Raw genomic sequence first — 72,089 nt, 5'->3', positions numbered from 1 at the left:
TAGCATAATGGTTATGCAAAGAGATTTTCACGCCTGAGGCTCTAAAGTCCCAGGTTCAATCCCCCACACCACCATAAATCAGAGCTGAGCAGTGCTCTGGTAGGGAAAAAAAAGAAAAAGAAAAAGAAAAAGAAAGAAGGGAAGGAAGGAAGGAAGGAAAGTAGGAAGGAAGGAAAGAAGTAAGTAAGGAAGAAGCCAAGCATTTAGAATGCTGTCCCTTGCTCATGCCTCTTCACAGGCAACTGCCTGAAAGGACCTGCATGATCCAGATCTGGACCTGTGGTCCAAACACACTCGTAGGTGTGATCCAGTGCAGAATGTCAGAACAAAGGGGCATAGACATTCAAACACGGTTGGGCACATACCAGATGCAGGCAGGTTGAGAATGTTCTTCCCATACTTGGCCTCCTATAGTACTATGACTAATATGAATAAATGTGTATTTTGGTCTTCTGCCTTGGTTCAGGTGAACAGCTTCTAAAACTCTGAGAAATTCTTAAGTGATAATTACCTTAAAATGTCTTTTCTTACTTATAACACTCCCTTTCAAGCCCAGCTGAGTTTATGTTAATGATGACTTTTGAGGAGAACGGAGTAGATTCTCGTGGAAGCAATCCTATGATTAGAAGGTTAGAACTTTCTGCTTCTCTCTTCTCTCCAATTCCAGGGAGTGGAAAAAGACTGGAGAAGGAGTTCAATTACCAGTGCTTCATCATTTAATCAATGCCTAAGTAAAAAAATACCTCTGAAAAAATATGTGTTTTTTAACTGAAGAAGTTTGGAGAGCTTCCATGCACTTGTCCCTGAGTTCTACTCTTTGAGATAAACCAGTAAAATAATAGGTGAATGACTTTCCTGAGTTCTGTAAGCCATTCTGGCAAATGATCAAACCTCAAGAGGGAGTGATAGCTGTATTCATAGCTGGCTGATCTGAAGCCCAGATCAATCTTATAGGACTGAGTCTTTAACCTCTGGTATCAGAACTAACTCCAGGTAGTGTCACAATTGAATCATAAGGCACCCACCTGGTAGTGTAGAATTGAATAATTGGTCGGTCTGAGAAAAATTCACATTCATGTGTAACCAGTATTGAGAGTACTCTTTGTTTTTTTTTTTAATTATCTTTATTTATTTATTGGATAAAGACAGGTAGAAATCGAGAGAGAATGGGGTGATAGAGAGGGAGAGAGACAGAGACACCTGCAGCCCTGCTTCACCACTTGTGAAGCTTCCCCCCTGCAGGTGGGGACCAGGGGATCGAACCTGGGTCCTTGCGCATTGTAACATGTGCGCTCAACCACGTGCGCCACCACCTGGCCCCGAGAGTACTCTTTGAGTAGATCAAACAGGAAGGAAAAACTAGTGATAAGCCTTTGGGAAGTAGCACAGGTATAGCACCTTGTGATTAACCAACAGACAATGTGAAATTCTGTTTGACCTGGATTTGAGGGCACCCTAAGCTTCCAAAGGGAATTGCCTATACTCTGTGTCATACTGTGAAAAGTCCCCTTTTCCACACAGAAGATTTTGGAATCAACAGTGGGGGAGGGATTAAGGGATTCCATGATCAGTATCTTATTTCTTTATATATCACTCACTTTACTCCAGCTTCATTTTTTAGATATTTATTTATTCCCTTTTTTTGCCCTTGGTTTTTTATTGTTGTTGTTATTGATGTCATCATTGTTGGACAGGACAGAGAGAAATGGAGAGAGAAGGGGATGACAGAGAGGGGAAGAGAAAGGTAGACATCTGCAGACCTGCTTCACAGCCTGTGAATGCCTTCAGGTGGGGAGCCGGGGCCTCAAACCGGGATCCTTACAGTGGTCCTTGTGCTTTGCTGCCACCTGTGCTTAACCTGTGCTTAACTTCCCAACTCCCTCCTTGCTTATTTTTCTAACTTTGAGAGTCTGAGTTTCTTGTATCTGAGTCTTAATTACCATCACTGATTTTTTTGCTTCCTGAACTGAGATGGCCTCTTAAGCTCTTAGTTATACATAGAGGTCCATAGGCTGCATTTATCATTCTCTGTATGTATAGATCCTGGTTCTGAGGCCAAGATTAGACTTTTGGTTACAAGTCTATATTCATTTCCTCGTTGATATGCCAAGTTGCGACCAAGACCAGTGTCTGGAGGGTAGCCATTAACCAATGAAATTTTATTACCATCAACCCTGACTGTTCATTGTTAAGCTCTATCCTTCCAAGAGCTTGAAAATATACCCATTCTTTCTTTCTATCCAAGTCACTTGAATTAGAATCTCAGGTTGAAATTACGGCCAAAGACCACTGAATTATTCTATACCTTTCTGTTTCTAAATTAAATGTTATTGGGGGAGGAGGTTACTATACTACAGTACATCTGTTTACACATGTGTATGTTTTCCCCATTCCGCATACTAGGTGTTTGTTGCACACTTTTATCGCCCCCCATCAGGGGTCTCAAAACCCTCTCTCCCAGGGCCCCTATTCTATTCCCTCCCCTAAGTCCCTTGCTTTGTTGCAGTACCCCTCCTCAGTCCAAGTTTTATCCCACGTTCCCCCTTCCTAACTCAAGTTCTACTTACATGTGGCATTATCCCATACTCATTCCTTTCTACTCGATCTATCCCATACAACAATGTTTCTTCTTTTACCAGAAAGGGTGAGGGAAAAAAAATCTGAGATTGAAGAGTTTCTGTTCTGCTGTCTAGGCCTTTGATCGTAGGCCTTGGTTTACTCACTTTGGTGACATCGCTCTATATTTTATGCCCTCCCTTTTCCTATATGGTTGGTCCTTTTGTTGCTTGAGTTCTCATGTATATTCTACCACAGATTACTTCATTTAGAATTAGAAGTCTTTTACTTAATTTCTTTCAATACTCCTTTCAATAGTTCTTATAAGATGGGATGGATAGTGGTGAATTCCTTCAGTTTCTGAATGTTTGAGAAGCTTTTGATTTCTTCTCAATACATGAAGGATAATTTGGCAGTATATAGTACATGCGGTTGATAACTGTTATCTCTTAATAGTGTAAAAATGTCATCCCATTCCCTTCTTGCTTGTTGGATCTGTACTGAGAAATCTAGTAAGAGCCTGATGGTTCTGCCTCTGTATGTGAGCTTCTTCCTTTCCCTTGCAGCTTGCAATATTTCTTCCTTATTTTTACTTTTGGACAGTGTAACTGTGATAGTTCTAGGGGTTGCTTGTTTGAGGTTCAGTAGCTTTTACTTCTGTTCAGCTTCTACTATATCTAATTTTTTACCACTATCTACATGTGGAAAGTTTTCTGCAATAATTTCTCTGAATATGCTCTCTGCTCTTCTGTCTCTCTCTTCATCTTCAGGGACCCCTTTCACATTTTTCCTTTTGATGGAGTCTGCTAACTCACAGAGGATTGCTTCATTTAAAAATATTTTAATTTATTATTGGATAGAGAAGGGGAGAAATTGAGAGGGAAGGGTGGGAAAGAGAGAGGAAAAGAGACAGAGATATCTGCAGACCTGCTTCAACACTTGTGAGGCTTTCTCCCTGCAGGTGGGGACCAGGAGCTTGAACCTGGGTCCTTGTGCCTTGGAATGTAAGCGCTTGACCTGGTGAGCCACTATCTGCCCCCCCCCCACCATTGTTTCATTTTTGTAAACCTTTCTTCAACTGTTTTGATCTCCAAGAGTGTGGTAGTTCAATCTTCTTGGCTTGCTGCTCTATCCTCACACTGGTATATTATGTATACAAAACCTATCAGGAGGACTCTCGTGCTGTCAAGGTTATCTTTCAGCTTCTGTATTTCTTCTCAGAGCTCTCTTTGTATAAAATTCTTAACTCTTTGGTGAATAGATCTTCATTCTTAATTTTCATTTGCAAGTTTATGGTTGGAGTCTTGAGTGGCCTTCATAATTAGTTTTCTGAAATCACATTCAGACATGTTTTCATAATCCTTATAGAGAATAAGTTTTTTCATGTTTTTGTTGGATGTGGCTTCTGATGTTCAACTGGCAGGTGGCACTGTGGTTGTGTTTTTGTGTTGGTGTGGCAGGGGAGGAGCATCTTCCTTATTAGGTTTGCTTGGGGTAAACCCTTAGTGGGTGGTGGGTGATTCAACATGATTTCCTACAGCTTCTTTTCCCACTCCTGTTCTGAGTTGTCATCCCAGGCTCAGGGTCTTGCCTTGCCTGCCTTTTTCAGATTGCACTTTGGTGTCTGGCCACTCTACACATATTCTCCCTTGTGCTGCTGCCCTGTATTCAGTATCTATATTTTTTAATGTTTTATTTTTTATTAGTGATTTAATACTGATTTGCAAGATTGTAACGGGGTATTATTGTAGCAGGGGGAGTAATTCCATACAGTTCCCACTACTAGAGTTCTATGTTCCATCCCTTCCATTAGAAACTTCCTTATTGTTCATTCCTTTGGGTATATGAACCAAAATTCTCTTTGAAGGTGAAAGGTCTAGCTTCTGTAGTTGCATCTCTACTGGACATGGACATTGATAGATTGATCCATCACCCCAGCCTATTTCTTTTTTTTAAATTTTTTTAATATTTATTTTATTTATTTATTCCCTTTTGTTGCCCTTGTTGTTTTATTGTTGTAGTTATTATTGTTGCTGTCATTGTTGGATAGGACAGGTAGAAATGGAGAGAGGAGGGGAAGACAGAGAAGAGGAGAGAAAGATAGACACCTGCAGACCTGCTTCACCGCCTGTGAAGCGACTCCCCTGCAGGTGGGGAGCCGGGGTTCGAACCGGGATCCTTATGCCTGTCCTTGTGCCCCAGCCTATTTCTATCTTTCCCCAGTGCAGTAGGGTTCTGGAGAGGTAAAGTTCCAGGAAGCATTGGTGAGGTCATCTGCCCAGGGGAGTCAGGATGGAACAATCATAGTAGCACCTAGATCTAAGTGGCTGAAATGCAGTAGGATGGAAAGCAGGACAAAATGTTTAATAAAAAAGAACCGCAAAGTAGGAATAGAGCAGATGAAAGTAGGAACCTTAAGGTAGAAGGAAGCTAGGAAGTCTATTTTAGGAATGTTCCTAGAAGCCTACATGTTAATAATCTTTGCCTAAACTTGAAGGCACTCAGTATCTACAAATCAAGTTGGTTCCCCACAGCTGTGGCTGTACCTCAGAAATCGAGCTGCCTGTGCTCCACATAGTTCTGCCTGCCAATTTCCATGCATCTGATGGTACACACCTGATCCTCAGAGTTTGTAGGCTGTGCTGTGAGATTCCGTGTGTGCTTTCTTTCTTTTCTTTTCTTTTTTTTTTTTGTCCTCCCCCCTCCCAGGTGTGACCTTTTGGTTGCTGTTACTCTTTGGCCATGCCCCCAGAAGTCTTTGCTATACCTTTCTTGATGATTCTCATTCAGTAGACCTAGACTGAGACTCGGAATCAGTATTTTTAACTAGCAGCACCCCAAATAACTATTACTAGTCTAGTAAACATGAGTAATAATTCTAATCACAAAACTTCTCACAAACCACAGAATACCACAATGAAGCAAGAGAACTCTAAAAACCCAAAATAGCCTGTCTTCTGATAAGTCAAAATTGAGAATTGATGAGACAGCTTACCTGTATAGTAGTACAGTTGGGTTGTCATGTGTATAACCCAAGTTCGAGACTCGATCTTTATATGAAAGATGTCTCTGGCTTCATTATACTGAGAGATGTTTCAGTGCTATGCTATTTCCCCCTCTCTGCTTTTGTCTCTCTATTTCTACCTAAAAACATCAGCCAAGAGCACTGAAGCCCTGGTGACAAAGAGAAACTCAAAATTATGTAAGGAAGAAAAAGGCATTTAAACATTACTAAGGAAAGGAGTAGATGGATAGCTCACTGGGGAAAGTCATACTTTATCATGCACACAGCTTTCTTCTGTTGAGAAAGGCACATATTTCTTTTCTTCTCTTTTCCTTTCCTTTTCTATTTCTTTCTTTCTTTCCTTCTTTCTTTCTTTCTTTCTTTCTCTCTTCTTTTTGCCTTTCTATTTTATTTTATAGGACAGAGAGAGGGGAAATCAAGATAGAGAAGGAGAGAGAAAAAGAGACACCTGAAGATTTGCTTCACTGCTCTTGAAGTATCCTCCCCTGCAAGTGGGGAGTGGGGACTCAAACCTCTGTCCTTACACATGGTAGTATGTGCACTTAACTGGGGCACCGCTGCCTGGCCCTCTAAGGCATGCATTTTAAGTTGAGCTTCCCTCCAGTCAGCACAGCCAGGGGAGGTCACTGTTGCCCTGTAACTATAGTGAGGTCATCCTAAGAGGTCTGTGAAGCCCCTGGTATTCATAACCACTGCTTTTGAGTTAAGTTCCCCGAAGCTAGCAATTTGTTAAGAAGACATAGCAGATCTATATTAGAGCTGAAATTTGGGAAATAACAGTGTTTCTGCACTCCCGCTGGGAGTAGTCAATAATTTCAGGACCCATAGAGGGCCTTCCTGCCTACATTTCTGCCTGCTAAAAAGCCTTGTCTTCTTTCCCCACAGGGATCCCTAGAGGTTAAGGGGATGGCTGGGTTGGTCTCAAAAGAGACAGATGTGGCACAGCTGGCAGGCAGTTGTGGAAGGAAAGAAACTCCCTCAAGTAAGGAGCAGTGCACATGACTTTTGATAGCCAAGTCTCCTTTGTTACTTCTCTTGGTAACATTAAGTGATAGGATGCATGTGGACATTGGAAGGCTTGTGAGTCCTGTCTGTGTCACTTTGGAAGATTTCCCTCATGCCTATGAGGCATGGTTTCTATTAATTGCTGATAACTATCAAGTATTTGTTGAAAATTAAAATAAGGTCCCAGGGCCCAGGCAGTGGTGCATCCAGTTAAGAGTATATATTACTATGTGCAAGGTCCTTGGTTCAAGTTCCTAAATTTCACCATCTGGGGGGAGTTAGGGGGTGGGACTTCACAAGTGGTTAAGCAAGGCTCAGGATGTTTCTGTTTCTCTCTCTATCTCCCCTCCTCTCTCAATTTTTCTCACATTAATTTGAATGTCTTGTCACATTAAAAATGAGTAATAAAAGATTCCAAGTGGAGGTGATTATGCTTAGTGAAGTAAGTAAGCAAATGAAAGACAACTATTGGATAGTATCACTCATGTAGAATACAGAGAATTGAAACGTGAACTTGCAAAAAATAGGAGGACTAGAATAAAGGGGAAGGAAGGAAAGAAAGAAAGGAAGGAAGGAAGGAAGGAAGGAAGGAAGGAAGGAAGGAAGAAAGAGTCCAACCAGTCTCTAAGACATTGGGATAACTGTTTTGGTTATCCTTAAGGGTGTTGGGGACACAGAATTTTAGTAGTTGAAGTGGTGAAGAATTACACTCTTAATATTTTATATCTTGTGAATCACTAATAAAAATTTACAGAACAATAATAAATCATATAAATTTCCAAGCCACACTATTTCAAGCACTTTCATGAATAGTTTTCTTTTTAAGAAATTGAATGGCAGTTATTTGCTGGGAAAATCTTCAAATGACAAGGATGGGAGGTAGCACACCTAGTAGACTGCTCATGTTACAATATACAAAGACCCAGGTTCAATCCCCCAGCCCCCAACTACAGGGGGGAAGCTTCAAAAGTGGAATGCAGTGCTGCAGTCTCTCTATCTCTATCTTTCCTTTTTCTCTTAATTTCCCTATCTATCTATCATCTATCTCTCCAAAGTAAATAAATCAATAAATAGAAAATCTTCAAATAAGATGAAGCAGGCCCCGACATCGAGGCCCCTCTATTTCACCTTTTTTAACTCTGACTTTGAATACATGCCCCTTATTCACCCACTACCTAAAGTTTGGAAAAGAAGAGGATAGAAAAACACAATAGGGGCCAGGCAGTGGCACACCTGGTTCAATGCACACATCACAGTGTGCAAGGACCTGGGTTCAAGCTCCTGGTCCCCACCTGCAGGGGGAAAGTTTCATGAGTGGTGAAGTAGAGCTGCAGGCATCACTCTGTCTCTCTCCCTCTCTGTTTCCCCCTATACTATCAATTTATTTCTGTCTCTATCCAATAAAAAATTTCTCAAGCCTGGCTAGCTCAGTAGGTGGAGCATGAGACTCTTAAAAAAATGTCTCTTTCCCTCGCTATCTCCCTCTCTCCTCTCAAGTTTCCTCTTTCTTTATCCAATAAAAACAAACAAGCAAAACAAAACAAACAAAAAAAAAAACAAAATAAAAATATAATAGAGGAAGGTAAGAGGGAAGGGGTAGATTCAAGAGACAGTTCCATGGGCTTTGGCCCCCAAGGGTTAGGACATAGTAGCTTGGGGTCTCTGTGGCCTGGGTAGGAAGAAGTAAAGTCAATGTGAAAAGTAAAGCCATGGTGTGATTCCTTTCTCGTTCTCCATCTTGGTCTGAATTATCCAGGCTCCCTCCTGACCCAGCCTCATGGAAGACGCACCTCACGTGCAAAGGGTCACTCCTCCTTGCCTGACACAGCCTGGCCCTCTGTCGTATGTATTGTAGGAGCAAGGACTGAACTTAGAAATTTCTGAGCTGCCTCTCCCTTGGCTTCTGAGGTCATCAGCAGCATGATAATAATGGCAACAATATTATGTTTTCCTTCTCCTAGTACATCCCTGCACCTTCACTATCAACATTTGGAGCCAGCTAATTCTCTGTTACAGGAGAATATATTATGCACTACATGAGATCTAGCCATATTCTTGCTTGTGGTATTCCAGTATCATCTCCCCAAGTTGTGATGCTAAAAAATGTCTGCTACTCTCTGCCCTAATCTAGCTTTCTAACCCTATTCTCAATTCTGACACCATCTCCCCAGACAATACTTTCAGCCCACATGCATGTTAACTATCAAAAATTACTAAAGTCCTGGGCCCCTTGAAACATAACCTAAAATAGACTTTCTAGGTTCTTCCCACATGAAGATTCTTAATTTCATCTGGTCTATTCCTACCTTCAGGTTCCCGTTTATTAAATAATCTATCCTGCTTTATATCTTACTCACTTTCAGCAACCAAGTTGCAGACACTACTAGGATTCCATCCTAACTTCCCTGGTCAGACAATCTCACCAATGTGTCCCAAAGTCTTACCTCTCCAGAGCCCTACCCAACTAGGGAAACATAGAAACAGGTTGGAGGTATGGATCCACCTGCCAACATCCAGCAGAGAAGCAATTACAGAAGTCAGAACTTCTGCCTTCTGCACCCCATAAAGAATTGTGGTCCATATTCCCAAAGGAATAAATAATAGGGAAGCTTCCAGTGGAGGGGATAGGACAGGGAACTCTGGTGGTGGCAACTATGTGGAATTGTACCCCTGTTATCTTACAACCATGTAACTCATTATTAAATCACTAATTAAAAAAATCAAAAACAAAACCTGCAAATAATGTCAAATATCTTCCAAGTGGAGGAGAGGATGGGGCAAAATCATCTTGAGTAGAGAATAACTGATTCAGTAGAGAATCAATACTTAATGATCCCCTCATTTCTGCATTGTTTTCTATTGTGTTTTGAGATGAAAAAGAGGAATTAAAATTTGAGAGGATGGTGTCTCCTTGCAGTAAAGTACCACACAAGAGGTCTCACTTGGCTCAGCTTGCTAAGAATAACACTTCCACCACACTTTCCTGAAGATCCCTGCTAGACATAAGAGCTCCTTCTTGAAAACGTTGTTGCACTTTGTCTTTCTCATCACATTGCCTCTCATGTTGCTTTTGTTTACACATCACCCTCTTTGAGTGGAGATTCTTAGAGAATATTACCATCAATGTTATTGATATTTAAATTCTTCAAGAACCTAGGATGGTGCTTCAAACACAGTCAGATGGCAGTTTACAGTTTGGACAGCACAGATTCAGTCTCCAACTACCTTTCCTTTTCTTTATGATTTATTTTAGTAGAGAATTAATAATTATTTAAAAGATTATAAGATTACAGGAATATAATACCACACTGTACCTGCCATCAAAATGTGGTGCCTCACCACCTTTGCCCCTAAGGACAACCACCAGAGTCTTCACAAAGTCTCAGAAGCAGTTTGTCTCTCTCTCTCTGCCTTTCTCTCTCTCTCTCAAGTTCATGTGTTGCAATTCTTTATATTACACATATGAATGAAACTATGAAGTAGTGGTCTTTTTGGAGAAATATGGTCATTTGGTGACAATATAAACTATAGCAAAAATAAACAAACAAACTATAGAACACAAAGAACTGAAGGATAAAACTTCTTGATGTCACCTCTTCTCCCCTCCCCTACATTTTTAAACAACGCAGAGTAGGGGGTGGGTGAGAGGTAACACACACTCATTATGCAAAAGACTTTCATTCCTAAGGCCCCTGGGATTTCAGGTTCAATCTCAGGCACCACTACAAACTGGAATTGAAAAAAAAAATGAAAGAAAGAAAGAGAGAAAGAAAGAGGGATGAAAAAAGTTGAGGCCAACTGGATGAAACACATGATCCAATATTGCAAAATAAATTTTCAGCCACATAGGAAGAAACATGATAGGTCAATTGAAACAAAGTAAAGGACTCTGGGGCAGTGGGAGAGTATTCAGGTCCTGGAACATGATGGCAGAGGAGGACCTCGGTGTGGGGGTTAGAGTGTTATGTGGAAAACTGAGAAATATTACATATGTACCAACTACTGTACTTTACAGTCATTTGTCAACCATTAATCCCCCCAATGAAGAAAAGAAGAAGAAATCTGACAGAACAGACATGTGAAAGGAAGAGATAGGCAGTTAGCTAGAGATGGTTTTGTCAAAAGAAACAGCTACCATTCTTAGAGACTTAAGGTAGACGTCTCAGCAAGTCCGTGAGTACTGCTCTTCCAGAGGACTCCCAGGTTTCATATATAGGCCTGGCTCAGATGCAGTGCTCTGGAGTCAGTCCTTGCACTGAGGTATCTCCCTGATGCATGGCCCTTCTGCGTGCCTTTTTCTTTCACAAATTGCACCTGCCAGACAAATGTAGCTGTTTCTTTGTGGGGTGAGAGTTCCAACCATCTCTCAAAAGTTTGCATTCTTTCGAGGCCAGCCAACACCAATGACTAAAAAACATTTTTTTTTAGCAAAATTTAGAGCAGTGAAGTTTCACCAGCCCACTGGCAAGGTTTACACACACACACACACACACACACACACACACACACACACACACACACACAGCCTTTTTCCTATTGGCAGGGGAGAGAAAATGAGAAACATGGAAATTTAATATCTTCACATTATGCAGATCTGATTTAATCAGAGATGAGGGTGAAGTACAATAAAAAATATAGTTTCATTAAGTTTATGACTTCCAGACTGTATGTCAATTATTTTGTTACCATGGATACCACCAGTAACAGCCTCGGCACAGTTGTTTTCCCACAGAGACAGAACAGGAGGAAATGGATGAGAGACAAGTTTGAATTTCCCATTTTACACCCTTTTCCTGTGTTGGAGGTTTCTGGAAATGAGGAAATCAAGCTGCAAGTATCTTTATTCTTTCTTGGAGGGAAGCCAGGCAGAATGAGAAGGAAAGAAAGGAGGCCATGTCTGTCTTTTGATTTCTACTTATTCCAAGAAGACTCTCCCAGAATCTCACTATCCAAGAAGTCAACCCAGGAATGTTGACACATGCCAGGCCATTAAGTAGCAAGAGTGAATGACAGGCCTACCAAGACTGCCCAGGTTTCTCTGGTTTGCCACTATGATAGCCCATCCTTTGCCTTGTGCTCTCCTTGAGATTACAATAGAAAATTGAACAGTATCACTGCAAACTCTTCCACACACTCCATGAGGCATGAGGGCATAGGCATCACCAAATGGAATATTGATGAGTTGCCAGTGGGAAGTTTGGCTGGTGACTCCTAAGAAGCTGTCCCACTCTGCATGATCTATGGATATTTGTCAGAAGGAGGGAAAGGAGAGGAGTTTTACAGAGAGGACAGGGAGATGGTTGTTGGTTGCTAGGTTACACACAGCAAAGAGAAGACCATGCAAGTTGCCTGATCAATGCCTCTTCTCTGTGTTCCCTACAGCCTATACCATTACTCACAGACTATGCCACTAGAACTGTTCACTCCTGAGTTCCTCTCTCTCTCTCTCTCTCTTTCTTTTTTATTTTCCCTTTTGTTGCCCTTGTTGGTTTTTTTGTTGTTGTTGCCCTTGTTGGTTTTTTTTTTGTTGTTATTGTTATTGATGTTGTCCTTGTTGGATAGGACAGAAAGAAATGGAGAGGAGAGGGGAAGAGGGAAGACAGAGAGGGGGAGAGAAAGACAGACACCTGCAGACCTGCTTCACCACTTGTGAAGTGACCCCCCCCTGCAGATGCGGAGCCGGGGCTCAAACCAGGATCCTTATGCCAGTCCTTGTGCTTTGCTCCACCTGCACTTAACCCATTGCACTACCACCCGACTCCTTTCTTTCTTTCTTTCTTTCTTTCTTTCTTTCTTTCTTTCTTTCTTTCTTTCTCTCTTCCTTTACTCTAATTGTGACTTTAAAGAGACCTAGTAAAAACTAAGCTACTCTGTTCTGTATCTTCTATTTTGTCAAATATATAGACATTGCTTACTGTTATACCACTTCTATTGTTTTGTTTGTGTGCTAGGGTATGTGTTCTACCTTTGAAGACTCAGTTCCCCTTTCATTTTTGGCCAATGATAAAAATAAAATTGAGGATACAGAGGAAGGTGGTTTTGATGTCCTGGTTACAGCAGGTAATTCCTTTATTTTTTATTCGTGATTTAATATTGGTTTACAAAATTACAAGATAACAAGGGTACAATTCCACACTATTCCCACCATCAGAGTTCTGTGTCCCCATTCCCTTCATTGGAAACTGCAGTGGTTCTCCCAAGGTCACAGATATGGGTTGACTATTATTTCTATAACTCTGTTTCTGTCTGCCTGTCTATCTACCTATCTATCTCTCAATCTATATTTTTGTCCATTTTTCCTATGGTCCTGATTTGTCTTTTTTTCTAAGTCACACCTATCTATACCTGCTACTACTTCTGAATGTCTTTCCTTTTTTCCTCTTCTCTCTCTATGTCCTGACGGAATTGGGGTTCAGAGTTCTCTAGTCATCTTCCTTTAACATTTCCCTCCTTCTGGGAGTATGGACCAAAATTCTTTATGGAGTGCAGAAGGTGGAAGGTCTGGCCTCTGTAATTGCTTCTCTATTGGACATGGGTATTGACTAGCAGGTCAATCCATACCCTCAGCCTGTTACTCTCTTCCCCTAGTGGGGTAGGGCTCTGGAGGAGTGAGGTTCCAAGACATTTTGGTGAGGTGTCTGCCCAGAAGGTTCAGGATGGAATCATAGTTACATCTGCAACTTGTTGTATGAGATACTTATGATATAAAGCAAGACAAAATGTTTAATAAACAGGAACCAAAAAGTAGAAGTAGAGAAGATGAGAACAGGAGTCTTAGGTTGGTAATAATCTAGGAATGCCGGTCCGTTTCAGGTGCCAGATGCTGGGCTAGCTTCACGGGCGGGAGACAGACAACCAGGGACTCATGGCTGAGTGGGACGTAGTTCAATCTTTATTGATGAGGAATGCAATGCAAGCTATCTATCTCTAATCACAATCCTGTCCTATATATCTCCTGAGGCGGAAGTATCAGGTCCAAAGAGGATGTACGTAGGATAGGGGGTGGGGAGAAGGAAAAAGCGCTGGAACCAGTGGGGATTAAACCAGTGTGGGTCTCAAAACAATGATTACGTAAATAGATCACAGTGTCAAGCAATGCAACAGAAGATGTCTTAGAAGCAGAATTTAGAAGCAGACCAACATAGGAAGTCTATTTTAAGTATATTCCTAGGGGCCCATGCCTTTAATAATCTTTGCTTGAGCTTGATAGTTAACATAGAGGTGGTCTAAGACTATTGTCTGGGAAGATGGTGTTATAGTTAAGAATAGAACTAGAAAGCTGGAATAGGGCAGAGAGTAGCTCCCAAACTAGAAGAGACTATATGAATATAATTGACTGCTTACCACATCAGTCTGATCCAGGGCCCATATTTAGTATAGGAGCCAGGATAACCTCTGAGTCCCTGTCAATCTGAGCTCACAGTCCATGAGCTAGGAACATTCTAGGCTGCACAGACCAGATAACTTCTTTGCCATCAACCACATCTCTTCCACTCACCTCTAATTTAGCCACAGTTGTGCTGGACTATTTCAGGTTCATTGCCTTCTCAAAGGTGAGTCATGGCACTTTGGAATTATTCTCAGTTCTTTAATTTTTCTACTAGAGAGCTTTGTTTGAAGCCCTAGAAGTCCACTCAGTTAATATTCTGGTACAGTCAGGAAGGACAGGGAATTAACCCTCAACTGATGGGAAACTAATGCTAGCAGTTAATGACCTGCTCTCCTATTCTTCTAATAAAAGATTCTTGGACTTTCCTCATGCTTCTTCAAGATCCCTGAGGGCTGAACTTCCCAGTAGCAATGGTTATGTCAATGCAGCCTTTAGCGGCCCTTTCTTCAATTTCTTATTCTTGTGAACTAGGGTTACCCATCCCACCCCACCACCTCACAGTGAACTACATGCAACCTTATTTTTTTTTAAATATTTCACTTATTTATTAATGAGAATGATAGGAAGAGAGAGAGAAAGAACCAGGCATCACACCGGTACATGTGTTGCCGGGGGTGGAACTCAGGACCTCTTGCTTGAGAGTTCAGTGCTTTACCTATTGTGCCACCTCCTGGATCACTTGCAACCTTATCTTTACCATTGGGATTTCTTTAACAGAAAACCAAATCAAATACATGGAGAGAATAATCTGGATCTGATCATCATCAAAGGAAAGCTCAAATCTCTTCTCCACACTCTGTTCTCCTCCTCTTTCCCTTCACAGATAGTATCCAAACTCTGAACTTACTCCCTGTAAACAACTGACCTCTCAAATAATCTTGTTGTTGATGTGCTTGCAGAAATTTCCATGTGCTTCCCCCCACCCATAAATCTCTGCTCTCTTGGGCAGAGAATGACTTATATGTCTATATATTTTCTATTAGTCAGCATCAAGATGAACAGATGTCCATTAATGCCCATGATGTTGGGTATTACTTAGTGGAAAATGATGAGGAAAAATATGTTTCGGGGACTGGGTGGTAGCTCATCAGGTTACCACAGACTAGTGCAAAGCACAGACTAGTGCAAAGGTCTGGTTCAAGCCCCCAGCACCCCACCTGCAGGGGGGATCACTTCACAAGTGGTGGAACAGGTCTTCAGGCATATCTTTTTCTCTCCCCCTTTCTGTTTTCCCCTCCTCTCTTGATTTCTCTTTGTCCTATCCAACAACAACAGCAACAACAATAACAACCAGGGCAACAAAATAGAAAAAAATGGCCACCAGGAGCAGTGGATTTGTAGCGTAGGCACCAAGCCCCAGTAATAACCCTGGAGGCAATAAATAAATAAATAAGTAAATGTGAGTTTCACTAAGGTTAAAAACACATTTGTCTTGAAAAAATTTCCTGCTTAGTCAAATAGTTATATCTAGTCAAGAAAGATAATTGGAAACCCAGGATTCTCTGCTTGCATTTATTTCAGTCTCTTCTAGATCCTTGTTTTGGAAAATCAAATGATTCCTCTGAATAAGATAAAATCTTTCAGCTGAAGAGAACTAGATTCTGAAGCCAATGTGAAATCTGGCTAACAGCAATATGTAACTGGTGCCTTGAGAATTCTTCCATCTCTTCTATATTAAAGATTCGACCCTCAGGTTTAACTCAATAGCACGCCAACTGAAGGAAGATATTTTGTTGCCCACGTCAACCTAATTTTCGTCACTAATTCTGGTTTATGTTGTCAATCTTTACTCAGTCATAGACCCATACTACCTTGATTTTACTAATACCTGCCTACTCATTTTTATATTGACTCTACATAAAGGTAACTTCAGTTTTTACCTCTACATTTCAGGAAAAAAAATCGCTTAATTCTTTGGTTCTCATCGTTTTGTTTGATGGGAGAATGGAGCAAATAATGTAATGCCTGAGATCACTCAATATAGTAGTTAAAAAAAATAATTTCTTTAAAAAAATTTTTTCCCTTTTGTTGCTCTTTTTTAAATTATTGTAGATACTGATGTCATTGTTGGATAGGACAGAGAGAAATGGAGAGAGGAAGGGAAGACAGAGAGGGGGAGAGAAAGATAGACACCTGCAGACCAGCTTCACTGTCTTTGAAACATTCCTCCTCTGCAGGTGGGGAGCAGGGGTCGGTGGGTGGCGGGGTCTGCAACCGGAATCCTTATGCGGGTCCTTGCGCTTCTCGCCACGTGCGTGCGCTTAACCCGCTGCACTACTGCCTGGCCCCCTAAAAAAATAATTTCTTACTATTTCATGGCTACTCAAATATCTTAAACACTGCAGAGAATTTTTTTTTAAGGGAGGGAAAGACTATAGACAGATAAAAAATACAGCTTTTTGAAGAACAGACCTACACTCTAATCCAAATTCTGTGAGTTTCTGAGATAGTTTTCAAATATTAACTCTCCTGAACCATGCTCTTGGATAGACACTGCCCCCACCCAATTATGCCAGGCATATAAATCCAAATGTGATTAGATTATAAAGACGTTAAGTTTCTACTATGGTCTCTTTCTTAGATGCTCGTGTTGAAGAAAATTAGTTTCAATGCCAGCAAAACATTAGACCTCACCAAAGGAAGCTCGCATAATGAAAAATGGAAGCATCCTCCAAAAACCAGCAACTGTTTACCAGCCAGGGGAGTTAGCTACTTTGGAGTCTGACCTTTCAGGCCTCGGTCAAACATACAGATGGCCACAGGCCTGACTTGCTTGTAACCTTATGAGAAACCCTGAGCCAGAACAGATGTATCACTCAAGTTACTCATGAATTACTGACCTAGGAATTCACAAAGATGATAAATGCTTAGTATTATCTTTAAAGCCTGTAAGTTGTGGGCTAATTTGTTATGGAACAATAGACAGCTAATATGGTAGTTATGTTGGTGGTATAAGGGAGTTGCTTTTAAACCTTAATTTCCTCACTTGCAAAATGAAAATAATGATAACATTTACTCCAACGTGTTATTAAGAGAATGCAACGAACATTCATTGCTGCGTACATAGCAATTATAGAAGTGCCTTACACAGGAAGTAGTAGCATTGTTGTTGATGATGACTATTTCCTCACTCCCCTGTGCCTTTAGCACTGACCACCTGAGGTCCATTACGAAGCTGTTTCCTGTTTACATTAAAGTTTGTCTCTGACAGAACAGCCGTCATAAAAGTGACACCATTAGCTAATTAATATAAGAACCGAGGCTCCAGGGTGTCAGGCAGTAGCACAGTGGGTTAAGCACACGTGGTGCAAAGCACAAGGAATGGCTTAAGGATCCCGTTCGATCCCCTGGTTCCCCAACTGCAGTGGAGTCGCTTCACAGGCGGTGAAGCAGGTGTGCAGGTGTCTGTCTTTCTCTCCCCCTCTCTGTCTTCCCCTTCTCTCTCCACTTCTCTCTGTCCTATTTAACAACGACGATGTCAACAATAAAAACTACAACAATGAAAAACATTCTCACAACCCAGGATCAAAGCTGGTTCCCACAGCATTGGAAGAAGCTTCAGTGTTATAGTATCTGTCTCTGTCTCTTGGAAATTAGTTTTTAGTTCCCTTGTTTTTTATTGCTGTTGTAGTTATTATTGTTGTTGTTATTGATGTCATCGTTGAATAGGACAGAGAAATGGAGAGAGGAGGGGAAGACAAAGAGGGGGAGAGAAAGACAGACACCTATAGACCTGCTTCACCGCCTGTGAAATAACCCCCTTACAGATGGGGAGCCGAGGAATTAAACCAGAGATCCTTACGCTGGTCCTTGCCCTTGGCGCCAAGTGCGCTTAACCCGCTGCACTTCTGCCCACCCCCTTCTTACTTAAAGAAACAGAGAGAAATTGAGAGGGGGAGAGGGAGATAGAGTGGGCGAGAAGGAGGTACACCTGCAGACTTGTTTCACTGCTTGTGAAGCTTCCACCTGCAGGTGAGGACTGGAGGCTTGTGTAGTAATGCGTGCACTCAGCTCCATCCCCCTCACCTAAGCATTCTATCACCAAAAGATCTGTAGTAACCCAGCCCAGGCATGACATTTTCTTGAAGCTCGAAGAACCGTCGAGAGGGCAAAATGCTCTATATTGTCATTCACTTTTAATAAAAAGGTCAGTCTTACTGTGTAATAGTGATACAGCGAAAATTTAATCCTGGATATATACAGAGCAATAGTAAAGCACAACAACATTTAACTAGCGTTCATTTGCAACTCCGCTTTGCAGGTTAATCTGTAATTTAGCTGATTAGGAAGAAGTGCTTTAAGAGCTCCTTTTGTCAACTTGGCTTGTGCAGATACCCAGCTGGCTCCAAGGTGCAGCTTGTGTACGACTACCCTTCAGAGTGCAGTGGTAATTATTTCATTAGCTCCTACCCTCAAACTTCTGTATGACTCTAGAGCTTTTAAGATGCTGTTTGCTACTAGAGCAGCTGATCATTTTGCTTAGTGTGGGCAAGTGAGAGAATGGGGGGAAACAAGTGGTTCACCTGACCATCTATTCCAAACAGGATCTGAGGCCCCCTCCCTGATAGCACAAGTCCTCCTGCTCCCATAAAATCTAAACTCATGGGAGTCAGGCGGTAGCGCAGAGGGTTAAGGACTCGTGGCACAAAGCTCAAAGACAGGCATAAGGATCCCGGTTGGAGCCCCAGGCTCCCCACCTGCAGGGGAGTCGCTTCACAGGCAGTGAAGCAGGTCTGCAGGTGTCTGTCTTTCTCTTCCCCTCTCTGTTTTGCCTTCCTCTCTCCATTTGTCTCTGTCCTATGCAATAATAACAATAACAACAACAACAGTAACAACGATAGAAAAAAGATGGCCGCCAGGAGCAGTGGATTTGTAGTACAGACACTGAGCACCAGCGATAACACTGCATGAAAAAGAGATGGAGATGATTAGATATCATTATAGGTACTATAAAAGGAACACTAACCTTGCTGTCAAGAGACCGGTGCTTTTGTCTTGTCTCTTAGCCAGTCACATCAGTTAAACGATGTTTATCCTAGGAAAAATGGAAAGCTCTACCTGGTGCAATTTCTTGCCTTCTGGTAGGAGTCAGAAGAAACGACAGGAGAAAGCACTCAGTTTAGAATGTCATTATGTGCTAGGCTTTTTATAAATACAAAATAGTTTCACCTGTAAGCAACCTGTGAGAATTGTGCTAAGTTCAGAGTTCATTCAGTCACCTGACTCATCCTCTCCTCCACTTTCAACTTCTCTTTCAACCATCCCTGAAAAGAGCCTGATATTTGAAAAGAGCCAAGTATATAATTGCATCTGTGCAGATGCAATTATAAGTGCGCTTTGGTGTTTCCTATGCACCTTATTGCTGTCACAACACTATAATATTCTATGATATTCTATTGACATATAGACATACCCCCTAACCCCAATGTTGACAGTCCTTAAAGGCAGAATATTTTCTGACCTTTGAATACTTAGGCTTGACATACTGTCCATAATATAGTTAAGTATTCAGCAGATTTTTATTTGATGTTATTAGGCTGTGTGTGTGTGTGTATGTGTGTGTGTGTGTTTAATTTGTAAAATTAGAACATTTAATTGACTCTTAAACACTGAAAAGCCAAATAACTCTGATAATCTTAAAATGATAATAAATGTATTAACCCACATTGTAAAATACCCAAACAGGATGAAAAATAAGTCTCTCCCACTTATGCCCAGATTCTCTCCATTAAAGCATCAAATTAACTAAGTAAATAAAATAAGGGCCAGGTGGTAGTGTGCCTGGTTGAGCACACATGTTACAGTGTGCAAGGACCTGGCTTCAAGCTCCCCGTCCCCACCTGCAAGGGGAAAGCTTCACAAGTGGTGAAGCAGTGCTGCAGGTGTCTCTCTGTCTTTCTTTCCCTCTCTCCCTTTCTCTGAAGTTCTGACTATCTCTATCCAATAAAGATAATAAAAAAAATAATAATAAGATTTCCTTTCAGGGTATTCTTCTAAAATGTACATACATACACATGTGCAAATACACTCATGTTTGTCTTCCTAGTATATGTATAATCTAGAAAAATAAACATACACATGATAATTTGTACTCCAAATCTACTGACCTGTATTTTGCTTCATCACTTAATGTAAACTGGAGTTCACATTTCAGAAAAAGAAGCTACATTATATTTTTAATTTCTGCCAAGCAGAGTCTTTCACTATATGGATATTCCAGAATCTGATTAAACAGTCCCCAACTACTGAATGATAAGTCTGTCTACAGTCTACCCCACCCCAGCTATTTCTATCCTAACTGAACCCTCTCTTGATTTTTCTGGCAGGAAAATTAACAAAATGGAGAACATTTACATTATGCCCTGTAGACATGTTTGCAATCATTTGTCTTAAGGTGTAGACAATCAAATGCATCTTAATATGACAACTGTATAGATTCAGATAGTCATACAGATAGTGATCTAGGATTATAATCTCTTTTTCACAGACTTTAATGGTCATTTTGTATGTGTGTGTCAACTTGATTAAGCTAGATATCCCAGCTATTCAATCAAAGGCAAAACTAGGGGTTGCTGTGAAGCTATTTTATAGCTGTGATTAAATTGCACATTCACTTAATTTTAAGTAAAGATAATTTTAGCAACTTCTGTGGGCCTGACTTGAGCAATTGAAAGGTCAAGAGAACGGACTCTCTGGGGCCAGGCAGTGGCGCAGCTGGTTAAGCTTATATAGTTCTAAGTGCAAGGAACTGCGGAAGGACATGGGTTCAAGTTTCTGCTCCCCACTTGCAGGGGCGGATGATTCCTGAATGCTGAAGCAGGTCTGCAGATGTCTTATCTTTCTCTATCTGCTCCTCCCCTCTCAGTTTTCTCTTTGTCCTAAAATGAGCCTCAGCGATAACCCTGGAGGCAAAAAACAAACAAACAACAACAACATCAAAAAACTGGACTTACCCCTGAAGAAATTCTACTTGTTCAAGCCCCAAAGTTTCGCCTTCCTTTCCTGATGACTTGTCCTATGCATTTTGGACTCGCCATGCCAGTCCTTCTATCTGCATGTAAACTGATTCCTTGCAATAAGTGTTTTAATATAAATCTCTCACTGACTTTTGCCTCCTTATAAGCAGTAACAAACACAGACACACATGCCCAGTACTATATATCTTAGAGTGGTCTATGCAAATTTATTTCAAGCACCCAGATCAAACCGAGTCATCAATAGCTTAAAGTGGTGGTTCATTTTATTTCATATTTTGATTTTTAAAAATAGATGTGCTTTTCCTGAAGTCTTTAATTGACTTTCTGCCCTACTGAGAAAAGAAATAAATACTGTTTTTTTCTTCCTTCCAGGGTTATCACTGTGGCTCAGTACCTGCACTACTGCTCCTGGTGGTTATCTCATTTTTTCCCATTGTTGTTGTTGGATAAGACAGAGAGACATTGAGAGAGAAGGAGAAAACGGAGAGGGGAGAAAGACAGATCTGCTTCATCACTTGTGAAGTGACCCCCCTGCAGGTGGGAAACTGGGGTCTCGAACCTGCATCCTTGCCGTGTCCTTGCGCTTTGCACTTAACTCAGTACACTACCACCCATCCCCCAGAAATAGATACTTTTAAAAAAGAAACAAGTTTGCCATGTTATAGTCATATAGCTACTTAATCAATCTATTGCTTAATTCTCATTTTTTCCTTGAAGACATTCTTCATGGAATTTTTGTGTATTTCTGTGCTCGCTGCACAACTGTCATTCTGAAATTTATTGTCTTTATCTTTTTCCATTTCTTTCTGTTTATATCTCCCCTTTCTTGACTTCTCCTATGTCTTTCTGGTATGAATACTCAGCTTCCCCAGAAATGAATAAGAAGGAAGTAAATTTTAAGTTCTGTCAAATCAGAATCGCTTTCCTCTTTGCCTCCACTTGACTGAGAGTCTAATTTATCATGGGATATAAAATTCAAAATAACTTCCCCTGGAACTTTGCTTTCTGTCAGTGAGTGTTGCTAGTAAGAAGTTTATTGACTAGTCAGTTTTTATCTTTTTGTGTACTACTTCCCTATTTTGTCAAGCCTGAGGATTATCACATTACTCTTGGTTTACTGAAATGTCCTGTATGTGTTATGTGGGTCTCTGGAACTTCAAGTGAGATTATCACTGTGAATCTTTCTTCGTTTCTCATAGGCTATAGACCAAGAAGGCCCTACAAATTCCCCAAGCACATCTATCTTAGAGATGCTTGGACTTCTCTATATTATTGTTTTACTGCCCCTCTCCATTTTTCTTGTATTTCTTGGAACTCTACTTAGAAGATATGCCTCTTTTGTCCTTCATGTGCCTTATCTTTTCATGCAGACTGTGCATATTTTCATGCTCTGTGACCCAGGAGATCTCCATAACAGCTTACTTTCTAAGTGTTTCTGTGCTTTGCAAAGTATTGTTTTGTTATGAGGTTCCTTCCTTTTCTTTCCCTTTCTTTCTTTTCAAATAAATCATTCTTTTGTTTCTGGAACATATTGCTTTGTTTATTAATTTTGGTCTTTCTCTGTACTCTTTTTTATTTTTACTCATACATTGAGCAAATGGTCTGGGTTGTTATTTCAAAAGGGCTGTCTATTCCTTATATTAGTTAAGTTTTCACTAGTTAAGTTTTCTTGAATGGGAAGGTTAATTATAAATGTTGGGGTCACCTGGGCCCTAGTCAGGGAGTCTTGGGATTTCCACACAGGCATGATAGACCTAGACCTCTAATAGATCCTTCTCTCCACCATCACTGTTCATATCCATCAGGAATAGCATAATGGACCCCTTTGTGGGCCCCTATAGGACCTTGCCCTCTATGTGGATCAACAATGGTAGGGATTGTTCCATTCTCCAAAGAGAGGTTGGATAACAGACTCTACCTATCACCCGAGGAAGATGGATTCTGAAATTAGTGCAGCCTGGATTGTTCCTAGCCATGACCACAGAATGAGAGCTCTGACCTACAGGGATGCAGAGGTTACATAGGCTCCTGTGCTGACTATGAGCCCCAGATCAAATCAATGGGGTTTATAGTTAGCGATATTTATATACTTCCCATATTTGGGAGCTACTCTCTGCCCTGATCCAGTTTTCTAGTTCTTTTTTCAATATGACACCATCTCCCCAGATAATAACTTGGGTCCACCTGCATATTATATGTCAGGCTCAGGCAAAAACTAGTAAAGTCATGGGCCTCTTGGATTATAACTAAAATAGACCTAATAGATTTTTCCAAAACGGAAACCCCTAAATCTTCATCTGCAGTATTCTTGCCTTTAGGTTCATAATTAGTTAACAATTCATTCTTGCTTTCTATCTTAACTCTTTTTCAGCCACCAGGTTTCAGATACTACCATGATGTCAACCTGACTTCCTTGGGCGGACGACCCCAATGTGTCTTGGAGCTCCCTGACCCACTTTGGGAAAGAAAGAGATACGCTGGGAGTATGGATCGACCTGCTAATGCCCATGCTCATCAGGGAAGCAATTAGAGAAGCCAGACCTTCCACCTTTTGCACTCCATAACGACCCTGGGTCCATATTCTCAGAGGGATAAAGAATAGGAAATCTATCAGAGGAGGGGATGGGATTTGGAGTGCTGGTGGTAGGAATTGTGTGGAGTTGTACACCTCTTATCCTATGGTCTTGTCACTACTTCCATTTTATAAATATTATTTTTAATGTGTGTTGTAAAGTAGAGTGTGTTGTAAAGTAGAGTGCTGTAAGACGGCAGTTGAGAAGAAGGTAGCATTTTGGAATGACACACTTGTAGTGTACTGTTATAAAATATACTTTCCCTTCTTTCCAGCCAGTGCTGTGCAATGGGTATCTCCGGAGACAACTAGCACAAGCGCTCAAGACCAGGAGCAAGAGGAAGCCCTACCACAAAAAGCAGAAGTATGAACTGAGGGACCCAGCTGCTAACATGAAGATTGGCTCTTGACACATACACACAGTTTGTGTCTGGGGAGGCAACAAGAAGTATCGTGCCTTGAGGTTAGACATGGGAAACTTCTCCTGGGATCCACATGACAAACAAGGATCATTGATGTTGTCCAACAATGAACTGATCCAAACCAAGACCCTGGTGAAGAACTGCGCTGTACTTATTGACAGCACGCCATTCCGGCCGTGGTACGAGTCTCACTATGCCCTGTCCCTGGGCCGGAAGAAGGGGGCCAAACTGACTCCCAAGGAGGAAGAGATCCTAAATAAAAAGCAGTCAAAGAAAATTCAGAAGAAATATGATGAAAAGAAAAAGAATGCCAAAACCAGCAGTCTTCCTGAAGAGCAGTTCCAGCAGAGTAAACTTCTTACTTGCATTGCTTCAAGACCAGGCCAGTGTGGTCAAGTAGAAGGCCAGAAGCTGGAGGGTGTTGTTGTTGTTTTATATAAAAAGGAAGCATTGACAAAACCATAGGATAAGAGGGGTACAACTCCATACAATTCCCACCAACAGAATTCTGTATCCCATCCCCTCCCCTGATAGCTTTCCTATTCTTTAACCCTCTGGGAGTATGGACCCAAGGTTATTGTGGGATGCAGAAGGTAGAAGGTCTGGCTTCTGTAATTGCTTCCTCACTGAACATGAGCATTGACAGGTCGATCTATACTCCCAGTCTGCTCCTCTCTTTCCCTAGTGGGGTGGGGTTCTGGGGAAGCGGAGCTCTAGGACACATTGGTGGAGTTGTCTGTCCAGGGAATTCTGGTCGGCATAATGCTAGCATCTGGAACCTGGTGGCTGAAATGAGAGTTAACATACAAAGCCAAACAAATTGTTGAACATGAACTTAAACGCTGAAATAGTGCAGATGAGGAGTTGGGGGGGGGGTCCTCCATTTTGTAAATAACTAGTAGGCATATTTTAGTTATATTCCAAAGGGCCTGTCCTAGACTAGCTTTTTTTTTTTCCCCTGAGCCTGAAATCTGATATGCAGGTGGATCCAAGTTATTTTCTGGGGAGATGGTGTCATGGTTGCATAAAGGACTAGAAAGCTGGGTCAGGGAAGAGAGTAGCTCCCTAATATGGCAAAGGGGTATACATATTGTTGACTGTGAACCTCATCGATTTGATTTAGTCTGGGGCCCATATTCAGCTTAGTAGCCTATGTGACCACTGCATTCCTGTAGATCTGATCTCACATTCTGTGGTCATGAGTAGGAACACTCCAAGCATCCCCAATATCAGGACCCATCTTCCTCAGGTGTAGCATAGAGTATGTTGTCCAGCCTCCCTTTGGAGGATGGAACATTCTCTACCATTGTTGATCCAAGTTGAGGGCAAGGTCCTATGGGGGGCCCACAAAGGGGTATATTTTGTTGTTCCTGATAGAGATGACCAGTAACAATGGAGAGAGGGATTTATTTGAGGTCTAGGCCCACCAAGTCTGTTTGAGAATCTCAGGACTCCCCGAATAGGGCCCCAAGGATCTGGAGTTTTACCTAAGAAAAAGCAAGACTTGGAAAGGCAAATCAATATATGTATATATATATATATGAATATGTATATATTTTCTTTCATTCCCAGTCTATAAATTACTTCAGAAAGAATATTTTATTCCTATAAATTTGAACAAGATAGCATATTGAAATATGTTATTCTATATAATTTTAATTTGTTAGCTAATTCTTTTGTTTTTACAAAAAAAAAAGTACAGTCCTATTTGAAAGTAGTGGTAAGTATGACTCTTTGTGTTTTATTCTCTTGTCTAATTGCATTGGTTAGTCCTTCCTGAAAAATGCTGAATAATATTGATCCTGAGAGTGTCCTCTTTCATTCCTGAGTCAATGAACAGTTTGTGTGTGTGTGTGTGTAGGGGGGGTTATCTACAAGTAAGGTATTAGGTTTTGATTTATGCTATATTATTTTCACTATGCAGTTTTGAAGGATTAGTTTTTGCAGTTTTTTTCAAGAATCAATGTTGAGGGTTTTTTTTTTTTTCATTCTTATTATTTCAAGTGACTGTTGGAATCTGCTTACATTATCATAGGGTTCTGTCCCTCTTACTCCACTTTAAATTTCTGTATTAATTTTCCAGAACTGTCATAACAAAGCACTACAAACCTGATAACTTAAACATCAGGGCATTAGTATTTCACATTTCTGGATATTACCTCTCCTCTTTCCAGATCCTTCTTTCTAGAATCCAACTCAATAGACCATTCTCATGCAATTTGTCATTTATTCTCATATCCCTTGTCCTCTAATTTGCTACTGTCATCCTTACCCAGCTTAAATTCATGGTTTATCTTAAAAACCACTCTGGCTCCCTTGTTCCTGTCTACTGTAATCATACTGCCTCTGCTAATCCATAGGTCTAATTAAATTGAGTTTCCCACCCACTCCATGCCTCCGTCTATTGACATGAATGTGGCTAAATCAAATCACACAAGCATGTTTGTTAGTTGGGTTTTAAAGGAATGGTTACAAGCCTTCAGTGCTGACTAGTCATTTTAGTGATTTTTCTTTTCTCTGTATTACATTTATTAGCAAGTTAATATTGATTTACAAAATTATGAGGTAACAGGGGTACAGTTCGGCTCCATTCCCTCCACCAGAGCTCTGTGTCCCCATTCCCTTTACTGGAAACTGCTGTAGTTCTCTCAAGGTCACAGATATGAGCTGACTATTGTTTATATAACTATCTGTCTATTTCTCTTTCTCTTTGTACACACACACACACACACACACACACACACACACACACATTTTCCCCTATGGTGCTGCCCTCCCTTCTTTCCTTCCTTCCTTTTTTTTTTCACATGGATTTTTTCCCCTTTATTGGGGGATTAATGATAGTAAATACAATAGTTTGTACATGCATAACATTTCTCAATTTTCACATAACAGTACAACCCCCACTAGGTCCTCTGTCATCCTTTTCCAGGACCTGTACTTCCCCCTACCCACCCCAGAGTCTTTTACTTTGGTGCAATACACCACTTCCCTTCCTTTCTAACTCACACCTACACCTATTGCTACTTCCAAATGTTCTCCCTTCTTTTTTCTCTACTCTTTCCAGGTCTGAATGGAGTTGGAATTTAGAGTCTTCTGTTTATCTTCCCCCTATCACTTCTCCTCTTCTGGGAGTATGGGCCAGAATCCTTTATGGGTTGCAGAAGGTGGGAATTATGTCTTCTGTGATTGTTCCCTGCTGGACATGGACATTGGCAGGTCAATCCATACCCCCACCCTGTTTCTATGTTTCTCTAGTGGGGTAGGGCTCTGGAGAGGTGAGGTTCTGGGATACATTGCTATGGTCATAGGGAATTTGCATAGGACACATTGCTCAGGGAGTTCAGGGTGGAATCATGATAGCATCTGCAACTTGGTGAAATGAAAGGTGGTAAGATGTATGACAAAAAAAAAAAAAAGACTAATAAATAAGAACCAGAAAAATAGGAATAGAGCAGATGAGAATAGGGATCTCAGGATGGAATCTAGGAAGTCTATTTTGTCTTTCATCGAGTAAAGAGCATTAACTCAGTAGATCTTTCACTTTCTCCCACCAGCATTATCTTTACATATCTGTGGGTAAATGGTCTTTCCTATCAGTTAAAGTCATCTCCCACTTTTATGGATCCTGCTGTTACTGTCAGTCACTGTATGTTTAGATTATCTCACCATCCCTGCTGCCACCATTCTGGTCGAAACTATCATAATGGTTTATTTTGAGGACTTATTTATTGGTTTATGGTTTCATTATTGTCACCTAAAACTTACCTATAATGCAATAGACAATGTGATACTCTTGAAAAGTGAATTGTAGTCTGGCACATCTCCAACAAAAAGCACATTGGGGATTGTTATACTGTACAAAAAGCACATTGGGGATTGTTATACTGTACAAAAAGCCAAAAGTCTTCACCATGATTTGCAATGATTTACTTTTCCATTTCCTTTTCCTAACTTACTGCACTGCACCAGCATTATCCTCCATGCTGTTTCTGGAATACACTCATCAGCACAAATGGATTTCCCCCTGGCATCTATTAGGTCCTTATTCAAAACTCACCTTCCTTTAGATGAATTTCTTATATATAATGCTAAAACTTTGCACCTTCCCATTCTGATATTTTTTTTTGTCTTCACAGTCAATTATCTCATTAACTTGCATTGTATAAACATGAATAATTTTTAATTTTATCATTTTGTTTTTTTCTGTTTGTTTTCTATATGATCTCTGTTTTCTTTTGGGGCGAAACTATTGTTTTGGTTTTAAAGGATTATGGTTTGTTGCTCGGTAGTATCTGCTTTTAAAAATTTAATTCCTTTCTCCTTTTTATTAGTGAATTAACAGAGTTTTGCACGATTTCAGGGGTATAATTTCACCCATACATCTGGTAAGTGTAAGTCAACACACTCTGTGCCCCCACTTCTATACACATTGGAACTACCATAGTCTCACAGAGTCCAAGAGTCTCTGTCCTTGCCTTTTCTTTTTTTCTGTAGTTTTCTGAGAGGACTCTCTCTCTCTCTTTTTTTTTCCTCCTCCAGGGTTATTGCTGGGCTCGGTGCCTGCACCATGAATCCACCGCTCCTGGAGGCCATTTTTCCCCCCTTTTGTTGCCCTTGTTGTAGCTTAATTGTAGTTATTATTATTGCCCTTGTTGACGCAATTCGTTGTTGGATAGGACAGAGAGAAATGGAGAGAGGAGGGGAAGACAGAGAAGGGGCGAGAAAGATAGACACCTGCAGACCTGCTTCACCGCCTGTGGAGTGACTCCCCTGAAGGTGGGGAGCCGGGGGCTCGAACCGGGATCCTTACGCCGGTCCCTGCGCTTGTTTAACCCACTGCGCCACCGCCCGACCCCCAGGACTCTCTCTTATGCATTTTTTTAATGTATTTGTCCTCTGTTCTTCTCAACCCTCATTTATTTCTGAGGATAATTAGTCCCTAGTGACTATAACTAGTCTACTTTTCCTGCCTGTATTCTCCTGTCTCACTGGGATCAAGGTGGCAGTGAGGTGTTCCTTCCCTTTCATCTTGTTTTACTGACTTACGTCCTGACTATAGTCTGACTGTGCAGTTTTAGGGGATGTTTCATTTTCTCTTCCTTTCACCCCATTCCAACCCCAGGCAGTATTTCTGAAGAGAGAAACACGAACAGAGAAAAGGCCAATCTCATTATAATAATCCAAGTTGTACAGTCTATAATCTCCTTTTCTTTCTATTTCCCCCCCTGCTAATTGTCACATTCAATAGTTATGACTCAGTCTCCTTTTATTGCTGGTGAGAAGGCATTTACTTCAGTTTCTTTATCTATTAAATTTGGTCAGGGCAGAATTTATGATTTCTCCATTATTTTGACTTTTTACCCTAGGGAGAAAAAAACAGCCTTGGAAAGAATAGTGGGGTGAATTTAGTGTTTGTACCCAAGTCCAATTGTACCTTCTAAGTACCAAGTCTTTGAGAATAGTAACTGTCACCAGAGTTCTTAATGACTTTTTAGCTTTTTCTTTTTTTTTAATCTTGTTTGTTTCGTCGTGTGTGTATGTGTGTGTGTGTGTATATATATGGATTAATGTTTTATATTCAACAGTAAATACAATAGTTTATGCATGCATAACATATCTCAGTTTTCCACATAACAGTACAACCCCCATTAGGTCCTCTGCCATCCTTTTTGGACCTGTACTCTCCCCCCACCCACCCCAGAGTCTTTTACTTTGGTGCAATACACCAACTCTAGTTCAGGTTCTACTTGTGTTTTTGCTTCTTATCTTGTTTTTCAACTTCTGCCTGAGAGTGAGATCATCCCATATTCATCCTTCTGTTTCTGACTTATTTCATTTAACATTATTTCCTCAAGCTCCATCCAAGATGGGCTGAAAACGGTGGTCACCATTTTTAATAGCTGAGTAGTATTCCACTGTGTATATATATATCACAACTTGCTCAGCCACTCATCTGTTGTTGGACACCTGGGTTGCTTGTAGGTTTTGGTTATTACAGAGTGTGCTGCCAAGAGCATACATGTACACAGATCTTTTTGGATGGGTGTGTTGAGTTCCTTAGGATATATCCCCAGGAGAGGAATTGCAGAATCATAGAGTAGGTCCATTTCTAGCCTTCTGAGAGTTCTCCAGACTGTTCTCCACAGAGGTTGGAACAATTTACATTCCCACATCAGTGCAAGAGTGTTCCTTTGACCCCACAACCTCTCAGAGAACTCTCAGAAGTCTAGAACCTGTATTCATGTGTCAATGAATACACTGTAAACAATTAACTATATATATGAAAATGTATACTAAAAAAAAACAAATGTAAAGATTCCTCTAGATCCCTATCAGATGTTCATTTTGTTATTCAATCTTTTATTTAATTTTATTTAATATCTATTTATTAGAGATGAAGAGAAATTGAGAGGGGAAGGGTATAAAGATAGGGAGAGAGATAGAGAGATACCTGCAACATTGCTTCACCACTCATGAAGCTATCCCCCTGCAGGTGGGGACCAGAGGCTTCACCTTGGGTCCTTGTACACTGTAGTATATGTGCTTAACCAGGTGTGCCACCACCTGGCCCCCATTCAATGTTTTCATTTAGAAACATTTTCTTTTTTTCTGCCAGGGCTTCACTGGGGCTTCAAATCTGCATGATTCCCACCCCCCTCCAGACTGAGGGTGAAAAACAGAAAAAGGAGAGACACTAAAGCACTGCTCCACTGTTTATAAAATTTCCCCTTTATGTAACACTTCATGTGGTCACTGGGGTCTCCAACCTGGGTCCTCATATTTAATCTACTGGATGAGTTATCTTCCAGTCTCCTTAAAAATGTTTATTATAACTTTTTTTTCATTGTCCCCAAGGTAAGTTTTGTAAATTAGAATGTTGAGGCTGGTACCTGGTTTCTAGAAGAATCCCCATAACTTGAAAGAAATACAGTCTTAGATTAGACCTGAAACAAAAACCCACTTGATAACTCACAAAGTAATTAAAAAATAAAAGACTGCAGTACAGCTTTGACTGGGGTTAACAAACAGAAGGTTTATTACATCGCAGGTTATTTAGGTACAGCCAAGTAGGCAAAAGAACAAAGATGGGCTAGTCGTGATGGTGGAGATAAGTTACCAGTGCTCAGGTCCTAGAGGAAGTAGCATGGTAGGTCCTGAGGACAAGGGAAGCAGCCAGGACAGCAGGAACCCAGAGTGATTTCCAGCAGACACTAGCTTGAATCACTTCCAACACACCCTTGTGGGTTTGCTTTGATCTCTCATATGCTTTTCAGGCTGAGGGGCAACCATACCCTAATTACATTCACGTCCCAACAAACTCAAACATGGGGGCTGCGGTACAGTTAGAGAAGACAGAATTAAAGTTAAGCTGAGCTTCCTGAGTACTACAAATGCATTTAAGTTCCTGTTTTTGTTTGTTTGTTTTTTGTTTACCTGAGAATTGCTCAGCTCTGGCTTAAGATGGTGCAGAGGACTGACCCGGGATGTTGGAGACTCAGGCACGAGAGTTTCTTTACATAACCAACATATCGCCCCCCCCCCCCCCCCGAATTCTTGGTTCTGCATTTACTTCACTCACTAAAATTCTGTCACAATTGCACTCGAGTGATTTTTTTTTTTTTTTTTTTTTTTTGGCCTGAAGAGTTGAGCAGTCTACCTGACTGAACTCTGACTGTGGGAGACGAGTGTTAGATGCCACTAGGCTGCACGGATGGTAAGGAAAGACGATATCCTTAGCCCATCTAGATCTACTAGGTGACTGTCCTGCTGTGTGACCTTATGTAAGTTAAACAACATCTCTGAGCACAGATTAGTCTACTCTGTAAAATGCAGGCTTTTCCTCTGAAAGTTCTTTGAGCTCTTAGGTTTCTAAGATTCTTAGTATACAGAGGTAGAGAGGGCTGCGGTAGGGAGTTCTAGTGTGTCTCTTGATATATTATAGTTCTACTCAAAAGGGAACTGAGCAAAGGTGTACAGGAAAGCCCATTCCCCACACCCTCTGGTCCACAGGAAAACAAAAATGAAGAGGAAGGAGCAAGCTAATTTGTGGCAAATAGCTCCACCTACTCTCTGCCGGAAGCCACCTGAGTCAGTTCCTGTTGCTGCCAACACATCCCAGCAGGTCCCCTGAATTTCTGGGGGATGTAAAAGAGACATGCACACATTCCAGCCCCTTTCTGCTGACTCTGGGATTGCACAGCAAGCTGCAGTCATTATTTTTATTGCTGATGCCACTTCCTATCGAAACAATTTGGTGCTAATAAGCCCCTACAATAGTAAGCAATGGTTTGGCTGAAATAATTGTCACTAAATACCATTCAAGGCTTTGTTGCTTCTTGGGCATATTGCTAATTATTCCGCATCTGAAATAACACCCAGAGGCCCACTGAATGCTAGTAAATAGGGTTTCTTCATGCTCCCGAAGCCCGAGGCTGGGTGTGATTAGGGACACCAAGCCTCTAATCCAGTAAACAATAACTGTCTCACCGTCTCAACTCCTAAAAATCACAGCCTTCTGCAAATTGTACCAGAGCTCAGACAAATCAAGTTGTCCATCTCATGCCAGAATTCCTGGGAGACAATGGTGTGGGTGAGAGTCTCCTTGGGACTGCCCAGGAGGGCTTCTGGGGTGGGCAGAGGGGTTGTGTTTATGGGGTATACAGTGTGGAATCTGACTGGCATGCCTCAGAACTGGCTGGATGCTATCATCCTAGAGAGGAGGTAACGTGAGGGCATGAAACACAGGGAGCAGGATGGGGGTAGGGAAATTAAGGTCTCCGTGTTATAGAGGTCTCTTTTCTGACTTGTTGTTTCCCCTCCCTCCCCCCATCAAGGCAGCAGGTGGTTTTGTCTTCTGTCCTCTGCTATGGTGTCCCTGCTGAGACTATGTCCCTGTGAGCACAGGGTATGTGCTGTCCTCTCTTCTGAACTCTTGGGCCTTGCACTTGGCCAAAAACCATGCTGGAACTCATAGGGACTTAATCAGGCTGGGAATCCCAGGCATTTGAGAGAGAATCCTGCAGAGGAGACAGGGTAGTGGAATTAACACAGGCTGTGATATGCAAAGATCTACTGGGGACAGATTCTTTTTTAAAATATTTATTTATTATTTATTCCCTTTTGTTGCCCTTGTTGTTTCATTGTTGTAGTTATGATTGATGTCATTGTTGTTGGATAGGACAGAGTGAAATGGAGAGAGGAGGGGAAGACGGAGAGGGGGAGGGAAAGATAGACACCTGCAGACCTGTTTCACAGCCTGGGAAGCGAGTCCCCTGCAGGTGGGGAGCTGGGGCTCAAACCAGGATCCTTAGTCTGGTCCTTGCACTTTGCGCCACCTGCGCTTAACCCACTGTGCTACCACCCGACTTCCTGGGGACAGATTCTTAAGGAAAGAGTTAATAGTGAATCCGGTGCAGGAGGGGAACTAGGGGACAAGCATTGAAGACAGGTGTGATATCCACTGAACGCTCCTTTCTACAGTCTAAAACTGTAAAACCATATCTGCAAGTTGAAAACGATATTTTAAAATATTTTCACATGTGTATACCAATCTTAGTGTTTTCAACTGAGATGGTCAGTGGACACAGGAAAATAGAAATATCTGTGGGGGGGGGCTGGTGGTGGTGTACCTGGTTAAAAGCATACATACAGTGTACAAGGGCCCAGGTTCAAGCCCCTGGTCCCCACCACCGGCAGCAGGGCAAATTTAACAAATGGTGAAGCAGGTCTGCAGGTGTCTCTCTATTTTCTTCCCTTCTTTCTTCCTTCTCTATCTGTCCCTCCCCTCTTAATTTTTCTCTTTCTCTATCCAACAATAAATAAATAAATTCAAGGTAGAAAGACCCACAGGCCACTGGAGCTTTTTTTTTTTCCCCACAAATTGCTAAAAACTTTCATCCATCCATATATCCATTCACTCCTCCATTCCTTCTTTTTTTTTAAATCTATTCATTAAAGATTATTAAATTGACAACTCTTTATTAAGAACCTATTCTCTGAAGGCAAATTGTAGGTCCCAAGGTTACATGTTATTCTTATAATAAAAGCCTACATCTTCCCTGCACCTCCCTCTTTGAGGTTTAAAGTTATCACAGCATGTGAGGTTGCATAGAGAATGAGAGACCTCTCCAGAATGAGAAACTGATTGCCACAAAAAATATGACATGACCAGGGTAAGATAACCATTGTGACTCTGGAGGTCTCCAAACAAAAACAGGATTTAGCTAGGGGCAGAGTGACCTTTATGACTTTGTAGTTATTCCTTTATACCGCTACTCCTACCCAAATTACAACACTGGACAACCCACCCTTCCTCAAGTAAGCCTCCACCCCTTTATCCTCTTCCCCTTTTTCCCCAGGCATAAAGCATCTAGTCTGTAAGAAAGAACACCAGTTTGAATCCTCTGTCTGCAGGTCCCTCTGTTTTGATCTCAATAAGTCTGCCTTGCTTCGTGGAGATCCATCTCTCTCTCTTCCTGTGTGTCGACCCCAGGCACATTTTTTCTATCTGAGAAGAAATGACAACTCTCCTATGCTCTCATAGTGGAAAGATAGCAATGGATTACAAAAGACTAAGTGCACAATCAGGCTGACAGAATGACCCAGACTGCAAGTGTGAGCGAATGCTAAGAGCTTGGATATAGCTCAGTGCCTTCATTGAGGTGGCCCTTGTGTTAGAATGGTTTCTATTACACTCAACAATATTTATACCCTTTTCCCATATTTGGGAGCTACTCTCTTCCCTGATCCAGCTTTCTGGTCCTTTTTCCAGCCATGACATCATCTCCCCCAGACAATAATTTGGATCCACCTGCATATCCAATTTCAGGCTCAGGGAAAAAAAAAACTAGTGGAGTATAACTAAAATATGCTTACTAGCTATCTACAAAATGGAGGACCCCCATCCAACTCTTCATCTGTGCTATTTCAGCCTTTAGGTTTATGATTGGTCAACAATTTGTTTGGCTTTGTATATTAACTCTCTTTTCAGTCACCAGGTTCCAGAACTAGCATGATGCCGACCAGAATTCCCTGGACAGACGACCCCACCAATGTGTCCTGGAGCTCCACTTCCTCAGAGCTCTGCCCGGGATGCATTGGATCGACCTTCCCGTGGTCCATCTCATGAGTACCCATTCATTGGGGAAACTGACGATCCTTCCTAGCCGACTGAATCCACATGGATCCCAGTCACTTTCAAAGCCAGCAACAAGCAGCTCCTGCCAGCTTTCAAGCTGTTGGTCCTGCTCTTCGAGTCCTCCAACTTAATGTTGAGGGGCTGTCCTTTGCCAAACACGTTCTTATTGGTCAATTGGCGATTCAGCATCAGGCAGATGTTATCTGCCTACAAGAAACACATATAGCAGTCGATGAAGCTGCTCGATTCACCATCAGTGAATTTGATTTAATATGCTATAATCTCCATCCTAAACATGGCCGAGCCATCTACGCCAAATCTTGTCTTGCGGACGTTGACCATACGGCCTCTTCGACCTTCTACGTCTCCATTACTATTGGAACTATTCAGCTCATCAACGTATATAAGCCTCCCAGTGCCTCATGGGATAACGAGGTCCTGCCTAGCTCAAATCACCCAGCCATTTACGTTGGAGACTTTAATAGTCATCACCAAGACTGGGGATATTCCTCCACTCGTGCTGATGGCTCTACCTTAGCCGACTGGGCTTCAGCGAATGACCTCTCCCTATTATACGATCCCAAACAGCCAAGCTCTTTTCACAGTGCTAGATGGAATAAAGACTCGTCACCCGACCTGTGCTGGATTAGCACAGTCAACGGCCAAGCCTTTCCCGCTACGAGACAAGTTCTCAAGATCTTCCCACACAGTCATCACCGCCCAGCTATCATCCACATTGGTCTCCAGCTCCCACTGATTCTGTGCTCGGAGAAACTAAGATGGAACTTTCGGAAAGCAAACTGGCGTCTGTTCAGTGATCTTACCAACAAATCTATTCCTGCAATTCCAATTAACTCTATCCCCTCTGAAGATTCCTACAGGTGCTTCCGCCAAGCCATCTTCAAAGCAGCTTCCCAAGCTATTCCTCGTGGGAGACGTGTTAACTATACGCCTTGTCTTGATGCTGAATGCGAGCAACTACTAAAGCAGTATGATGAGTCGGGCGACCCAGATGTGGCTGACCATCTCATTGCCTCCCTGGATACAGCACACCAACCCTGCTGGCAACAACTCACGGAAAGTCTGAACTTCACCCACTCAAGTAGGAAGGCCTGGAAGCTTCTTCACAGACTGGGTGCCGGTAGCCAACCCCCTCCCGTCTCCCATCCTCCCGTATCTCCAAACTCAGTGGCCAGTCACCTAACTCAAGTTGGACGTGCTAAGATCGACCCAGTCTGGAAAAGAGAAATTTCCCATGAGTGGTCATCCCACTTCCGGTTATCTTGTCCATCTCCAAAACTCTCTCCCTTTACACTGTCTGAACTGGAAGACGCTTTGAAGAGGGTTAAACCGGAAACAGCTGCTGGCTATGATAACATCACCCCAGAACTCATTCTTAACCTGGGTCCCGCGGCAAAGAAGTGGCTAGCTTCATTCCTGTCCCACATCTTGGAATCTGAGTCTATGCCCAAAGTTTGGCGTCGTGCGAAGATTATAGCGGTTTTGAAACCAAAGAAAGACCCAACACTGGCCGCCAGCTATAGACCAATTTCTCTCCTCTCTGTGTGTTACAAACTCCTTGAGAGGCTGCTTCTGTCATGTATTTTTCATCTTACAGAGAAATTCCTATCACCCGCCCAGGCTGGTTTCTGCCCAGGAAGATCTACCTGTGAACAAGCCCTGGCCCTCTCAACTTACATTGAAAATGGATTCCAGAAGAATTTAAAGACGGGTGCTGTCTTTGTTGATCTCACAGCAGCCTATGACACGGTCTGGCACCGTGGTCTCCTGGTCAAGATCTCAAGATGCCTGCCTCCATGGGTGGCCAACACTATATCATTTCTTCTCCAAAACAGAAGATTCCGGGTACATCTGGGTGACAAGTCTAGCAGATGGAGACTTGTCTCAAGTGGCCTCCCCCAGGGCTCTGTTCTGGCTCCTACGCTATTTAATATTTACATCAATGACCTTCCAGAAACTTCTTCAAGGAAGTTCATCTACGCCGATGACATCTGCTGTGCAACTCAGGCATCCAAGTTTGACATCCTCGAGGAAACACTCACGAAAGACATGTCTCTGATATCTGATTACTGTAAAAAATGGCGACTAATTCCTAGCACTGCAAAAACGGTATCATCTGTTTTCCATCTACCCCATGCCTTGGCCTCGCATGAGCTTAATGTGCAGCTTGGTGATAGGAGAATCCGGCATGAAGCCCAGCCAGTCTATCTTGGCGTTACTCTCGATCGCACTCTGTCATTTCACGAACATCTCATAAAAACTGCAGCAAAGGTGGGCGCGAGGAATAACATCATTGCAAGACTGGCCAGCTCCTCATGGGGCGCGAGCGCTTCCACACTACGATCATCATCTCTGGCATTATGCTATTCCACTGCAGAATACTGTGCCCCAGTATGGTTCCATAGCCCCCATGTCCACTTGGTCGATTCCAAATTATATTCCTCCATGAGGATAATTTCTGGAACCATCCGTTCCACCCCGGTTCCATGGCTGCCAGTTCTTAGCAACATCGCCCTGCCAGATATTCGTTGGGATGCGGCATTATCTAAGTTCATTTCCCACGTCTACACTCGACCGGACCTGCCAATATACGCGGATATCTTTGCCCACCCTATTCAACGCTTGATGTCTCGTCACCCAATCTGGTCCCCTACGCCTACACTGAACTTCTCTGTTCCAGTCTCTTGGAAACAGAGCTGGCAGTCAGCTGAGGTCAAGAACAAACACCTCATCACAGACCCCTGCAAGCGTCAACCCGGCTTTGACCTAGCACGTTATGATTGGGCCCTCCTCAATCGCTATCGAACAGGCCATGGCCAGTGCACCGCTAATGTTCCATCGCTGGGGAGCCAGAGACAACCCGAACTGCCCCTGCGGCTCCAGACAGACTATGACCCACATAGTCAACGACTGCCACCTCTCCAGATTCAAAGGAGGTCTCGAAACTTTACAGCAGGCTCAACCTGATGCTGTTGACTGGCTACGGAAGAAGGGCAAACACTAGAAGAAGAAGAAGAGCCCTGCCTCACTAGGGAAAGAGAGAGACAGGCTGGGAGTATGGATCAACCTGTCAATGCCCATGTTCAGTGGGGAAGCAATTACAGAAGCCAGACCTTCCACCTTCTGCATCCCATAATGACCCTGGGTCCATACTCCCAGAGGGTTAAAGAATAGGAAAGCTATCAGGGGAGGAGATGGGATAAGGAGTTCCGGTGGTAGGAATTGTGTGAAGTTGTATCCCTCTTATCCTATGGTTTTGTCAATCTTTCCTTTTTATAAATAAAAAAATTAAAAAGAACTGTTTCCAAACTGGGTCACTACATGGTTGTGACCTGTGCTTCATGATCTTAAAGAATCCAGGGGGCCAGGTGGTGACGTGCACATAGTACCATGCACAAGGACCCGGGGTTGAGTCCCTACTATCACCTGCAGAGAAAAAATGCTTCATAAGCCATGAATCAGGTCCGCAGGTATCTATTTTTCTCAACTCCTTTCTATCTCCCTACCTCTCTCAATTACTGTCTGTCCTGTCCAATAAAATTTTTTTTAAATGGAAAAAATGGCCATAGGAGCAGTGGATTTGTAATGCAGGCACCAAGCCCCAGCAATCACCCCCCCAAAAAAAGAAAGAAAGAAAGGAAGAAGGAAGGAAGGAAGGTAGGAAGGAAGGAAGGAAGGAATTCAGGTATATAACTCGATATAGAAAAACTACATTTCCCAGAATTCCTTGCACCAGGTAAAGAAAGGGAAAATTGCCCCAAAGGAAGAATGCAAGGCAAATGATTGGACAGAAGGGGACCTGAAATCTGACCTTTAATATTGGGTCACAAATAGCAGGAGACAAGGGGGTGGGAGAGTAAGAAGCAGAGAAAGAAGCAGCATGGACTGAGAGCAGGAGGAGATGCAGCTGAAACTGGGATTGTGTTGCTGAGCTGAGTTGAGGAGAAGACACTGGAGATCTGGACCATCAAGGGGAGAATAACTAGAGGTTGGGAATAAGAGGGGGAGCATTTCTGAGTCTCTAATTTAAGGCAATTTTTATTCAGTTAATGTATATGTTGGCATGATGGTAGCCACTTGTAGGTCATAGCTTCTAATGAGGGATTTCTGTACTTATGTAGGTAAACACCCCATATTAATTTGGGGGACATATGGTTTCCTTGTAACACTTTGGCACTGGTGGACAAGCCCAAGGATATGATTACACAGATAGTAGATCCTCAATATTTGTTGAATAAATAAATTCAGAGGTCAGATTTTAAAGAGTTATGTTCTAGATTAAAACTAATTTTGACCTAGAATAGTGAGTAACCAGAAAGCAGATTACAGGGGGGATAAATAATTCTTTTGAGGTAGTAAGGAATCTTCATGGGACTGATAGCTCTTCAGAGCAGACACAATTGAATTTGAACTTAGTATTTGGACATTTATGGGCTTTTCTGCCATAGCCATAAAAGTATCATAACCTCATCAGCATAAGGGAAAAAATGGTTTATTAGGCAACAGAAAAATTGAAAAAAAAATTATATAGTGTAAGAACAATACTCCATCCCAACTCTATCCCCCCCACAAGTCCTTTTTAATTTTTATTTTTTATTTGTCCTAGCTTTTAAATTTTAGATCTCTCTGGGTTTGGCAAGTCCTTATATAAATTGCTTCTCTTTGTTCTCAGGTGTGGAGATTAATGGTTGAAGCTCCATTTCCAACAGTGAAAGTTCTTCTAGTTCTTTTCTTACAAATGACCATTTTCAAGTTTACAAGTCCTCTGATTCTTGCAAAAATTCACTTCCCAGTGTAGGCCTTGCTAAGCAGATCCCCTTGTGTGAATCACGGATTGCTTTTCTGGCTCCTAGGTGGAATTAGAAATACTAAGTCTCAGGTCCAAAGGCTGGTTCTTCACCTTCCATTATTTCTTGGATTTGAAGATAGGGCATTACCACACCAGCAGGCTGTCTTGATCATTAACACTATTGAAATCAAAACCTGAAGGGTCAACTTCCTTAGAGAGGAGCTAGGGTTGGTGTGGCATTGCCCACCTTTTTTTTTTCTTTTTTGGAGGGGGTAAAAGAATGAGGAAAAGCATCATGGGAGGAGAGAGATCCAGGTTCTTTTCTAGCTCCATCTTGCTATTATACCCTGAGGATTTTGAGAACAGTCACAAGTCAAGAAGAGCCAAAATGCTTTGTGGGAATACCCTTGCTCTCAATATTGTGCAGTATTACAAAACTCAATGTTTTTCTTCACACCAAGTCCCAAACTACAATCTCCATTGTCTCTGTGGCATAGAACAAGCAAACTACTCTACTATTTCACTACTGCATGTCGATGCATATCTGTGAACTGAGGATTCTCTTGGTTTCAGTGAAGGTGTTGAGCACAAGGGATGCATGAGAATTTCTGTATGGAGAACAAACAGCTAATAGAAAACAAATAAACAAAAAAAGACTTGTCTGTTTATAGGCAGGCTGTATGTAGAAAGGAAACTCTAGGAAAGCCGTAATTTCCTGAGTAGAAATAAGGGCCAGGTTGGAATAGGTGGAAAGTCATTCCAATTAAAACATTAAATGAAATATGCCCTTATTTTGTAAGGTGGTGCTGTTTTGGGAAACTCTTCCCCAATCAGCATACAAAGAAAAAAAAAAGCAAAAGCAAAAAACAGAGAGAAAGAGATTATTTCATTGACATGACATCTTTCTCCAACTTCTGCTTTTCTCATTCATAAGACCGACACATATATTAGAAAGTCTGTAAATACTCAGCACCATTCCTCCCTCCCTTTATACCAGCTTTCCCACTATAGCTTTTTCCAGTGCACGTATCTTAGAAAGTCTGTAAATACTCAGCACCATTACTCCCTCCCTTTATACCAGCTTTCCCACTATAGCTTTTTCCAGTGCACGTATCTTAGAAAGTCTGTAAATACTCAGCACCATTACTCCCTCCCTTTATACCAGCTTTCCCACTATAGCTTTTTCCAGTGCTCCATGAACTCTGGTCTCTGCGTCATCATTGCTCTCCTTGTGGCTAACCTTACAAGGCATTCCACATTTGGAATATTACCACTATTTGGTAACATTTTCCATCTTCAAAATCTTTGTTGATTTGGCTTCTCAGGGACTCTCTTTGGCTACATTTTACCCCTTCCACACTTCCCATTTTCTTAGTTTGCTCTTCTCTTGTATCCATGCCTTAAGTGTTAGCATTCTAAAAAATTCTCTAAAACATTTTTATGCATATTTTACTTTTTAATTTGCATATATTTTCCCCAGGTGGTCTCAAATATATTGTAACAGCAAGAAAACATGAAAAATTATATAGTTAGCTTCTACTGTTGTTAAAAAAGAACTCTATTTTATATCTACTATTGTTTTAAAAAGTTCTTTAGTTTACATCCATTTGAGTTAAAAAAATAGAAAGGAATTCTATTAAATACTTGTTTTTTAAGAAATGAACTTTCACTTTAATTACCATCTAATTGCTGACATCTTTCAAATCTGTATCTCTAGCCCAGTTTTCTTTCCTGAATCAATCTCATATATCTAAACTTCTACTTTGTAAGTAGAACTTACACACAGCATTGCTGATTTATAGGAATCCTTGATGCACTGGGAATGTAAAAAATATATATATAGTTTGGAAGGTTAATTTGTTGTTATTGACTAATTGCAAATTATGCATGGGATTTGAACCTATCCATTTACTTTTAATTATCTCTCTGTAAAATGTTCCATTTTCAAGAGACAAAGAACCATACCTAAAGTCTTAGAAAATATCATGGTGATTGGGGGCGGGGTTCAAATGAGGAAATATTCAATGACTATAAAATTATACAAGAAGAGGCATAAGTTCTAGAGACATGCTATAAAATGTTATGTTTATAGCTATAAAATATGGCATTATACACTTTAAATGTTTTAGGAAGGTATATTGCTTTTCACATGGACTTCAGGTCATGGCTAATGTGTACTGGAGTGATTTAAGAGAATAGATCAAAGCTCTGGAGGGTGTTGGATCAAAGAAGTTGAAATGTAAGGCTGAGTGGAAAGTTTATTGGTACAAGCACACCCCAACAATTACAGATTTAACATCCTGTTGAGGACACTCGGAGTGAGACAAATATGTTGTTGAAATGGCTTCTTCTGAAAGCTTTGCAATAATGATGTTTTACAGAAAACAAAGTAGAGATGTTAGAATTGCCTTGGAAGAGTTTTAGAAATGTCAATAATTTCAGAGGCCCTCAAGGTAGAATTTTTAGGAAGGCCGGGCAACTTAGCAGCTGTCTGTGTTCCCTGAAAGGCTGCCAAAGGTGAGCACCTTCACTATAAGAATGTGGGATCCTGGTTCGAGCCCCCGGCTCCCCACCTGCAGGGGAGTCGCTTCCCAGGCAGTGAAACAGGTCTGCAGGTGTCTGTCTTTCTCTCCCCCTCTCTGTCTTCCCTGCCTCTCTCCATTTCTCTCTGTCCTATCCAACAATGACAACATCAATAGCAACAACAACAATAAAACAACAACGGCAACAGAAGGGAATAAATAAATCAAATAAATATTAAAAAAAAAAAAAGAAGTGATACTTTAGTGAAAAGGGACCCAACTTTGTAGTTCTCTGTAGCCCAAGTTTAATAGGCAGAGCTAGGACCATGGAACCAGGCCCCCTAACTTCACTAGAATGACAATAATTACAGATAAGCGATTCAAAGTAGTGGCTAGGGACCATCAGAGGTGAGGTAGATTTAATGATCATAGTGGAGAGCAATCCAGAATGTTAACTAACACATTTGGAATTGCCAGCAATGAGTTGGGAAGTCAACAAATGTATTGCTTAATTTACATAACCAAAGTAGACCACAGAAAGATGACAAGTGCTGAAGCTTGCTATCCAGTAGAATGAAGTAACCTCTTATCTAGTTTCCAAATCTGAGCCAGTTTTCAGATTCAGAATTCTATGACTGAGAAAGTCACTAGACCATCTCACAGAAAATCTGACAAAGTCTTAGAAAAATATATGTACTATGAATTCCTCTAACCCTTCTCTAAAGGGATGTATATAGACAGAAAAGAAAACACCCATGTGGTACACGCTGCATTATGTACTGCAGAAAGGGAGATACTCAGGTATGTCAAGGGCTGTTGGGCTCAAGAGTTTGAACTGATATTCAAAGAACCAAAGTGAAGAAAGCACTGTAATGACCTTCCTAGAGTGGGTATATGAAAAACCAGGTGGTAAGTGGAGTCCTGGCCCAAATTCATTTTCTAAGTGTTCAACTAGTCTGCCAAGCCCACACTGTGATAATTTTCATGGGTTCTGAGTGCTTAATTGGGTTGAATATACTTAGCAGCTGGAGGAAACCTCACACTGATTCCTGACCTGTGGAGTGAAAGTTATTATAACAGAAAGGGCCAAGTCAAAGTCCCTGAAACTGTACACCAGCCCAGCCAAGATAATAAATTTGAAGCAATAAACTCATCCTAGCTGAAATAGCTAAACTAGCATTACCATTAAAAGACCAAAAGGCTGCAGAGGTGGTGGTTCTCAGATTTCCATTTAATTCCTTGGTCTGAACCTTGTAGAAACCAGATGGACCATAGAGGCATATGGTAGAGTGGAAATATAATCAAGCAGTAGACTCAATTGTAACTGTTAGTATGCATTTCAGTATATTGGGCAAATTGATCTATGCATATGTAGATCAAGTTTCTAGCTAATGTACTGGGTTAAGGCTGATACTCTGAAGTCTGGGTGATGTTTTTAAAGATGTAATAAACATATGTATCTAAAAACCAAGGGGCAGGAGTAGGAATAACATTTCTTGACATCACTGCCAGAACCCATTTGGGGAAATTTTGCTTTTGTTTCCACAGCTTTCAGTGCCAAAAGGTACTGGTTATTAGTTTGTGGATAGGACAGATATACTATACTATGAGACAAAGTAAGTGTTTCACTAAACATAAAGCTATGATTGCTATCTAGTTATTTTAGACTCCTCACATCAGTAGGTTGCCAGAAACAGAAATTACTCCTCAAGGCCTTCACTGGGGCATCCTCTGGTGTTTTTATACCTGGTGAGTATCATAAATTACAACAACCAAGGGCAGAAAAGGGTCTAGAAAATAATGAAGTTCAGACTCCAGAACCATGAAGTCCTGGCTGAGGTTTAGGGGGAGACTGTTAGCTCTCATTTAGAGTAAACAGTAGAAGGAAGAGATGTAGAATCAAGGCTAGCCACTGAAGCAGAGATTGCGATGTGTCTTCTAATCCTTTTATTTTTACTTCCTCCACCATTACAGAATAAACTGTCATCACTTCCTTGAAGAGGCTGCTTAGGGAAAGACTCCTCTGGAAGAACATGCCCTCTGCACCCTGCAGATAACCTGGAAGAGTGACCAGAACCCAAGATGTCTGTGTCCTGTTTTGGTATTTCCCTTTCCACCTGACTGCTAATGCAAATGTAAATGAATGTGGATGTGCATCAGGAAACTATGGCTAAAGCTAATTTCCTCAGGGCTTCACTTCAGCATCCCCTGAACCTACTATAAAAGTTAGAAGACTGGGGGACTCCAGGGTGCAATTTCTCTCCTCTTATCTCTTCTTTCTCTCTTCCTCTCTCCTCTCTCCTTCCTCTCTCCCTCTCTCTCTCTCTCTCTGAGTCTAGATACCTCTAAAGCTTGTATCTGCCTCTCTTTATCTCTGCTTTGTCTCAATAAATGTTCATCTCCCTGAAATATGGCTGACTGTCTTGTGATTGTTCCATGTATATTTCAGACTAGAAACTTACTAGCAGAGCTTAAATGTGACCTCTGTGTCTCTGATCCTGTTCTTTCCTTCATGTTTCCCACAAGAGTGTTAGGATAGGTAGAGCACTTTTCAAGAGTCTGCAAAGCAGATACCATGGGTTTCCTGTTCATAGCCTTTGGGTGCTCAGTCTTTCGATGATATCAAATAGGAAATGCTATAGATTCCTCAGCTATGGGTTCTCTTTGTGTAGGATGCCTACATCCAATGCCAATGTGAATCGTGGCAGTTTCTCCATACCAGCAAGAAATTCTCATGGATACCAGAAATGAGTCTAAGAATTCAACTCAAGATACTGTTGACACAGTGAGAACATTCAAATTCCATAGCCTAGAGCTCAGTTTCTTCTGAATTTCCTTTAAGGTTTTTTTTTTTTTTTGAAGTTACATTAAATAGGCTCTTTGATTAAATCATTGATTATCAGCAGCTGAACTCAATCTCTAGCCCCTTGCATTTTCCCAGAAACCAGAGGGATGGTTGAAAGTGCTATACTTTGCTTGTGTCGGTTTCTTAGACAACTAGTCCCCCTCCTTGAGTACTGACCACAATGACACCTGCATACTCTTTACACCTAAGAAGTTCCAAGGAGCTGTGACTCAGCTGTGAATGGAAAGCAGATAATGGATGAGAAACTATACTTTAGGCATCTGAATGACCCAATCTACACTTATTATACATCATAATATTGCAACTCCATGGAACAAGCTAGGGTATAAGGAGTTCCTCCCACCAGAATAAGCTTTTAGTTAATGAGAGGTGTGAGTTGGAGAACAAATATGCTTGCTTCTTTCCTTTTAGGTAGGATAATATTGGAATGTGTTTTATACCACATCTAAGACAACCCATCATTGCCTGCAGTGATGAAAACTCATCAATGCACCTTGTACTCTTTACTTGTTCTCTTTACTTTTCTCTCTTTCCTGGTTTTACCCATCCTACTTTATGCTTTCTAGAACTGTCTGCCAGACACGTCACTTGCAGTCAACCCCAGGGTCTGGGAGAGCCTAACCTAAGACCTTTAAAGCATGGCATTTAAGATCATTGATTTTATCAAAGTGATGTTCCTTTCAGATTTTTTCTTTTTACTTATAACTTAGGTAGGTATGCCTGAAACAGTTCTGTGTCATTCCCTGGGATATCAGTGAAAAGAGTGATCTGAGCTTTATCATGTGTTTTAGCTCGTAAGTGCTAGAAGATAATACTGACATTTCTCAGGTAGAATGTTACTTACCCATCTGTTTGTTCTACTTGATTTCTTTCTGCCACTGTCTCACCTGGCAGTAAAGAGCTTTGATTTATTTACAGTTTGACAAAAGACCGGAAAGATAACATGCCAGGAGTTCTATAAAAGTGTTGGGGAGAGCATAATAGCATAGCATAATAACAAAGAAAATGTCAAGGTAGTTCCAAATTCATTGAGAGACCGCAAAAGGGAAAGAGTGGTATATAATTGAGCAGCAAATTAGAGGCTGGTGGTCATACTCTGACATTATGAAGGTATTATAAACATTACTGTGTGCTCAAAGAATATACACTCAACTTCATATCTTGACTTTGTGGAATATGAAGGGAAAAGAATGAGTTTGGTGATGGATTCTGTTTGGAAACCTATTTTGTAAGGGTGTAGTGGGGATCCCCAAGTGATGACAACTAAGTAATAGCTTCCATTTCCAGAAAAAAAAAGAGAGTTCATGTGTGTGTATGCATTCATAGAGATGGCATGTTTCTCATACTTGCTGTCATGGGAGGAGATACAAGATATGTTTTTTTTTAAATATTTATTTATCCCCTTTTGTTGCCCTTCTTTTTTTTTTTTTGTTGTAGTTATTATTGTTGTTCTTATTGATGTCATCATTGTTAGATAGGACAGAGAGAAATGGAGAGAGGAGGGGAAGACAGAGAGGGGGAGAGAAAGATAGATACCTGCAGACCTGCTTCATAGCCTGTGAAGGGACTCCCCTGCAGGTGGGGAGCTGGGGCCCTGTGGCCTGGAACCAGGATCCTTACACTGGTCCTTGCACTTTGTGCCACCTACGCTTAACCTGCTGCGCTACTGCCTAACCTGGGGAAGAAGTGATGAATATAAATCCCTATTGAATTAATCTTCCTCTTTCTAACAAGAGGACCACTCAGTTCCGGCAAATTTGTACATATGGAACCTCTCATGTGCAAGTCCTGTACACTAGCTTGTTACAGTCTCCCCTGCTCCCACTTGACTCTTAATACTAGAATATGATCCACCTGATGGATCTGACAGTGGCCTTATTAAAGGACATGAAAAGGGAAAGTTGGCCTAGAACTCTGAAAGAAGTGCTTGGGTAGAAGTAATAATAATGATAATGATAATAATAATGATAATCGTAATAGTGTTTATTCCACAGCCAGCTCAGTCTTGATTAAAATTAGGGTGATAATAATTATATTTATAGAGTCTATATTTATGGAGTACTAACTCTGCCTGGGGCTGAATCATCACTTTGAAGTAGATGCCTAAGCACATTCCACTGATGCTTCACATCTACATGTAGGCCACACTACTTCAAAGACCATGTTCTCCTCTGGGGTTTACTTAGTCAAATACTATTTTCCTAGAAAGTGTGTTGTGGTGCCTGGAAGGATCTCACTTGCTTTTTTTTTTTTAATTTTTATATTACAGAATTATATGTTGACAGGGGTTTGAATCCACACCATTCCCACCACCAGAGTTCTAAATCTCCACTCTTCCCACTGCAATCCACCACAGTTCCCCTAAAGTTGTAGACATGGGCCAACCATCATCTCTACAACTATCTGCCCACATTTATACATAGTTGCCCCTTCTTTTTCTGATTCAATCCTCTCTTTCTCTCTAAGTCACTCATAACATTGTGGCTACCTCCATATGTCCCTCTCCTTTTCCTTCTCTCTCTCTGGGCGCTGATGGAGCTGGAGTGCAGAATCCTCTTATCTTCATCCTATCACTTCTCCCCCGCTGGGAGTATGGATCAAGGTTGTTTATGGGGAGCAGAAGGTAGGAGTTCTGGCTTCTGTAGCTGCTTCTCCGCTGAGCATGGACGTCGACAGCTTGACCCATACCCCCAGCCTGTTTCTATCTTTCCCTAAGTGGACCAGAGCTCTGGAGATGCAAGGGTCTGGGACATATTGGTGAGGTCCTCTGCCCAGAGAAGTCAGGGTGGAATCATGGTAGCACCTGTAACTTGGTGTCTAGAGGGTGGTGTGACCTGAGGCTGTGGATTTTTTTCAGCTGTAGATTATGTGTCCAATTCAATCTCTTGTTGTTTACAATAGTTGTATCAGGGAGAGCGAAGGTCTGATCGCAGCTACTCCATGGCTCCCAGAAGACTTATTTGCTTTTAGGTAAATAGTGCAAATTGAAGTCTCAGGAAATTGGAACTACTAGTTTGAATGCCCTTAACCTTTCAACTCTTTATCCTTTGTATTAAGAGCATCATTATTTCAGTGGGAATCTATGGAGGGAGAAAATGTGCAGCAAGCTTTGCCATGCAAGTGAGCAGGTGAAGCACATAAACTATTCAGTACCTGTTCTGGAACAGCTTTTCCATCTGGTGGGCACAGCCTTGGGATGACCATATGCATCCTTCCAGTTCATTCTAGGTGGACAGATAGCTGTAATTCCATCTGGCAATAAGGATGTTAAGATCATTAAGGTTTGGTAACTTGCCACAGTCCTGTGTTTTGTTCCTCTTTTAGTTCTTGAAGAGTACAGACATGATCCCAAGAGACCAATGCCATTGAAAGAAAAATTTAAGGTTGCTTACATGACCACTAGAAGTATGAGGTATATGTCTCATCAGGAATACCAGGTTTGGATCAGGAAGCAGAAACAGGGATGAGGGAGATATTCATACCATTGTTTTTCTTGGGGGAGAAGAAGTGAGGTCAGAGAATAACATGATATTGTCTAGTTAGAATAATTTTAGTGGATTTCGAACTATAGGCATGGTCCCTATTTTCCTGTCTGTGTGATAACAGTAGTGCTGACAGATGGGTGCATCTAGTGCTAGCACTCAGTTCTGCAATCATTAGGACAGAGAAGCACTGACATATAGAATGGTGCTATTACAGATAGAGGATGTAGGTCTGTTAACAGGCTAATCTAAATAAGCACTATTTCTGGGGGCCTGGCAGTGGTGCACCTTGTTAAGCACACATTGTATGAAGTACAAGGATCTGGGTTCAAGTCCGGCTCCCCATCTTCAGGTGGGATGCTTCCCAAGTGGTGAAGTGGGTCTGCAGGTGCCTATCTTTCTCTCCTTATCTCCCTCTCCTCTTTCAATTTCCCTTTTTGTCTTAGCAAATAAAATGGAAAAAATGGCCACTAGGAGCAGTGGATTCTTAGTGAGGGCACTGAACCCAAGCAATAAACCTGGAGGCAAAAAAAAAAAAAAGAATAAAAAGACTGTTTGTGGTTGAGCCCTTTGTCATCTAGAAGAATTATGTAGGCCATTCAGAGATGTAATGTGCGGCACACACCTTACAACATATAAATGGCTCAGGTTCAAGCCCCTGTTGCCCACCTTCAGGGGAAAAGCCCCATTAATGGACAGGTGAAGTAGTGCTGCAAATGTTTCTCTTTCTCCCTATTTCCCCTTCCTCTCGCAATTTCTCTCTGTTCTTTCAAATAAATAAACACATAAAAATTTAAAAAATAATGTAACTATGAATTATTTTTAAAATGTCAAAATACAATAAAAAAAAAAGCATAATCAAAGCCCATGATTAGTGCACTAAGAAGTTGGAGAGGGTGGAGTCAGGATTCAAACCCAGTTCATCTCCTTCTGCCTTTACTATCCTATGAGATTGCCCTGCTCAGGTCTGGATGAAAACTCAGTCAAGTCTCTAGGACTACTTTTTTTTTTTTTTTTTTTTTGCTGTGGCTTTACAGTAGACCAAATAGGTCTGAAGAGAAGGAGAACCTGAGTTTGATTAGGTGTCAGCATCACTACAGGTATACAGAAACTGTAACAAAACAACAACAAAAAAAGTGACATCCAAATAAATCTCCAAAAGGGCTAACTGTAGGTTAGAGATAAAAAGAACTTAAAAGTAAGAATTACCCAGGGTCTCTGTCCATTGGGTGGTGTGTGGGGGATTGAACCTGAGACTTTGGAGCCTCAGGCATGAGAGTCTCTTTGCATAACCATCATGCTATCTACCTCTATCTCCACTGGGGTTCTTTACCTTCTGCCTGTGATTTTGTTGTGGCTTCCTGTGACACAATCCAAGCTTAGAATCAGACACTCAAGGAGAAACTGAGCGCTGATAGATCTTGCAAGAAATATTCATAACATCTGAGAGCAAACCCTAAGATCCCATATGAGGGAAAGAAGGGCGTCTTTCATCATTTTGCTTGCTGCGATCTTCCTCTTTCATGGTGACTCAAGAGAGGATGTAGGTATACTGAATAGGAAAGTCAGAATTTGCTGCCACCCCTTCACAGCTAAACATCCTTTAGTTTGAGAGACAACTGTTTCAAGAAAGCAATTAGCAGATTCTGACTAACTGAGCGATAAATAATGAAGACCCTTTAGCTTTGTTTTCATGATTTGGGATTCAAGTGCAAGGGGTCTGGAAAACAAATTACAATTTAAAGACACACCCATTCACATGCACACATAAGCACCACTTTCACTCAGTCAACTCTAGGCTCATCACACGAGATCTTACAGTTAGCATGGAGGGCTGAAAGAGGTCAAATTCACATAATTACACCAATTTATACATGCAAACAATAGAGCTTTCCACCACTCTCTTTCATTTTGTTAACTCTTTATAGATTCCATTCAAATACTGATTTTCACCGTCTGCAAACCACTCTGACTTGTTTCCTGCGTTCATTTACTCATCTTTCTTTAGACACCAGATAGATTATTTTTCTGTTCCACGACATATGCTAGAACTGAAAATCCAAATAGGATAAGGTCCACTTTGCTTTCCATAGTGGGAACTCTGGGATCTGGCTCTCTGTCATGCAAACAGGACTCTAATTGGTAGATGCCGTGTTGCTTGTCATGCAAATAGAGACTCACTTTGAACAGAATTTTGAATTGATGACTGCAGTCATTTTTTTTCCTTTACAAGCATTGCCTACACACACACACACACACACACACACACACACACAATTTCTTCATTCCACAGGGCATTCTGCCAAACACTAATGCGAATGACCGACCTCCTTTGAAATTAATGAAAAATACTTGTAATTAAATGTTTAGTTTACATTAATATTTTTATAACAGCAGTATTAGTTGATTTTTTTTTCCCTGTGAGTTGGCTCTTTTTACTTTCCTTTCACTTCAGCATCATTTTATGCTTTGAGGTTCTGCAGGGACAGAAAAGCCAGAATGTGGAGAACTCACATGGAAGAAACACTTGTGGTAGAGCTATTACTACCAGGCATTGTTCTTAACATGCCCCATATATTGTAGCACCTGCTCCATATTGTTGCTTAGCATTTACCCAAGAAGCATATACTGCGTTAGCTCCGTTTCATGCATGAGTGAACTCAGTCACAGCGACATGAATGTGCTCAAGGGTCGCACAACTCATAACTTGACAGAACTGGGATTTAAATTGAAACTTAAACCTACATTGGCTGGGCCCAGCATCCATTCTTGGCTCCCATGTAACACTGCATCACAAAGCAAACACGATCAATGGAGAAACGGAAGGAGCCCACAGACAGGCAGAATTGAAAGATGTCTTCCTAACTTGAGCAGAAGACTGAAATTTGGATTATCGGACAGAAAGGACTGAAGCTTAGTGGGAAGTTATTTTTTGCTTGTCAAAAAGAAAAGCTTCCCTACGCACATACATGCTTTACTGCAATGACTAGACTGCCTAGACTTACATAGAAACTTGCTATGCTTATCTTACAGCGGTGATGCTTAGAAATCAAATAAGAACAAAATATAAAATTAATTTCAGACTACTAGGAAAAATCATGGACCAAGTGACAGATACAAAAGGGATGCGGTGATGGTTCACCCTAGAGTGTATATACTACCTTGCTCAGAGATCTTGGTTTGAACTCCAAGTTGCCACCTTCAGCTGGGAGGGGGCTTTATAAGCAGTGGAACAGCACACCAGATCTCAGTAGGTGTTTCGCATTATCACTGTCTCTTCCTCCCCTCTCTGTTTCTCTCTGTGTTTCACTCTCTATCAAATGTCTTCCAGGAAAAAAGAAAAAAAAAAAAAGTCTTCCATGAATGGTGGAGTCACAGAAGCGTAGTAACTCTGGTGGCTAAAGAAACTTAAAAAAAAAAAAAAAAAAGAAAGCTTCTTTTGGGAACACACACCTAGCTTGCCTCTCTGTTCTCCATTATTTTTTTAAGTGACATAATAGTGGTTTACAAGATTATCCTCTTATTTCTTAGGCAGTAACCTACACAATGAAGAAAATGCTGCTGTAGTTCACTGGCATTGCGTTGCTCCTGAGAAAGGGAAAACAAACACACCAAAATCGGTTTGCTCAGGTTCTCATTGGGGCTGATTTTACTGTGCTTGGCACAGCTCTAACAAGCTTCGTTATCTGTTTTTATTTTTTTTTTCAATCTACAGCAGATTGGAAGCAGCAAATTACAATAAGCCATAAGCAAAATAGAGTGAAAATCATGACAAATGCCAGCTGAAAGCAAGAGAGAATAATATCAATCACGGGGCCGTTTAGCATCCGTCCAAATTGCCCTAAATCCAACTGGTACCATTACAGAGCAGCGTTAACAAGGAGCATTCCCAGTGATGACGGAATCATAAAGGGAAGCTTAAATGGTTCCTTCATCCTACATAAGATGCCAGAAGATAGCAAATACATCTACCAAAGATGTTCCCTGAAAATGATCAAGCAAGAGACAATGGTGATCCTTAAAATACATGCCCCCCTGGCCCCTACAACTGACTTATTGGAATATGGCCATTTTCCCAGACTTTGAAACTGGAGAATTGTAAAAATCAGAATGCCTTATTTGGATGTGTTCTCTCTCTTTTCTGAGAATGTGAAAATTTTGAGAACATGGACTAGGGACATATTTCTGGCCTTTACAATACCTTAAATAGACTATTGTTCAGAGTGGGGACCACGCCTTATCATCATAATCACTACACATTGTCTCAGGCTCCACAATTATGAGTTCTTATGCCAAGTCTACAAAGTGGTCCTGTTGTTAAACTCATGTGAAGATTTTACTTTCTTCTTCATTTTTTTTTTAATTAGTGACTAAGTGATGACTCAGAAAATTGTAAGATTACAAGTATCTCGTTACCCACCACACCCATCATGTGAGGGTTCTTTGATGTGCTTACCTGGCTAGACTAAACCTACATATTTCAGAATTCCCTTTGTAATCTTTATTTTTCGGTTTGGCCTTGAGATCTTTTTTTAAAAAAAATATTTTTATATTTATTTATTTAGTTAGCTATTATTGGATAGAGACAGAGAGAAATTAAGAAAGGAAGGGAAGAAAAGAGATAGAGAGGGTAAGAGATAGAGAGACAACTGCAGCCCTGCTTCACCACTCATGAAGCTTTCCCCCTGCAAGTGGAGGGCAGGGGCTTGAACTCAGATCTTTGTGCATTGTAGTGGGTGCACTTAACCATGTTTGCCACCACCTGGCCCCCTTTGAGATCTTTTTCACAATAGATTTTGTAAGCAGAAATGCAGCAACTCATTTAACACTTATCACTGGCAAGAACTTACCTTGTCTGACCTTGGTAACTGTCTGACCTGCAAAGTCTCCACATTCTCTTGAATCTTTTTTTTTCACTTTATTTTGTACAGTTTGTGTGTGTGTTACTGCATGATGAAAGTAGTCAGCTTCTTTTGAGGAATTCCTCAAAAAAAAAAAAAAGAAAAGAAAAGAAAGAATGATTTCAGCTGATTAGAATGATTTGGGTTGATTTGGTTCTAGCAGGTTAGCAGGTTCCCATTCATGCCCTTGCATTCTTGCATTCCAACTTATCCTTCTTCTTTTCCATCCCTGGATCCATCTGCTCCCCTAAGAAGGTCCAAGTTCTTCTTCTTCTAGCGTTTGCCCTTCTTCCGTAGCCAGTCAACAGCGTCAGCTTAAAAGCTGTCAGGAGCTGCTTGTTGCTGGCTTTGAAAGTGACTGGGATCCATGTGGATTCAGTCGGCTAGGAAGGATCGTCAGTTTCCCCAATGAATGGGTACTTATGGGATGCACCACGAGAAGGTCGATCCAATGCATCCAAGTACTACCATGAAACAGGAAGGCAGGAACACTACAGAGAATGTCTATGAAGCTCCAGCAACTGAGTAAAGCTGAATCCTAGACATTGGTTTGGTTCTCTAATTCAGCCTTTATAGACTTACTCTATTTTACACATGAGGAAAGTGAGGTTTAGGAAGAGTAACTCATCTGTATGTCTCCACCTGTGAAGGGTGGAGCCAGACTTAGAACTACTCAGTCTAACTCTAGTACTTGTGTTCTTACTCAGAAGGCCATACAGTCTCTCTACTAAGAATTTGTGAACTGGGAGTCGGGTGGTAGTGCAGCGGGTTTAGTGCTAAGTGCAAGGACCAGCCTAAGGATCCCGGTTCCATCCCCCAGCTCCCCACCTGCAGAGGAGTTGCTTCACAGGTGGTGAAGCAGGTCTGCAGGTGTCTGTCTTTCTCTCGCCCTCTGTCTTCCCCTCCTCTCTCCATTTCTCTCTGTCCTATCCAACAATGACGACAGTAATAATAACTACAATAATAAAGCAAAAGGGAATAAATAAATAAATAAATAAATAAGAATTTGTGAAGTGAGGCATACAGGGCATGGTGGTAGATCTTGTGCTGTGATATCTCTACCTTTCCCTCTCTCTAAGAGTGGTGGGGTAACACATGTGCAAAAGCACTATGTTTAAAAATAAAATTAGTATTCAGGGATTTTATTATTTTATTTAATTTTTATTTATAAAAAGGAAACACTGACAAAAAACACAGGATAAGAGGGGTACAACTCCACACAGTTCCCACCGCCAGAACTCTGTACCCCATCCCCTCCCCTGATAGCTTTCCTATTCTTTACCCCCGGTGGGAGTATGGACCCAGGATCATTATGGGGTGTAGCAGGCAGAAAGTCTGGTTTCTGTAATTGCTTCCCTGCTGAACATGGACATTGGCAGGTCGATCCATGCTTCCAACCTGTGTCTCTCTTTCCCTACTGGGGTGGGCCCTGGGGAAGCGGGGCTCCAGGACACATTGGTGGAGTCATCTGTCTAGGGAAGTCTGGTTGGCATTATGGTAACATCTGGAACCTGGTGGCTGAAAAAAGAAGTGATATATAAAGCCAAACAAACTGTTGACTAATCGTGAACCTAAAGGCTGGAATATGGCAGATGACGATTTGGGGTTTTCCATTTTGTAGATAGCTAGTAGGCCTATTTTAGTTATATTCCAAAGGACCCATGACTATACTAGTTTGTTTTTCTTTTTTCTGAGCCCGACATCTGATATGCAGGTGATTTTATTTTTTAAACAGGATGGCTTTGCACATGTATGACCCTACCACTCTCAGACCACTCTTTCAATCAGGTAGAGAGAGGGTGCATGGAATAGATAAGGATTCAAGACAATAAGACAACTTCCTTGCTTTCAAGTCCCTACCATTCAGATACTAAGTAATTTGCACAGAGAGCTTGCACTTGGCATTGGACAAACCAGCTGCTTCAGAATCTTGTTTAGGAATAGATCACCAGACGCCCTTTCAATCCCATCTATGACTAAACAGTCTCCAGTTAAATCTAGCTAGAGATATAAGTATAGCTCTTTCCTCCTCTGAAAACACTTTTAGAAGCTTCCTTACAGACACAACTGTCTAGTGGAATGTGAAAGCAAAGATAAACATGCATACATTAGTGTCAGAAAGGGCTCCAGGGCAGTGATTTTATTTTCCGTTCAATGTGCTTAAGTTAGTGAAATACATGATTAGTCATTTCTACTTAAAGTAACAATAGAGATGATTAATCCAGACATGCCATCTCTTCTGAATAGAAGCATGCAATTTGCATACACCAATGTTACTAAACTCGAAAAAACATGACATTCACTTTTATTTAGATTTTTAAATGGATATATACCTCAATCCCCATGCCACACACATTTTTAATGGGAGGACAAATGTTCTTATTCCTGAGTCAGAAGATTTGGGGTCTAATCCCAGACCTGCACAACTGTGCGGCTATAGACAAAGCACTTTATTTCTCTGTCTCTGTCAGTATCGCTGTAAAAGGAAGGATCTCTAAGTCACTCCTTTGCAACATCTTACAGCTTGACTGATCATTAGCAATTGTCTTTCAGGTATAGGACAATCAAATAAAGATTTGAAATTTGGGAGCATGTGTTCCAGGAAGCATGTAAAAATCAAATAAGAGGGGGCTGGTCGGTAGCACACGTGGTTAAGTGCATATAGTAGTACTATGCGCAAGAATACTCGCAAGAACCAGGGTTCAAGCCCCTTCCCCCTGCTTCTTACCTTTCAGAGCAGTGAAGCAGGTCTACAGGTGTCTATCTTTCTCTCTCCCTACCTCTCCTTCCTCTTTCAATTTTTTTCTGTCCTACTGGAAAAGGAAAAAACAATCAAATAAAAACCAATTCTGTGATATGTAACTTTTACTCCCCAGATGGTTAGAGTACTCTTGAGAGTTTGTTTGGAGGTTCTAGCAGGGAAGTGCAGCTACCTGCACACCCTCGACCAAGGAAGTGTCAATCTCCATTTGGGGAAGGCCGTCCTCTACCTCCAAGCATAAAGCTTCCAGAAGGACACACAGGAAGCATTGAGAGAGGAAGGGGACACCCACTTAGCCAGCCAAATCAATCAAATCAAATCGACCATAGTGATCATTGGGGTGACAGATGTCGCAGCCAGCTCGCCCTCACATTCGGAGCACTCATCACATGAACCTGCATCTCCTATGGTATTCTATACTACCAGCTTTGCAAGATCCCCTTTGACAAACTGAATAAGATACAAGATTAATTCTTGAATCGCAGAGATGGCCCGGAAACAACATGTCTTGTTTGCCATTTGAAGATAAGATTTCAAGTTTTCTGAAATGGCACAATTTTGGGAATTTATAGTTTCTACTATGTACTTGGACTATAGTTCCTTGTAAGTAAACTAAGAAAGGGAAGTCATGTAGTTTTTATCTTTAAAGAATTTATGGGGGTTGGGCGGTAGCTCAGCGGGTTAAGCGCACGTGGCGAAAAGCGCAAGGAGCAGCTCAATGATCCCGGTTCGAGCCCCCGGATCGAGCCCCTGGATCCCCACCTGCGGGGGAGTCGCTTCACAGGCGGTGAAGCAGGTCTGCAGGTGTCTATCTTTCTCTCCTCCTCTCTGTCTTCCCCTCCTCTCTCCATTTCTCTCTGTCCTATCCAACAATGAATGACATCAACTGCAACAATAATAACCACAATAAGGCAACAACAGAAGGGGTGAAAATGGCCTCCAGGAGCAGTGGATTCATGGTTCAGGCACTGAGCCCCAGCAATAACCCTGGAGGAAAAAAAAAAAAGAATTTATGACCATATCAAATTTGTGATGAAGTTGGATCTTAGAGCTAGAAATTAGAAAGAGGGAGCTGGGCGGTGGAGCACTCAGTTAAGTCCACATAGTGTTAATACAAGGATCCATGCAAAGATCCAGGTTCAAGCTCCCCCGCCTCTCCACTTGCAAAGGGGACGCTTCAAAAGTGGCAAAGCCCGTCAGCTGGTGTCTACCTTTCTCTGTTCCTCTCCCCCCTCCATGCCAATTTCTCTCTGTCCTGTCAAAATGGAAAAACGGTTGCCAGTAGCAGTGAATCTGAAGTGCTAGCACTGAGCTCCGGCGATAAACCTGGAGTCAAAAAAAGAAAGAAAGAAGGAAAGAAAAAAGAAAGAAAGAGAGAAAGAAAGAAAGAAAGAAAGAAAGAAAGAAATTGCAAAGTATTTAATGTGTACATGGTGCGAAGCACAAGGACTGGCCCCTGGTTTCCCACCTGTAGAGGGGTCACTTCATAGGCGGTGAAGCAGGTCTGTAGGTGTCTATCTTTCTCTCCCCCCTTTCTCTTCTCCATCTCTCTCCATGTCTCTCTGTCCTATCTAACAGCGACAACATCAGTAACAACAACAATAACTACAACAAGGATAAAAAAACAACAAGGGCAACAAAAGGGAAAATAATAAATATATAAATAATAATAATAACATTCTTTAAGATGACCTCTGATTTAGTAGGCTGTAAATATAATTCTAACAGATTCTTATGTGTTTTGCTAATATTGTTGGTCTGGGAGTCATACTGTAAGAACCACCTGACTAGAAGATTCCCCACCTGTGCCTGTGGTTTTTAATTGGAGAAAATTCCAATGCATACATGCCTGCTTTTCCAATTTAGTCCTAACCCCCTAGAAGACTTGTAAGAAACCACCTACTGAAACAAAATAAACAACAGCAGCAACAACAAAAAGGCACTGAAGAGGTATTGTGGTGGTTATGAAAAAACCTTTCCTTGCCTGAATCTTTGAAGCACATTAAAGCTATATGGTTCAAATTCCACCCTATTTTTGTCCCTATCTTTGTTTCTTTGATCCAACCTATAAGTGAGAGCATCCTAGTGTACAATGGTGGAGAAAGAATTTAATTGGCAGTGGGAGTGATGGACAGATAGCTATCAAGGAGAGTTTTTTTTTAAAAAAAAGTACCCATATGCCAATCACTATACTATAAACTATTGTTTCTCTAAGAAAAGTATTTTTCAAAACAATCTATGTGATTCTGTGGTGCCAGGTGGTCATGTCCTGGTAGAGCACACATACTACAATGCACAAAGACTTGGGTTCAAGCCCTTGGTGCCCTCTTGCAAAGGAACAGTTCACAAGTGGTGAAGCAGGTCTGTAGGTATCTTTCTCTGTAGGTGTCTATCTTTCTATTTCCCTGTGCTCTCTCAATTTCTTTCTGTCAATTTCTATCTAATAAAAGTTAGGAAGAAAAAAAAGAGCAAATGGCCACCACGAGCAGTGGACTCAGTGCCTGCCCTGAGCCCCTGCAATTAAATAAAGATATAAACAAATGAAAAGGAAAGAAAATAAGACAGATTATGTTAAACAACAGAATCACCCTTGGAAACTTGCTAGGTGTAACCTGAAAACCCTTTAAGTACTGCTGGGTGTTCAGTGAAGAAAGTGCAGTTAGCATAAGGCAAAACTCACCATCCATATTTGTGAAGGGTCATGACTTCATGGGTATGATTAGGTGGGGAAATGAGATTTGAAAACTGCTCACTTTCCTCCGTGGGGTTGGAGAAGGGTTCCAAATAAGGAAGAAACAATCTCCAAGGTTTCTGGATAAAGATTTTACTGCTCAGAAAACTTTAAGGTCTCAGTTGTTGAGAAGAAGATAGAGTCCATCTTCCTTGATCTGCATATATGCCAGAGCTGGCAGACTAATCACAGTTAGTTTCAAGAGCAAAGGAAATCACTCTACTACCAGCAGTTATGGCAATGTAAAAAATAAAACCTGGTAACAGCTTAAGGTGGCAAAGAAATATCTGTAACAATTTTAAAAATAACTAAAAGTATTAGCTGAAAATTACTAAAAGTACTAAAATTACTAAAAGTATTAGCTAAAAGTATTAGCTTTATAGATATAGAGTCCTAGATCCTACTGACTTTCTGTATATATATTTTTTGCTATACATTTTTGTATATACTTAAATACATTTTGAACTTGGCAATGATTTCACATCATACACAAAATTTTACACCAAATATATATATACATATATATTTTTTCACATAGCAATTATATTTCAGTAAAGCCATGGAGAAATAAAAAGTAGAAGGCTCAGAGTTTAAGCAACAAAAATGAAGTAACTTATTTTGTTTATATCTAAAGGTAGGGAAGCATACAGCCTCTATCTCTTGATAGTTTAAAAGTATATTATTAAATTCAAGGAAAACTAGAATATAAATAGCACCAGATGTCATTTCAATCTTTCTTCCAAAATCATTAGACAGGATTTTCTTAAAGGAAAGCAATTCTACTGTCTCTTTGACATTTGGTTGAAATATCGAAAATAAAGTCTGCCTGGCCAGGAGAGACTGGGATATTTAATTTTCTGTTTCTGTCAGGAAAGAAAGACAGGAACCTGGCTATATAGTGTGATTTATAGCAACAGAAACATGAGAAAGTCTGTTGTCCTTTTAGTGTTGAAGGTCTTTTCCAATTTACAGAGAACAGGGTTTGTTTTTTGAAGAGTTGAGGACAGGAGGAGATAGTTACAAGCACATGTACCTATGAAGAGTAGGAGACAATGTGTTTGGCATTGTCAGTTATCCCATAGTTATATAAGACAAAAACACTGTCATAAACAAGATCTACAGTCAGCATAGAAAATAGAAACTACATATGAAAATTAGAATGCTCACATTTAGTTAAAACAGGGCATCCAAGAAAACCATCATATTTTTATTCAAACCAAAGATAAAATACCTTAAATTTTAATATGCTGGGTGTTAGTGTCAGAGTCTCCACACTCAATTAAATACTTAATAAATATTTACTACTTTGTCTGTTAGATGTGAAGACTATAGATTGGTAATAGAGAGGAATGAAACATATCCTTGACCATGCAGAACATTTATGCTAACTGGGGAAATGGAAGAATAACCAAAATACAACTGCAAAGAACACAGACATGGAAATGGTACAATAGTAAAAATGATGAGGAATTCAAAGGTGCTTGGCATATAAGAAAATTACCGGATTAGATATTCAAGAAAGAGTAGAAATCAGAAGAATGAAATAAGACATGTTGATGTATTCTAGGCATAGAAAAGAGCACTGGGTTAACAGGCTTTGATGTTATATATGGGTCAACATACAATAAATGAGTTTTTGATGACTTTTGGGGATGTTTTGAGTGTCAAGTTTGGAACAAATGAATACAGTTATGGGGAGAGGGTGAGAAAGACTCTTTGTCATGTGGGGATAAGTACCATACATTTTTAGCAGTGACAATATGTCAATGGAAATCTTAAGGTCAACTTCACTAGGTCAACTAGACTAGGGCATTGTCTGCTACATTAAACAATGATTGCAATAAACAATTCTTCTTCTAGCATTTGCCCTTCTTCTGTAGCCAGTCAACAGGTCAGGTTGAAAGCTGTCAGGAGCTGCTTGTTGCTGGCTTTGAAAGTGACTGGGATCCATGTGGATTCAGTCGGCTAGGAAGGATCGTCAGTTTCCCCAATGAATGGGTACTCACGGGATGCACCACGAGAAGGTCGATCCAATGCATCCCACAATAAACAATGATAGCAAATGGCTCACTAACACAGAGAACACTCTGGCTCATCCCTCCTGTACAAGACTGACTCTCATGCCACATTTGAGATGCAGTAGGCCAGTAATGGGATCACTTTACAATCAGCTGCCCAACTCAGTTCAGAAAGGCCATAGTCCACCCATGAAGTTACCGTTCTGATATTGTCTAGTTATAGGTATCTTTGCAGTCCTCAGGAAATCCTCCAACTTAAGACCTCAGGGAGATGATTTCAGTAGAATCTATTCATCTAGCTTAGTGAACAAATTCCAGAGACAGATAGAAGCTTTATTGTTCAAGAGGAAAAGAAAAATAGAAACAAAATAATATGGGACCTATGAAAAGATCCTAAACACAGATGGATAGTATAATACTTACAAACCAAGAGAAGAACATTCTTTTAAAAAGGATTTACTGCAGGAAACAGACATAAATCTTAGACATTTGTCTTGTATTGTCAACAACATTAAAACAAAAGACAACCCAGTGAGATCAAAAGGCAGCTGCCAAGGGAGTTATAAAAAGGGAACTAGAAGAGATATACAGGGAAAGTTTCTATTTAATATGTGAGGAATTTTTAATGCATGAGAATAGTAAACTCTGCAAAAGGTATCATGTCAGCAATATGTATAGTTGTGAGGAGCTCATCCAAATTCAAGAAAAGAAAGAAAAATAACATTATAAGGACATGATGCTACAAGTAGGTGTAAGAGCTAAATGTAGATTTTGATAGAATAAGAAAGACAAATGCCAACAGTTTTAATAGAAGGAATATTTCTTTCAATTAAATACCTGAGCTATGGATTATAAAGGCATATAAATACTAGAGTTCCAACTAGATATAACTGTATTCAGAATTAAAGGGCAAAATAAGATAGTTTTTCCTTTTTTTTAAAAAAAACCCTTCTTTTATTTGTGACTAATGGTGGTTAACAAGAATGTAAGATTATAACAACCACCAAAGTTCTCTGCCTGTCATTCTCCCCAAAATAACCACCATAATTCTCACAAAATCTTTAGATTTTTCAAAGTCAGCAGCTACCTTCCTAGTTTCCAAACACAGATTAACTTAAAAAGTATCCACTGAAGCAATAATAATATCAAAGGTATTGCCAAATAAGCTATTGAGGGTAAAGGGTGAGATAAATTATTCTTGGTGCAGACAGAAGTCCTGAAAAAGCAAAGCAAAGCATGTTGGCACTCTCACAATGTTTCATGGAGCAGTAGGGAAGTGACACTAAAGTTGAGAGGAAAAGGAAATGGGAAGTCATCTTAGAAAGATCACACCCATAACTGTCATTTTCCACCTCATGACTTCACATTCAAGTTCCACTCTTCACTTACCTTAATTTCTAAAAAAGAATCCCCAAATAAAGCTATAGTCTAAGATTTAATCAAAACAGTTAGCAAGCACGTCTTTCCTACATAGGATGACAATTGAACATCTCATCTCGCACTGCAACTAACTGCCTGTGAGTCCAATATATCTAGAGGCTATTCTTTCCCCTCATTGAGGGACATATATGTGTTACTCAAACACCAGTCACCAGTTGAACGATTGACCTCAGCTCAGTCAATTTTGATAGGCCCACTGCTACATGAGCAGAGAGAAAACAAGATCAGCGCAATAGAAACTGATTTAGAGAAGTGAAGAGAGAGGGCAGGGGTAGATAGCATAATGGTTATGCAAACAAACAGACTGTCAAGCCTGAGGCTCCAAAGTCCCAGGTTCAATCCCCTGAACCACCATAAACCAGAGCTGATGAGTGCTCTGGTTAAAAAAAAAAAAAAAACAGGGAAAAGTTAAGAGAGAAAATTGACTTCAGTGGTCACTGGGACATGACAGCTCCTGATTTTCGAGAAAGGCCAAAGTCTAGAACCTAGTAGTAAAATAAGTTCCTCAGTTGGCAAATCAGACTGCTTCTTTTCTAATTTCTTAGCTATTATCTTTCTAGTCATAGTTGAGAAGGGTAGAAAGGAGATTTGAGGACAAAAAAACCCCACTTAGCTGACCATTCTCAACAGAGTAGATGACACAGGTCTGGGGTTTTTATAGGAACTGAAAAATACAGGCACTTCTTAGTCAGAATTGGATTTTCTCTTATGACACAATTACCTTTAAACTTAGATAATTGTTGACCACTTTGGCTTCTGAAAACTAGGTGTAGCTGATAGCCTCTTAATAAATGCTATGTTTCTGATTTCGGTTCCTATCTATACTTTTTCTTACTCTTGGGAACAAAGCAAAAATCACTTCCACAGCAAGTCTTGGAACCAGACTTTGTAACCTCATTGCTGAGAGAGTTAAAAGTGCTCTTCTCCCCATGTGAAGGGAAAACTTAGGTCTCATAAAGAATATGTGTCAGAGGGCATTTAGAAGAGCCATGGTGGGGGCCAGGAGGTGGCACATCTGATTAAGTGCACACACTATGAAGAGCAAGGACCCAGGTTCAAGCCCCTTCACAAGTAATGAAGCAGGGCTGCAGGTGTCTCTCTATCTCTTGCCCTCCCTATCTCCTCCATCTCTCAATTTCTTTCTGTCTCTATCCAATAATAAGTAGATAAAATATGAGTGTGAGAGAGAGAGAGCCATGGTTTGTTTTCAAGGTTTGATCTCAGTTAGTTTCTGTGGCAAGCAGCTTCTAAGAAGTTATTTACACTTACTTGTTGAGTGTAGCCTGAAGTTGCTGAGTGACTTCTAAGAGACCAGGCTAGAGAGGACTATGGTTTCTATCTTGGATACTTCTTTTCTTAATTACTCCTTGACCATTCATCATGGGAGAAGTATATAATGAGGTAATCAAGGAGATAGGCCTAAATGGCAAGAAACCCATCTGCTAAATACATGAAGCAACTTAAAAGCAAATACTCTTTGTACCCTTCAGTTGAATCTTAAATGAGACCATAACCCTGGACACATTCTCAGCTTATAGCCTTGTGAAATACTCTAAGTCAGAAGTGACATCCACTGAATTCCTACCCCACAGAAAATGGACAGTAACAAATGTGCATTGTTTCTGAACTGCTAAGTTCTCTTATAACTTATTATGCAACAATGTATAATTAAAACAATTTCTCACCCCTCTACCCTGCCTTCCATTAACTAGAATTTGATGCAAGGAATTTGTCAAATTGCACAGCAGTCTGAATGACTACTCACTTAGATAATTGGTCACAACAGAAAGGGATTCCCTACAGAAGTCTTATTATATCTATTTCCTGCTTTCAGATAATTAGAACTAAAGTTATTGAGAAATTTTTACAGAAAAACAAACAAAAACCTAGTTCATTTCAGCTTCCTTCTTTCCATCCTTCCTTCCTTCCTTCCTTCCTTCCTTCCTTCCTTCCTTCCTTCCTTTCTTCCTTTCTCTTTCTTTTTTTTAGATAGGTACAGAGAGGCAGCAAGGCAGAGAGAAAGCGACAGAGATCACAGCGTGGAAGCTGTTGGGGGCCAGGCTCACACCTGGGTTGCACACATGTCAGAGTACTATTCAAAAGAGCTATTTTGCTATCCCTGGCCATCTTTCTAAAGCTTCAATTCCAATAGACATTACAACCTCCAACCAGGTGTTCCCAGTCAGATTCTACATTTAATAAGTTTCCCAGGTGACTCACATGCACACTGCAGTCCAGACATGCTTCATTAATAACACCCAAGTGACTATCCAAGTGAGAATGAAATGAAATAAAAAAAATTTTATGCTTCAACTTAAGAAGAATAATACCAGCTATTCTCCTTGGAAGAAGATGAACAAAGACCTTCCAGTATGTGCCATTTGAAAGATACACAATGAATGCAAGAAGGAAACTGTTAAAATTTAAAAGAACAAACTGTGAGCATTGATACCATTTAAAATAGAACTGTAAGTAATAGAAACTCTCCAGTGAGCACCAAGTTTGTTCTCTGACTTTCAATTTTCTCATCTCTAGAAAGAGATGTTCTTTCAAAGGGACTCAGAGTTGTCTTTACATTAGAATCACCTGAGATGCCTTACCCATCCTACAGCCAGGCCCTTGTCAAACCAAATGAATCAAACTCGGTTAGCAATAAGATCCTGGTTGCTTTTATTTTTGAAAGTTTCTAGGATGCTCTAATAAGAGTACATCTTTTCATCAGACTCACAGTCAGATCAGTTGTTGAAAGTGAAAAAGAAAAGGGCTTGGCTTTGGTGTGACTGAGTGCAGGTTTAAACAAAGCTTTATTATGGCGGCACAGTAGCATAGGGTGTTATATTGTAGGTACAGCAAAATAAACAATTGTCAGCACAGATATAGGTTACTCATTATGGCTGTAGAGGAGAGCCTTAGAGTTCACCGGCTAGCTCAGTTACAAATGTTCAGCTCCTCTAGTCAGAAGTACTATGGCAGGTCCTGGGAAGCAAAAACAGGATCTGTGAGAGCAAGAGGAGTCAGGGCCAAAATGGAGTAAGAATAGGCCAGATCCATGAGAAAGGTTAATTATCAAGGTATAAATTCACATGTGTGTCAGCCCTGGGAGAAGAAGTCATGGTGATCATCTAGGAAATCTGGGAGCAGTCCAGGAACCGGGAGCAGGCAGCAGGCAGCAACAGAGAGAGACCTTTCTGCCTGGCTGACTCACCCTTAAGTTCCATCCTGACTTCAGCCCATATGTAAATTACATTCAATTCATCAACTATATGCTAATTACATCACAACAGTCAATGCCCCCAAAGGCTACAAACTAGCAGTAGTGTAGTTTTCATGGAAGTATTCCAGGCCCTTCCTATGTAATCATTCATCTTTATGGCCAAGTGGAGGGAGATCTTTTCCTCCAATGAGCCTATACAACACCAAGGGTTCTCTTTGGCTTTCTTTGTGTAGGGTTTGGTGGCAGAAAGTTGAAACTTTCTTCTAGACTAAGAGTTGAGTGTCATCAACATGGCAAAAGAGGGTTGACAAAATAGTTCATTAGACAGGGCATCTATATTGTTATTTGTGCAGTCCAGGCTCAAACTCCAGCACTCCAAGGGAGGTGTTGTGTCTACAGAGGAAGTCAACAAGCTGTGCGTTCCCTCTCTCTCTCTGTCTTTTTCTCTCCCTGAATATAGCAGGAACAGTGAAAGCACATATAAGAGGCTCCAGGCACACACACACAGAGGAAAAAGTATTCCATATATATATATATGTATGTATGTATTTTTAAAGGAAGAATTTGGAGTCCTTTGGAGATGGGGAGTATGGAAAGACAATTCAAAAAAAAAAAGGCGAAGAGAAGAAAGGAAATGGAGAAAAGCAGAAGTAGGGCTAATTGAAGTAACTCCACAGAATGAGACCCACCCATGATATATTGAGATCTATAAAATGATGGGAATGTGTGTATTGCACCGAAGTAAAGAACTCTGGGGTGGGGGTGGGGGAGGGGGAGTGTTCAGGTCTTGGAATATGACGGCAGAGGAGGCCCTAGGTGGGGTGTTAAGAGTGTAATATGGAAAACTAAGAAATTTTACCCATGTACCAACTGCTATATTTTACTGTTGACTATAAACCGTTAACCCCTCCAATTAAAAAAAAAAAAAGATGGGAAGAAAGTTTTCTCCTGGAGATATAACCAAGAGCTGAAACTTATGGTAGAGAAAATGTAGAGCAAATAGAGATAACATCTAAAGATGAACTAATTGAATGCTGAGGTCCCTAGACCAAGACATGCAGAAATATTTTGGGGAGAAATGTAATGTTTCACATGTCAGTTACTAAATGTCTTCAGGGATACCATGGAAAGCACAAATGGGCCTTGATTTTGTTTTGTTTTTAACCAAAGCACTGTTCAACTTGTTTTATGGTAGTTTTGGGAACTGATTTTGCAATCTTGAAGCCTCAGGCAAGAAAACCTTCTATATATTAAGATAGAAACAATATGCTGCCTCCCCATGCCAATACTAGGTCACGTTAAATTCAGTATTGAGAGTAGCTAGTAATCAAATCATCAGCAGTGTCTGTCCTTACACACTGCAGTAAATGCTCAAAAGGAAAAGAATGTGGGTCTATGAGAGCAGGTAACAAAGAACACTGCTGTCAATAAGGTGGTGAGAGAAGGACTTTATGAAAGAAAGGTGCTTGAATTGAGATCAGAGTAGTGGTTGTGGAGGTGGGGCACCATGTTAGGGAGTTTGGTTTCTGTCACAAGACCAGGAGGGAGCGACTACATACTTCCAAGCAGAGGGTCAAAATATCACATTGCAGGTAGAAGAAAAGATGTGAAGACTCCAAGTAGACGCAATGAGATGAATTTAAGAGTCCAGTCAAACATGATGACAGAGGAAGACCTAGAAGGGGTTAAATTGTTCTGTGGAAAACTGGGAAATGCTACATATATATAAACTACTGTATTTTACTGTCAGTTATAAACCATTAATCCCCCCCGATAAAGGAAAAAAAAAAGTCCAGTCAAAGGTTGATACCTTGGGTCCCAACAATAGTAGTAGAAATGGAAAGATGTGACTGGGGTACTTAGGAGATAAAATATAAACACAACTTGCAGCTAAATTCACTGTGAGGAGTAAGGATAAAGGAAGTTTCTCTAGTTTCTGACTTAACCCATAAGGTATATGGCAGTCCAATACAGAGGTAGATAAGATGGGAATGAAACTTAGACCACAGGGTTCACTTCTGTCCTGATCTTTTTATTTAGAGGTTCAAAGTCAGCAAATTAGCTGTAACCACACTGAGAAAGGGAACCCTCATAAGTCAGTCTTTTATCCTCACTCTGTCTATCCTATCTGTATGATAGCCCCCCAACACTGTAGCTTTCAACTCCTGTCATTATTAAAAGATGAATGAGTAGTCAGGCAGTAGCACAGCGGGTTAAGCACACGTGGCGCAAAGCACAAGGACCGGCATAAGGATCCCAGTTCAAGCCCCAGGCTCCCCACCTGCAGGGGAGTCGCTTCACAGGCAGTGAGGCAGGTCTGCAGGTGTCTGTCTTTCACTCCCCCCTCTGTCTTTCCCTCCTCTCTCCATTTCTCTCTGTCCTATCCAACAACGACGACATCAATAACAACAATAATGACTACAACAGCAATGAAAAACAGCAAGGGAAACAAAAGGGAAAATAAATAAATAAATATAAAAAAATTAAAAATAAAAAATTCCCAGGTATTTACGAGTGACTGAAGAGAGCACCTTGCTCTTGCTCGGCCACAGCTTCCACCGTGTTGATTTGACAGTCAGTCCCAAACCCTCCTGTTTGCATTAAATCTTCCAGCTGGTGAAATAAGTCTTTGTCCTCTCGTTTTCTGGAAGGCGAAAAGAAGAGTAGAGAAAAACAGTGTGGATGTCTCCACCTCGCTTGTAAGTGCCTTCAGTTCCCACTCAGGCCACTAGGGGAAAGCAGACAGGATTTTCTCCCAAGTTGATGACTGTAGTGAGATTTGTGGCACTGTAAGGTGCAGAAAAATTGACCCCATTAATCATGTCCTCCTCCTTGAAATATTGTCCTGGCTTGCCTACAGGGAGTCATTATTCCGTTGATTTTTCTCCTTTGTAGCTGCTGCTTCTTCAGCACCATCTCTCTTGCGTCTCACCTATTTAACCTTTACAATTTGAATGTCCCCGAGGCTAAGTTCTTGGGTTGTTCCCTTCTTCCTCCTCACTTATTCCCCATGATCCCATTCAGTCCTATGGTTTTAGACATTATATATATCCTGATATTTCCCTGGTCCATATGTCCAGCCTCAGTATCTCCTGTGGTTTCCATTTTTACATTAAGCTCAATAGGAACCACTAGTACCATGCATGCCCTCACCAAATCACTGTTGTTTCACCTAGTCTGTGGAAACACAACTCACCCAGGGTTTGATTTTTTTTTTTTTTTGCTACAAAGTTATCACTGGGACTCAATGTCTGAACCATTCCATCATTCCCAGTGCCCAGTTTTTCAATTTTTATAGAGGATGATAGATTGAGAGAGCTAGAGAGGGACGGAGGGAGGGAGGGAGAGAGAGAGAGAGAGAGAGAGAGAGAGAGAGAGAGAGAGAGAGAGCGCTATATCTGTAGCACTGTTCCATAGCTTATCTGGGGGCTAGAGACTGAGTACTTCTGCATGGTAGTATGTACACTCTACCAGGTGAGCCACCACTCAGCCCCTATCCACCCAAAGTATCTCCATGCTTTAATTACTAAGAGCAGTTACCACCCGCTTTATGTTCAAGGCATACCCTGAATTCAAGCACTTCTCCAAGATCTTCAGAATCTATCCCTGTCCAGTAGACTATAATCCTTATAAAAGCTACTTAATAGGCTAAATGAACTCTTCATTGTCATTCTTGCTTTCTTTCCAACATAATCCAAAGGTAAACATGATCCAGATTAGACATGAATCATTATGTTACTTTTACTTATTTTTTCTAGTGGGTCTTATAATCAACTGTAAAGTTTAAGCTGGGACCTACAAGTTCTACAGCCCATATTTAGCTTCATTGCCTACCTGTCTCCCTATTACTCATCAAGGCCAACTATTCTGGATTCCCTGGTATTCCTTGAATACAGCAAACAGTCTCCTATTTTTAGGCTTTCACACTCAGTGTTTCCTTCTTCTGTAGGGCATGGCTACCTCTATGGCTTCATTAGACTCTGTCAATAGTTGTTGAATCTCTGAATGAATGAATGAATACCTATTTTGAAAAGGTTAAGGACAGGGAGCATCAGTGGGGCCCAAAGATAATATATAAGCTTCTTAACAGTCGTCTGAAAATGTTGCATGAACTTTGAGGCAAATTAAGGACTATGAGAGAGGAGTGGGTTGGGGAGAAAAGAACAAGCAAGTTGCAATTTAAGAAATAGGATTTACTCGCTAATTAATAAGAGGGCAAAACAAGGATATTGGACTTAAGTGCTTCCTGAGACCACAGAAACCCTGAAGTGAGAAAGTATATAATTGGGAAAGACATTATAAAATATCATTATGGAAATGCAGAGGGAGAAAGAAGAGTTAGAAAAGAATTTTTTTAAAAATGATTCCATTGTGTTTATAAAAAGCCCGGATGTCCTTAACTGAATGTTTGTGTAAATGGGTTTTGGAAACCCATTTACCATTTACGGGGTGGGAAAAGAATTGCAAATACTGTATATATACTGTAAACAAATCACCTCATTTTACAGTTTTTGAAAAGCCTGTGAGAAGTGAATGAAATAATAGATGTGAAAGTATGAAGAGTTCTGCAAATGAAAGGTATTGTCATGAAAAGAATAAAAAGTTACACTGTTAGGATGTGAGAGTTAACTTCAGGGAGCTTGTTTAGAATTCCAAAGTGACCCAGAATCCAGTGCAGTAAACAAGCCCAGAACTTCTGTGGAGCCACTGCTAATGAAATGTGGGCGAGAGAGAGAGAGAGGGAGAGAGAGACTGATTCCTTTGGAGAACCACTGACCTTCCAAACACTCACATGTCATCTTTCTATCTAGAGCCACCCTGGAGCAGTAGTGACTGTGAACTTTACGCGGGAACAGACAAAACTTGAGAAAGTGCCTAAACATTGCACCCTGTTCTTGATCAACCAACAGATGACAGCTCTTGTCAGAAGAATGGGGTATTTTGCCCTTGCCCTAAGTGCTCTCCTTCTTAATAACAGGAGAGAGCTAGCCTTCCTGATCTCTCCCCTAGTGTTGACATTGGACTCTGAAAGACACAGCCTGCAGCTCTGCTGAAAAAGTAGCTTGAGAGCTCAGTAACTGTGAGGAAGACACTTTGAAGAGTAGTTCTTTGAGGTCAGCTCTTAAATCTTGCAATGCCAAAATCAGTGATCCATCCACTTTGTCATCTGGGGCATCTTTAGTGTGATGATCATTAAAATGACAAGGTAAGAACTGAACCAGAAGCAACAGTCTCCGTGATGCTGTCTATGCTAAAGAAAAGGGTTACCCTTTCTCTCCAAGGACAAGCCCCACCTGGGATGGGGTTGAAACTGGTAGAGAAGGACTATACTTTTCTGCCCTCCTGTCTTGGATGTGTTGCTCTGTGCAGCCTCACTCATTCAGATGCAAGGGTGAAGTCCTTCTTTCTTTCTCATTGTTCCCACCTATATGTCATTATGCTGTCTCCCTGCCAGCCCCCAATATGTATATATTTAATGAGGGAGATATACAGAGAGAGGCCAGAGCACTGCTCAGCTCTGGCTTATGGTGGTGCTGGAGATTGAACCTGAGACTTTCAGAGCCTCAGCATGTGCTCACATTCCAGATGCACACACTTAACTACACATCCTTGTAGAGTCAGCTTGCTAATGGCCAGTAGAGCTGTTTTCTTGAAGAATACGGGGTGACCTATGCCCTCATTCAATCTCTCAGGGCCAACATTGTAAGACAGCCCCAGCTCATGCTGCTTTCCCTTCCCTGAGACACTTTTTAGACATGTTTCCTGGGTGAGCAAATGAAATACCAGCTACATTTCCACCTGGAACCTAAGAAAACATTGACAACTCCCTCTGTGCTTTCTGCTTCAAGAGCAGAAGCTTCCCATAGTACTTTATGCTTGGTAAGCGAACCCCAAGGAGATGCAGGGAGATGCCTCCTTTCTCTATATGTCAGGAATCTCTTAGAAACATAACTGAAAGTCTCTTCATTGCTATGAAAATGGCCACTCTTAAACCTAGAGGGAATACCTTACTCCTGGTGCCAAGTTTATATAGTTCTTTAAGAGAGTTCAAGGTAGGTGAAAATAAGGATCAGTTAAACATCTAGACAATTTTTTTTAAAGTCATGACACATTTTTAAATTTTTTTTATTATCTTTATTTACTTATTGGATACAGACAGCCAGAAACTGAGAGGGGAAGGTGCGACAAAGAGGGAGAGAGACAGACACCTGCAACACTCTTTCACCACTCACAATGATTTCCCACTGCAGGTGGGG

General features: G+C 41.0%; 1 pseudogene; it reads left to right on the top strand.

Moving 5' to 3' along the window:
- Positions 1–23,813: 23,813 nt before the first annotated feature.
- On the top strand, positions 23,814–56,670 carry LOC103114016 (small ribosomal subunit protein eS8-like; annotated as a pseudogene).
- Positions 56,671–72,089: the final 15,419 nt, after the last annotated feature.

This window comes from Erinaceus europaeus, chromosome 12, assembly GCF_950295315.1.
Source record: "Erinaceus europaeus chromosome 12, mEriEur2.1, whole genome shotgun sequence".
Lineage (NCBI taxonomy): Eukaryota > Metazoa > Chordata > Mammalia > Eulipotyphla > Erinaceidae > Erinaceus > Erinaceus europaeus.
This window is presented reverse-complemented; position numbering and strand designations above follow the sequence as displayed.